Source organism: Medicago sativa, chromosome 4 (assembly GCF_051527215.1).
Source record: "Medicago sativa cultivar Bolivia chromosome 4, Bolivia_mono, whole genome shotgun sequence".
NCBI classification, from domain to species: Eukaryota; Viridiplantae; Streptophyta; class Magnoliopsida; order Fabales; family Fabaceae; genus Medicago; species Medicago sativa.
In genome coordinates, this window is record NC_140752.1 from 50579920 (window position 1) to 50652008 (window position 72089).

A 72089-nucleotide genomic window follows, 5' to 3' on the forward strand; every position below is an offset into this window, starting at 1 on the left:
ATAACAATATACTCTTGCACGGTCGTGTTACGTATACACACGACCGTGCCTTTCAGTTTATATGTCAGCACGACCATGTCAATATACAACACGACCATTAATTCACGTTTTTCTTAGGCCACTTGAACTAAACACGACCGTGTAATTATTACAAACGGTCGTGCCCGAAACCACTTTTTTTTTTCCCACTAATTCCCTTTTTTCTTAGGCCACTTGAACTAAACACGACCGTGTCATTATTACACACGGTTGTGCCCGAAACGTGTCATAATTAAAAGTGCATTCCTTTTTTTAATCATTTATGACACAGTATGACATGGAATTGAAACTGTTATTAGAGCTTCTGACATGTCCATAAGTTATAAACACAGTATGACAGAAAATTAAATTTTCGTTAACGTGTATAAGTGTCTCAAAGCATCGTTTTCCAAACTATTACTAGCATGTTTCTGGAACATTACACTGACTTGACATGTCTAATAAACGAATCTCACTTAAAACTTACTATGATGAATTTTAAAAAGAATATCAAATAAAATCCAACCCAAATAGAATAAAAATAATTGTGAAAATTAGAAAAATGATGAATTTGAAAATTAATATCAAATAAAGTCCAATCCTAATAGAACAAACAAAATTGTGGAAATTTAAAAAAATCTCAATTATATACAAGTGAACTTGTTTACTTGACGAAAGCGCGCCCATGTGGCTTAATGGTTACAGACTTGTCCTTGCAACTTTGAGGGTTTGGGTTCGAGTCCCTACAACCACTTTTTTTGTCCATTAATTCCCTTTTTTTTAGTCCAGTACAAATACACACGACCGTGTCATACTTACACACGGTCGTGTTCGAAACGTTTCATAATTAAATGTGCATCCCTTATTTTTAATCATTTACCAATTATGTTTTAATGATTTTCATACTAATGATTTGTTTTCATTTATGATAATCATTTTCATATTAATGATTATTAATGATTTGTCAACAACCCACAATTCCACCAACTCACCAAAACATTTAAAGGTGTCTCCTACCTCAATCTTCTTCTTTTACTTCCTTCTTATTATAATTCCTTCTTCTTCTTCCTCCTGCAGCGCCAGAAATCATCACCATCATCAACCTTAGGTTTTCCCCTTTCGAAATCTACACTCACTATTAGGTAATTAACCTCCATTTCTTTCTTTCCTTTTACTTAATTTCATGCAGTTGGTTGCTTTTTATTGAATGTTGAAGCACTACATTGATAGAGATTGTTAGGTTCTTTTTGCTTTCATTATTCTTATTAGGAATGAGTTTCTGATTGGTGGGTATTGTTACTCCTGTTTGTTTCTTATATGGGGCTTCTGATTAATTGTTATCAGGAAATGTTAAATACTACTATTTCATTTTTTTTTCTGCTTATGAATCTTGTTGTTACTAGTACTGCCATATGTGGGTGTACAATTAATGTATGTAAATTGTTACTACTTTTTGTTTGCGACAGGAACAGAAATTTTGAAAAAATGGCTTCTAAAGGAAAGGGTGTTCATGTTGGCAGCACTTCTTCCGGAACGCAGAAACAGGGTAGACTCAATGAGAGGGGACTTATTCTTCACAAATCTGAAAAGGTGAGGTACAGTATGCTTGTGAAAAGAGACGTTGTACCCAATAGGTACCCCGATTCAGCCGCTCTACAGGCATTGGGTATAGAGGACAATGTCACGACATTGATTAGTAATGTAGGCTGGAAAGATTTCGTAGGCGAGACGCACTTTGCCTTCGAAACTAGTACACTAGAATTTTCAAGTACCATCTCTTTTGTTCATGATGCAGACAATTACAAAAACCCAAACCACACCGTTTCATTTAGTTTGGGCAACGTGGAATATAACATGTCCCTCACTCAATTTAATGACATAATGGGCTTCGAAAGCACGGGGATCATTCATGATAAAAAGCATCGACATTTTGACAAACAGGAGTTTTGGTTTAAAATAACTGGCCGGAACCGTTTTAATGGCAAAACTGCCAAGGCCAGCATGATACAAAACCCTGTTTTCAAATACTTGCATAGAGTTATGGCCTGCACCATTTTCGGTAGGCCGGAAACTGCAACTGTGAGGTCTGATGAGCTATTCCTTTTATGGGCCATGATTAACAAATGTCCCGTAAACACTGGCTACTACCTAGTAGACCATTTGGCATATGTGGCGGCACAACCAAAAGGTAAGATAGTGGCGGGGGGATTGGTAAGTTTCATTGCATGGAAGCTGGGAGCGAGAACTGCAACACAAGAAATTGGCATTGACGGGAACTATGCCATTGATATCGATTTCTGTAAAAATATACATATGGTAAGGGATCTAGATGGGGACAACAAGACTTTTATATTGCAGGTATTCAACGAAGATTCAATCTTGTTGCCAGATCCATCGAGAACTGACGTAACAAATCCAGCAAATTGGCTTTATATGGATTTAGATTCACGGGTACCTAAAGAGCAGGCTGGCAGAGATGAAGAGATGGGTGATTACCGGGAGGAGCAACAACCTGCGACTGGAATGAAAGACGACGATGATGATTGGCGTCGAAGAATGGAGGCGAAGGCTGACAGGACGTATGATGAGGTTGCATGCATCAAACGAATGCTTGCAGAAACGATGCAGCGACTCAACTTCCATTATCCTCCACCCAGTCCAGAATGATAAACTTTAATGCTTTGTGTGAACAATGATCCAAATATAATTATGTTGTAAATTATATTAGCTCTGAACTTGCTGAACTTGTTTGCATGTTAACAAAACACATGGCTCGTGCTAGTAATTGGCATGCTCTGGTATGTTGTGTACATTTTTATTTCACTAATGATTGTTGGTTCTACTGGATATGGCACCTGATACACACACGACCGTGTCTAATTCAAGCACGGTCGTGCAGCTATTGCAGACAGAACACCAGTCACTTTCTGTCTTTCTTACACGACCGTGTTATTACACGCACGGTCGTGCGTCTGTCCCAAAACAATTTCAAGGCAACAGCCAGTGGTTTAAGGCACGACCGTGCCTATTTAAAGCACGGCCGTGCGAACCTTCCACTACTTTTTCAAATCCAACTCCAGTCACTTTAAGCACGATCGTGTCATTATAAAGCACGGTCGTGCTCACCTGTCATTGCTTTTTTTTTTTTCCGGATTTTTTAGCTTTCTATTAACTCTTATAGTTTACTTTTTTTAGTATAAAAATTGTCAACTAATTTCCAAATAAAATAACATACAAAAATATTAATTTCCAAATAAAATAATATCTAATTATTTGTTAATTCAATGTTACATCTTAATATTATTAATATAGTTTACTTTCTACATAATTTCCTTCTATTAACTGTACAATTAATAATACTCCAATGTTTAATTTCTGATACCATAATTTCTCATAATTCAATCATTCATCATTGACTTACAATATTTTTTTGGTAGTGATTGACTCACAATATAAATAAACATTATTAATATTATGTTATACCAACAAAACATCTTATAATTTCTCCAATTTATTTTTCCAAAACATCATAATTCTTCATCTTGTAATTTTTCCACAACAATTTTACTACCCAAATATAACACCCAATTTATTCATCTTATAGTTTCTCCCATTTATTTTTCCCAAAAACTTCAAATCCAATTACAACCGTCCAATTTAATAAAACAACTTCTACTAATTTTCAGATTTTTCAATATTCAATTCAATTGAATTTGAATTGTCAACAAATAAATAAAATTATGCATGGAAAAAATATTTCCTATTTTCGGGCCAAGAATATTAAATTTGGCAGCCCATATATAAAATTTTACTCACAAATGTCAAGCCCAAGTCCAATACAAACCCCACCAAAAAAATTGCAATATAAAATTCAGATTTAATCAAAGGAGTGGGTCTCGCGTGGGACCCACATGCCCTCTCTCCCTTTGTGGCAGCAGGTCACCCATTTCTCAATCCAAACAAATCTCAACCGTTGGCATTAAAATAATAATATATGAACGGTCCAGATTTGATTTGGGCCCACAAAATGCACAAGTTTGTGTTGTGCACAAGTCTTTTGCTTGTGCATTGTAAATCCCACCTAATTATAATTAAGTAAAGGTTTTAAATGCAATTGAGTTAAAAAAGTTAAGTAATTTGCGGGTAGCATAGTAGTCCTTGTAAACAAACATCTTACTTACATCATAATGATAACTTTGTCTAACATGCACAAATAAAATCGTTTGCATCATGCACAAATTTATTTTTATCATGCTGGATCAAAAAGTCGCATCATATTTCATTTCATTTAATCGTGAAATTTATTAATCCAATTGCGAAAACTAACTTCTACATAATGCAAGACTTGTTTCACTTGTTCACCATAGAATAATTATATAAAGTTTCAAAATAACCTTTCGAAGAGTTAAACCTCACCCAAATCCCAGTTAAAAGTAATTTCTTCTCCAAACCATAATAATAGTTCAACACCAGTAGTAGTATTATTTTTAGCTATCAAGCACGGACGCTTCTCGGATTAGGCGTGTCTTGGTGTCGGACACCGAAACGTGTCTGACACCAACACAACACCAACACATATGATTACACCGAATTATATGATTTTTTTAAATTATTAACAGTGTTGGTGTGTCTGTATCGTGTCCGGTGTCCGTGTCTGTATCCGTGCTTCATAGATTTTCAGTCAACTGCACCACTTCTTATGACCAGGAACACAATGTGGACATTTTGTACTAAAGAAACTAGAAACTGTCTTGGAGTTAAAAAGCTCAATAATAGGAGCATATTTTACACAATGAGGTGTCTTGTATTGATTTATTGATGCACCTTGACTAAGAGCAAAATCCATAACCTTATCAAATGTTCCATTCTCAACAACCTTAATTTCCAATGACCCAATTGACTCTGTCACTCTTCCTTGTCGATACACACTGTTGAGAGAATCTTCAACCGCAAAACAACATTTCTCGAAAACAGAATCAGGTATTGGATTTTACTCGTCGATGATGATTTCCCAGTAGAGTATGCAGTGGCCTGGAATTGTTGATGCGTCGGCACAACTTGTGTAGTCTGTGGTGTGAAAGATGGTTTGATCCATTCTTACTGCAGTTTGTAGCTCAACTTCATCGGTTTTATCTGAATCGATGCTTAAAACTACGTTTTTTCGGCATATGAAGTTGAATTGTGGTGCCTTGTTCTTGAATCCTGCTACGCGGAGTATGTCACCAACTCCGTACCTATAAAGTCCTGTATTGTGTAGATCATGCATCATTGCATAATTGTTAGGATTTAGAACTTAATTAATAAAATAAATAACTATATTATAAAGAAAAACAAAAGCTTAAATATATTTTAATCTCTACAAATAAATATTAAGTTTTCTGTTATAGTCATTTCAGAAAAATAATAATTTCAGGGACGAAAACCCATTAGTACAACTCGTACGGTAAAAGGATGCAAGTACAATTGATATGGTAGGGAATGGGTTCTAATCCGCAATTTCCAATTCCTTACCATAACAAAAAAAACAAATAAAACGTCGTAAGAAATATCAAGTTTGAATTTAAGAGAAAAAAATATGCAATGGCTAAATGAAAACCCGAGTAATTATAGGGATTAAATGCATATTTTAAGTTGAATTTGAAGATAATTGATATTTTACCTGCATAAGTGGTGACCACAAGTTCATATTCTTGATCCAACTCAACATCCACAAGTTCAACTAAATGTTTTTGTTCTGTGGCAGAAATTGAATCAGCATTTGCATCAATCTTGTCGAGGGGCAAGAACTCAAAGTAGGCCATAGTAGGAACAAGTGTATAAGATACCTCACTTGGTTCACATAAAGGGTTTAAATTAAGGCCAAAATAACATTCAGAAGAAGCATGCATTGTACACACAAGAGGAAGACCATTGCTATAATAATCCAAAATAGGAATATACTGCGACATTGTTCCGGTAACAATAACATCAACATACTTGGTGTTAGGCCATAACCTTGTAATGATTCCTTTCCATGACTCTTTCTTGCATTCAAATTCGACAAAATCCGCAAGCTTTGGATTCGGTTTAAGTATTTTGATCACAGCCTCTCTTACACCTTGATCAGTGATTTCGTCATTCATGGTACCCGTTTTTATGTCGTTACACAAACTAACCCAATGTTTTTCAAGGAATTTAATAGCGCGAATGAAACCGGAAGCAAAAACAGCACCGACACGAAAAACTTGTTCATTTTGATAAAGACCACAATGGATTTGAGACTTGCAAGTAATCCACCAGGTGTTTTTGCTTCTGATTTTGTGAACAAAAAGTACATTCCTTTTCCTTTGTTTAAATTGGGAACATGATGGTCCATCACTGGCATTAATTTTCTTTCTATGTCTTCTCTATGTCTTCTCCTCTCTATGTCTTCTTCTATTGTTGGCATCAATTTTCTTTCCCCACCTGATGTTCCAGAACTACAGTAACATAAAGAAATAACATTAGTCCACATATTTTATATCAGTGACTCTTAATTTCAAAAAAAAAAGAAAAGAAATTCAGAAAATTAGAAAATGGAGTAAATTATTATTCTACATCAAACAGTTTCAAATTAGGTAAATTTTTAGGTAATGAAACTTAGTTGGATACCGATACTCGTAGGCAAAATTTATTTTGATTTTATTTTTAAATTATTTAATACAAAAATATGACATGTCATTGTATAACTATAATCCGTTGATGGGTACATATCCAAAAAAAATATATATATATATATATATATAATTAGGTACTAAGTTCACCTCAAGTTATTCGTAGTATCAATGTCTAATATCATTCATTTGATCACAATCAATGATTGGTATTGATTATGGTATGAATCATCACTGAAGTGCAGAGAATACAGGCCCACTATTTGCTAGCACACACGACTAAATTTTGATCTTTTTATAATGGTCTTGCAAACATGCGGTTTAAGACACACGTTAAGAAATCTTAAAGAAAACATTTTATATTAAAAAAGTATTATTAACTTATAATGGTCTTGCAAACATGCGGTTTAAGACACACGTTAAGAAATCTTAAAGAAAACATTTTATATTAAAAAAGTATTATTAACTTTCAAGAAATTGAATTCACAAGTTACAAAACAATATTTCTAATTAGTTAATTAAATATGCTAAAAGGCAATACTACAACCGACCACAATAGACAAGTTTTAATGATGCACATAGAATATTTTTCAATCCTCAGTATTTTTCAATCCTCTAATTTTTAGGCTATGTTTGCCAAGGTCAAATCTCTAGTTTTTAGCAGATGTTTATGGCGAATAAGTTTGTAATTGCTATATAAAGATTGATAGCGACTACATTTTGTTAAAGGTCACTAAATCGGTCTCTAAATCAATTGGTGTCCACGTGAGCTTAGCTCAGTTGGTATGAACAATGCATAAAATATAAAATATGCAAGGTCTGAGGATCGAACCCCGGCCACCACCAAAAAAAAAATCAATTGGTTAAATCGGTCTCTAAATCAATTGGTAAATGTATTTGTCATTGATATGCAAAATGCCACCAAACCACCAATCGTTAGTGTTTTAATTTAAGGGAGTAGTCGTTAACGTTAGTAACCGATATAGTAACCAATTTGACATTTTCGGTTTTTAAATAGATCGGTCTCTAAATCAATTGGTAAATGTATTTGTCATTGATATGCAAAATGCCACCAAACCACCAATCGTTAGTGTTTTAATTTAAGGGAGTAGTCGTTAACGTTAGTAACCGATATAGTAACCAATTTGACATTTTCGGTTTTTAAATAGATCAATATATGATTTTTTTTTTGGGTTCGAACTCCGGATCTTACATATATTATACATTGTCTATAGCAACTGAGTTAAGCTCACTGGGACATGAAACAATTATTTGACGGGAAAATAAAGCTATTTAATAATAGTCATTTTCTCAATTAACATATTTACTGGTTTATGGCATTTGAGTTTATAGGGTATTATTTTTCTCTCATTTCTCTCAAATGCGTATGACTAATTCGAGAGATTCAATCTCATCGTTCACTTGAGGAGGCTCATTTAAAGACAGAGCATAGCGTTGTATGAACATAACTCATCGAAATTGACACCAATAGAAATTTAAACATTGAAAAAACACATTGCAAGATTTCTAGCCAACACAACTAGATCAACCCAAAATGGTTAACGTGATAACAATGTTATTAGGCCAATCTCAAAAACTTGACCAAGTGAAACCAAAAAAATGATGCACTTAAAATTATATGAATTTTCTCACTTATAATTTTAAAAAAAAACTTTAATCTAGTTATAACCAAGATTCCTTAACATTATGATAAAAAAATATACATTACCTCACCTCTTATTCAAAATATATTAGAGAAAATTATACTCCCTTTCCTAAGAGTTGATTAAATTACATTATCCTCCCCTCTTATGCTAAAATTTACACTCACCTCCCTTGTTAATCTTTTTAACTCATTTTAATATAATTACACTTTTAATGCACATATTTTATTTTCCAATTTTTTATTCATAATATCGTCATCAACATATTATAAACAATGAAGCAAAATAATATAAAATATAAATATTGAATTTCATCGAAAATAAAAAACTATTGGAAAAATGATTAAAATTAATAAAAAAATGATAATTAAAATGAAATTTTATATTCTAAAACCATAAAATTAATAATTAAATTTAATAATCATTGAAATTTGAAGTTATAAAGAAATTAAAATTGATTATTTTTAATGGTGACTTGAATTCTGTTTGACATAAAACAGTGATTTAAAGATAATTGTTATTATAAAAATATTTATATATATTAAATGGGTTAAAGTGTAAATTCTTAAGGGAGCGAAGTGTAGTCCAACCCAGCACCTCACACAAATTTCTTAAATATGACCCCTTAATTATCTATCAATAACTCTATATCTTTATATTTCGTTTTTTAATATTAAAAATGTGTGAGACCCCAATATAAAGGAATGCTTATTTTGAGACCGTCAAACTCATTATGTATTCAACTTTTTTCTCCACAATGGCGGTATGTTAATGTTCTGTTAATATACACTATATATCTAAGTTAAGTAGTTTGATACACTGACCTAGTGAGGAACTCTGATATAGGTTTGGAGCATAAAATTGGGGAGGTATCACCATTTGCTATACGATCGATATCTACCTTTAAATCCTCATAAGTCACCACAGGCACCACCTTTTTGAAAAAATTTCTGTCTGTGCGTCCATCTAGCCCATGTCGTTGAAGGTATTCAACAAGAGCACTAGAAGAGAGAATCTCAGCAAGTACCCTTTCTTGAATTTCATCAGCATTCATGGTAACATCCTCAATGTATTTTAGTGCTTTCTTATTGTTATTTGTAATAGTATTACTAATAGTATCATCATATTCGATATTTTTCTTGCTGGATTGGTTTTGTTTAGGAGCCTCTGGCATGGTAAACAAAAGAATAAGTAAAAAAGTTGTAGAGAGATGTGGTTTGGGTGTTTGGACTTTTGAGAGGGAGGACAAAGAGTGGGTTTGAGAAAAAAATTCAAAGTGGATGGACAAATTTATAGGGAGCAAGGAAAGGTGCGTGTATTGAACTTGAAAGCTACTCAACTTGATGTTGGAATACTATCAAAACCAAAGAATAATGAAATAGTGAATTAAAAAGGACCTCAAATATGGACATCATCTAAACTTCATCTTACTATATTTACCAAATTATAATAAAATATTATCTTTGTTCTCTACTAAATATAATTTTTTTAACAAACAAAAATGGTATATATTAACAATTGTGGTTTACCCCGCACAAGGAGTGCAAAAGGGAAACCACTCAAGAGTATTTACAAGAACAAAGTGCTACACAAAGCAAAGCACCACTGAAGCAACAAAACAAAGAAAAGATTACAAGTGGACGCCCATACAAAGGAGCGGTTGTTTCCACCAGTCATGATAGTTGTATGTAAATGTTGCCTGTTTTGACTTTAACCATAAAAAAGATGTCAGTTTAACCTTTTCAATGAGGGTGGAAGGTGCCGATGCCATGTTTTTGAACACACGGTCATTCATTTCCTTCCAAAGAACCCAAACAGAGGTAAACCAAATAATCCTGAAAAACATTTGTGTAAATCTAGGCAAACCAGCCATAGTAATAAATTGGGTGAAATGTTGATGAACATCACCAGACGAAACCAAAGATATACCCAGCCAGAGCCAAACCTGAGACCAGAGGGATCCGAAGACGTCACATCCCAAAAATAAATGTGTTGCTGTTTCTTACCTCCCACATCCAGATACACAAACCGCTTGTTCATGAGAGAGAACCCTCCGTCGCACCAAATTATCCTTGGTTGGAAGTCTGTTGCGAAGAAGGCGCCACACGAACACAGACACCTTAGAAGGGATATGCTGATGCCAAATGTCGAGAACTTGGGACCTATCCACCAACTCGCCCGATGTAGTAAGAAAGCGGTAAACCCCCCGCACCGAATATCCATGAATAGGATTTAAAATAAAAATATAGGGTGCAGAGGGGTTGTCTATTGCAACACTTTATTCATATATTAAGGAAAAAAAAATACCTAAAAAGGGGACATAAAACAAAACCATTAGTATGTGAATTGTTGGGTCACGAGGGAAGTCTGAGGGACCACCCACATCCAGGAAGAGCAACCACAAGTGAGAGAGACAGCACACTCTTATCCAAAACCTTAAAGCAATGGGTTTATAGATCCTCTCACTTATAAAGTGTTCAACCTCTACTTTTCTATCTCATGTGGGACATATAACTCACATTTGCACAAAGCAATCTCCCCGTCAAGTGCGAGTCAATCAATTCATCATGCTCACCTCTCAAGCGGAAGCTCTTTTATCCGCAAACACTTATACGTGTATCGCCGTTGCTGCACTCAATGGAACCAGCCGCTTGAACACTCTTTGTCAAGAAGACTTTCGACACAAGGAGCTAGTCGAACACACAGTAAAGATGTTATACATGATGTCAAGACAAGTGAGATGTCAAGAATGATGTCACAGATAACAAACGATAACTTAAATAATAAAAGCATGAAGTAAAAGGCACAAGTAATTTGTTAACCTAGTTCGGTGCGACGTCACCTACGTCTGGGGGCTACCAAGCCATGAAGGAAATTCAATATAATAGTATTAGTTTGAAGCGTACATAAAAACTATCTCCAGTCTACTAGCTTCGCACCTAATCACTACACATGCAATTTATATCTAAGACTCTCTTAGATATGAGATCCCCCTATCACTTCCTCTCAACCATAGTCCCAGTGATTGACTCAACAGTAACAACAGTAATGGAGACACACTCCTTGACAAAGAATCAACTCTTCCTTACAAGCTTTTGAGTGATTCAGAGTTTACAACTCAACTACAGCTCAATTCTATGCATCAACGAGAAACAAGAGTGGCTCACAAATAACAAGAACAAACTAAAACTATAAATGACACTTTTGCAAATGACGGTTTCAGTACTGAATTAGGTCTCGAGTCTTCCTTTATATAGCTTGAATGCAGAATGGGCTTGGGCCAAACATCCAGATGAATCACACGATCTTCAGCACATCTGAAGCAGGTCAACTGTTTCCTTAAATGTTACATCATCACACTTAAGAACACCACACAGATAAACCGCCTAACATTGCTTCTAGAAACCACACGATTCTTGGTGAACTATACACATGAATCATATCTTCAAAGAATCTTCAAGGAACACACGTTTAAAATGTAATCTCCGAGAAAGCGGAACAAGGCACGGTTTGATGGCACCAACATGTCAAGACATATTCTCCGCCATCTTGCTAGAACTCTTGTTTTAACAAAATGCAGCCAATACAAGTCTACAAACCTAACACATATAACTCACACACAACATGAGCATGAAATGCCTTCTTCAGTTTACCAGTCTATTCTTTGTGTCATGTTAGCCATGATTCACTATGGATTTCAATATTTCGTTGGACCACAACATGGATAGTTGGAGCCACAAGAGTAAGGTGTTGATCAATGTTCGTGGAACAAAGTGAATCTGCTACTACTTTCTCACAATACTCTTTAAGCAAGAAATTGTCAACTTATTCTAAATCAGCATCACGGTTATCATCAATTTTTTCATGATCAAAGGGGGATTATAAATTACAACCATCCATGTGGGGGTTTTTAGACTGTCTAGATTCCTTGATTACATTACTCTTGTTACCTCGAGCCTTGTTGATTTGCATAGTTTCTTTTCTATGATTTTGACCTAGATCCTTCCTGATAAGTTGATCTTTAGAAGGATCCACGCTAGTAACACGTTCCTTCCATTTTAATTTATTACAACTTGATAAACAATGTCTAATAGATTAGAAATTTGTGCGAAAATTCAGCAATTTTTCATAAATGATATGGAAATAAATTGGAAAGACTTCCCTTTTAACAAGAATGGATTCATGGAGTATTTTAGAGAGGTCGAAATCAATCGACACTCTAGCATAGTGCCCATACAACCTAATTTTTGTAGTGTCATCTAGTGAAATAGGCATTCTTATACTGTTAGACATTTCAAGGAGGGTACGATGCCTCCAATATCCATGGGAAGGTAAACAAGCCTAATCCACACTTGACCGTGAATTTTCTTTTATATGTTGATGTTGAAATCAAGGGACCATTGCTATAAACATAGGATAATATGTTTAATTTGGAAAGTTCATATTTCTTACACTTTTTGAAGATCATTATGGTTAGAGAAGGTGAATTTAAAAACCCTCTAGCCAAAGATACCAATTTCCAAGAACTAGAAATTTTCCTAAGCTGTAGAATTCTACCAGATGATCACGCGTAAAAAGTGGCTCTACCCATGGGATATGATCATTTTTCTATGGAGGTTATTCTTTTTACAACTTTCGAGTCCAATGGTATACTCATCTTCAATGATCATGATTGAGACATAATCCTCTTTGTTGCATGGTAAGGGCAACTAACTCAATTGGACCTCACATTGAGAGGACAATGCTTGACGAAAGATAATTGATGTGTTGGTAGCGGGATTGCAGTTAGTTTTGTAACTTGTAGGGAATCGAAAACTTGTGCAAAAACTTCCAAGGGCCACCATATCGACGAGGTGAGCATCAAATCACAACGTCATTGACCAAAACCCTGAAGCAACCCAACAACACAAGAGAGCCGAAACCCATAACTGAAAAGCAAATATGACCCAAGATAACTCAGAACCGATGTTCGCAACAACACAACAAACAACGAAAACCAAATTGAAGCAACAACCAGATCTAAGCAACAACAAACAAATCAAATCTTTCAAAATTCTACCAAAAAAAATAAATAAATCAAATCTTGCAAAATGAAACAAGAAGGACCAAAAACACAACCTGTAGGAGATGTGAAACTCACACAAAAACAAGCAAAGTATATCAGATGGGGTGAGGTCGTGCGAGGGAAAACACTTTAGAGGAGTAAAAGTAGTCAGCGGCGACGCCGAGGTTGCAAGAGGATTTCTATCTCAACAGATTTCAACTAAAAAAAAGAGAAATGATGGTGGTCGCTATGAGCATTTAACGTAGACACTTAAGAATATTTAAATTTTATACCTTAAATTAATTAAGTTTAAGTTCTTACCATTGAGTTAACATCTTAAACCTAAATGTGAACACTTCTATTAATCAAAATTCAAATTTTAATTCATCATAATGCTGAAGTTATCTAATCTATTCTGCGTTTCCAATAAATCAAATCCACTTTGGTTAAGAACGTCATTTTTTACATATATATCAAAGAATTTTAACTTTCCATATAAAAAAGGAATTATAACTTTCCAATATGTCACATCATGACACTATATTCCTTATATCTCTCGAGGCACATGATTAAATTCTCAAATTCTTTGATTTTACACATTTTCTCTTTTGTTAATAATAATTTTCACACTTAATAATATATATCGAATATTTCCTTTTAGGTTTTTTTTTTTTGTGAGAGATTTCCTTTTAGTTTTAACAATCAGTAATATAATGAGTGTCCTCGTGAGCTTAGCTCAGTTGGTTGTGACAATGCATAATATATGCAAGGTCCAAAGTTTGAACATGACCACTACCAAAAAATCAGTAATATAATGAGTGAACATAAAAAGGGGAAGGCTAGCTCATAGGTTTTGAATTATGAACTCAACGATGATAATTGCTCCTTCAATATCTCATTCTCTTTCTACATCTTTTTTTTTCTATTATATCGCCAACATATTATTATCTATTACATCGTATTTTTTATCTTTTTCTTTCTCAAAGTATATATATATATATATATATCTCTATGAGTGTCCAGCAAACATTTTTCTTCTGAATCTAGCAGAAAGAAAAATACAATAAAAAGGTAGAACCAAAAAAGGAGAGAGTTTAAAAGAGAAGAGGGGAAGTGTAGAGGTATTATCCAGTAAAGTCAGGGGAGGTACAGCTGCGTACAGGGTACACGGATGCATGTACTCCGGCGCTTGTTTACTATATAAATCCTTTGTTCACCTTCTTGCTTCTAGAGCTACCTCTTTTCCCATAGGACTGTATCAATATCATAATCTTACATACACACATATATAAAAATAGAAACGAGATATGATATTTGTACACTATTTAAAGATAATTTTTAGAACGACTCTTTCATATTTTCAATGTGTTCTTATTATTTTCTCTGTCTTTATTGTTTTTGTCAAAAGAAGATATAAGAAGAAGGTTATCACAAAAGTTGTTCAAAAATAGTTGTACAAATATTATTTTTCAATGGAAATTTCTACTTATAGATAAAGGGTTTGCAGTATAGAAGTTTTAGTTGCAAGATTCAGTGAGGTTGGAGGGTGTATCGCTGATGGGGGCAGAGTTAGCTTAGTTTTATGGAATAATTTGAATAAGATTAGAGGTGGGGAAGGAGTGGGAGTTGGTCGTTGGTTTGATGATAACATTACGTGTGAGGTGCGACATGATTCTCAATATTTATTTTGGTGGGATCCATGGCTTGATGGGGTGATGTTAAAGACTAGATTTGGTCGTCTTTTTTATCTAGTTGTTAATAAAATGGCGACGGTGGATTAGATGTTTTTACATGGGTGGGGGAGAATGGTGAGGCCTAGAAGTGGAGGCATAGACTATTAGCTTGGGAGGAAGAACATGTGAGGGAGTGCATCGATATATTAATTAATATTACTTAGCAACCTCATGTTCCTGACCGGTGGCTTTGGCATCTACGCGCTTCGATGAAATATATTGTTACAAGTGTTTGTAACTACATGTTTTCGTCGGACAACAACTTGGAAGTGGATCACACAAACTTAATTTGGAATAAGGAGGTCCCCTTGAAGGTCAGTCTTTTTGCTTGACGTTTACTTTGTAACCGGATTCCTACGACCAACAATTTAATCAGGAGGCATGTATTAGAGTATAGTGAGAAATAACTTGGAGAGCAAGTTACCTAGATAGCTTGGAGAGCAAGCAAGTTAGTTAGGAGTTAGTTACACTAACTCACCTCTATAAATAGCTCTCACCATTGTACACATTTCATATCTTTTATCAATCTATTGATTCTCCTATGAGTCTCTATGGTTACTTACCTCATGAATATCGCTATGCACTCTTCCTCGCGGATCACTATGACTATTATCCTTGGGATTCTCTGATTCGTAACATGGTATCAGAGCGATACCCTAGGGATGAAGATGATGATGTTGCTTCCGCTTCCGATTCAGATATTGGTGAAGATGAAGATGAAGAATCAGCTTCTGCCTCTTCCATTCTTGATTCTTCAGCTTCACACAGGTTCGTTTTCGCTAGTTTTGATTCTCCGATTGTTCCGGTTTCTTCTCCTTCAATCGAACCAAAATTCGATGGATTCTCCGTCCAAATTGGTGCTATTTCTTGCGTATTCGTTGATTCTTGCAAGAACATCGTTGATTGTGCCGATTCTGTGTTCGTTGCTTCCGAAGAAGACGGTTACGTGAAGGATGTTGAACCAGCATTGAAGAATCATGACTCTGATTTCGTTGTTTCTGAAGCGTCGCAAGAGCTCATCGCAGCTTTACCGGTGAGAATGAGTAGCACTGTTTACAACGTCGCCGTCGCGAGACCTTGTGCCTTGTGGTTGTTCGTCGGAAAACAGGCTGAACAATTCGCTTCTGATGTCCACAATCAGGTTCAGTTTTTCCAGTTCCATGATGAGTTCATTGTTGATTTCGATCCTGGTGGAATTTCTTCGTTCTTGCTGTTCTCTGTTTTCACAATTCTCCAACCAATCCAATTCCGTTTATGGTGGATACCATGGGATAGAGGGAAGAAACGGTTCTCTGATGGAACTCTTCGTCGATCTCATCGTCAATCTTTCTGTGCGACGTTTACAGTTCCAGTTATTCTTTCTCCTTTCTTTTCAGATTCAATATCACTTAGGTTTTCAGATTCAGTTAGGTTTTCAGATTCAATTGAGATCAAACAAGTTTAGAATGAAAGTGATGATGAATTCGTGTTTGGATCGCCGCATCTGCACAATTTCTTTTCAGAATCACGTTTGTTGGAAACGAACTCCAGAAGCGTGTTTTACACAGATTGTCTTTGGTTCAGATTTTAGACAGTTATGTTTTTGTTAACGTAATCGAATTTCTGAATGAAGTTTGCCTTGAGGAAGCACGTTTCAGAAAGCTGTTTTGGTTGATAACGTACGTTTGCAGCAAGCTGTTTATTAGAAGAAGCGCGTTTACATACAAAGAAGAAGTTTCAGGCGTGTTCTCATGTTTCTACATAAGTTGTTCTCGTCGTGTTTCTGCATTATCACGTTCTCAACCTCTGCTTTGGGCATGGGCTTTATTTTTAGGCTTCAATCTGGGCTTTCTATGTCTTTCATTTCTTTTATGTCATTTACTAGTTTTAACCCCCATTTTACTTAGTTACTTCAGTTTGAATAATCATTGTAATTTTTCATTGTATTTCAAACTCAAATTGGTGAGTTTTCCCACTTTGAGTTTGAGGGGGACTATTAGAGTATAGTGAGAAATAACTTGGAGAGCAAGTTACCTAGATAGCTTGGAGAGCAAGCAAGTTAGTTAGGAGTTAGTTACACTAACTCACCTCTATAAATAGCTCTCACCATTGTACACATTTCATATCTTTTATCAATCTATTGATTCTCCTATGAGTCTCTATGGTTACTTACCTCATGAATATCGCTATGCACTCTTCCTCGCGGATCACTATGACTATTATCCTTGGGATTCTCTGATTCGTAACAGCATGTTCTTCAACCTGATGTGCATCTATGTGTGGCCAAGAGGAAGATATGGATTATATTTTTCCGTCTTGCGATTGTTTTAGGCAAATTTTGTATGGTCTTAATAAATGGTTTGGTTTTACTACGGTGCATCCTGCTCAAGTGGCAGATCATTTACTGCAATTTGGAAGTTAGGACGGTTTTTCAAAAAACATCCACTCATTTCTTAACCTTATTTGGCTATCATGTGTCTGGGTAACTTGACGAAAAAGAAATGCTAGGATTTTTCAGCAAACGCAAAAAACGTTACAACAACTTCTTGACAAAATTAAACTTTAATCATTTCAGTGGATGAAAGTGAACATCATCAATTTAGCTTTTAACTATCATTTTTTGTGGCTTAATTAACTCTCTTGTTTGGGAATCATATTGTAACAGGGATTGTTTTGCCCCTTTTTCGATTTCCTATTTCTTGTTTTGCATTTTGATGAAACTTGATACTTTTTTTCCTGGTTTCCTTTTGGCACCTCTTGGACTAGAAAAATTAGGTTGTTCATTTAATCTATTTTAGCTTGAAAAGAAAAGGTTTAACGAAATTAAGACAAATTCATATTGAGATTGAGGGGTAAGCCGAACATGAAAAAGTATTAAGTCTCTCCACCCCATTTGTTGGCATATCAAGAGAGAAAGGTTTTTAGGTGGGTGTCATAGGTTTTTTGATATCTCTCTTATTTTTCTTGTGTACCAAACAAAAGAACCGGAACTCTCTTCTCAACTTTTGTCCTCTCTAACCCTCTCTTCTATATGGTTTTTAGGTGAAAGTGAGTTAATTTATATTGATTTATGTTTAGATATATTCTCGGTAAAAGTGATTTTCATCGGTGTCTCTTCTTGTGGGATAAAATTGTTTTTGGAGGTGCAAGTAGAATTGCTTTTGTCTACAATTGATTCTACTTGATAAAATTCGTAACTTTTGATTTTCGAATTAATTTTTACACACAAATTTATAATTCAACTCACGTTTACATGAATGTGTTTAAATAAAAATCATTTTAGCTTCTTCAAAAAAAAAAATCATTTTACCTCTAACCCACTTTTAGTCATAATTAAATTTACATAATCAATTATTTCAAAATCAATTATTATCACCACAGAACCAAACATTAGATAAAAATTGATTTTGGGCGTGTAATAAAAAGATGCAGGTGACACATGGTACTGATTTCCGTAATTATTTTTGGTGAAGTGAAAGCTAATAGTTCTAACTTTAGGTAAACTCAAGTTCAAGGGTTATAATTGATTCATTTTTATTGTTGCCAAACACCAAAAAATTTGTCAAACCATGTTTGACAATAAGGGTCCGTTTGATGGTCAGGATAGGGAGACAAAATATAATACATTAATGGGTTAATAGTGTTTTTCACCCCTGTAATATAGATCATTTCCGGTTTTCGCCCCTATAAAATTTTCGGTTTGGATTCTGTCCTCGTAAAATTTTTATTTTCCGGAAAACACCCCTTTTGTAGAGTTTTGGAATGGGTTAAGTCCCCTTGTACTTTTCTCACACACTTAGGGCCTAAAGTGACTGTTTAACCACAACAAAAACAACAACAAGAAGAATAATTATAACCAAACAGTTCAGAAGTATGTGGAAACAGTAAGTGCAGATGGTAATGGCTCTTCAAAAGCATTTGAAGCACCTGTTTGTTACTAATAATTATGCACATATAGTTGCGCCATCAGAACCTAATATGACAACACCCAGATGTTCATGTAGAAACTACTCATGAACTGATGGTGGAAAAGCAACCAGTGCAGGAATCCTCTCAGATTTTCTAGCCTCCCAAAGACCATATCCTCTTTTAATTTTGCTTTATATAGTCCATATGAAAATTAGCATAACACTAGAAGTTAATGAAACTAGGCATTCTATATACATGATGTTACTTATCTTTTAAAATATAGCATGCTAGACCATTTTTATTTCATGCAACATGAGACGTTTCATTGGTGACATCTATTTCCCATGCCGGTTGTTAGCCTATTATCCATTGCCACATTGACAATTAGGAACATGTAAGTTAGCATGCAACAGCATTTTTAATAAGAGACAAATATGTACCAGAATCTATATAACACAAGGAAAAATTAAAAGGTAAAAAATAATGGCTCTTTAAAAATAGCAATAAAGAGAAATCAATTGCATGGTAGCATTTAAAGATAATTTTCCCTTTATTTGTGCAATGAGACAAAGTCAAGACCTTTATAATAGCTCACAGTTTTAAATCCAGCAGTTATATGGTATCAATGAAGTGATGAACTAAAAGTTTACATTTTATAGAAGCCTTTGGGCAGGAAGACAATTTTCTTTCTATTTCAGGTTGTTCCCCTTTGCTCCAAATGTTCATGGTTTCTAAAATTCTTGAGCTCTTCAAAATATATTTTGCTAATTGAAGCTCACTTTGTAGGCCTGAGAAGTCCCCAATAGTGCAAGTTCTAAGGCATGATAAAAGGCATTCTGGAATAAGTTCTGGTTCCACCCAATTTTCTTGATCATTTTTTTTCAAAGGTAACCTATTTGGATCCTATTAAATTACACACACAATAAAACTAAGCATAAAGGTTTGTTTAAGAACAGTTAAACTGAACATGATTCTGAAATTTAACGAACCTGGTGAAGTTCAAGATGTTGAACCTTAGGACAATGTAGGAGTACTTTTGCTACCAAATCCCAACTATTGTGGAGTTCCAAGCGGGTCAAATTATGAAAGATAGGAATATCACCATAAGATCCTTGTGGCTGATTCACCTAAATTAGGTAGAAAAATACAGTATCAAATTAAAGCAAAGTTTCCAAACAAAAAATATAAAATAAAATAAAAAAATGCAAATGATTCACATTTTTTTTTTGTTTTCCATCATATTGCATCAGTATACACGGTATTCAATTGAGCGACACGTTTGAGATGAGTGACATGTCGACTAGGCATGACAACAAAACCCATACCCGTGGTTACCCACCCGAACCAAACCCAATTTGACGGGTTTTCCACGTTTTGACTGGATTCGGATATGGGTTTGGGTTTTCCCCGATGTCAAAACACGGGTATGGGACGGGTAACAAGTATATAAGTACCCACCCCGAACCCGTACCCAAACCCGTCCCGAATGCAGAAAATTACTTTATGTTCATATATCATGTTATTTTGTTTGATAATTGCCGTGTTATAAAAATTACCATTCATATTTAAAGAAGCAACTAAATCAAGCAGTCTAACAAATGTTAAAGTGATCATATTGTTGAATAATGCATTACAACATTTCTCTAAGGATTGCAAAAAAACTTTTATGTTTTATTAAAAAAATTTATTCAATGCGGGGATGGGGATGGGGCGGGGATACCCGAACCCGTTAGGGACGGGGATGAGGTTCAATTTCTCATCCCCATTGGGTATGGGTAGGGTAACGGGTAAGTATATGAGAATCGGGTATGGGGATGGGGAATGTAAAACCCGTCCCCACCCCGCCCCATTGCCATGCCTAATGTCGACACAAGTAATAATTTTAGAATCTATAATTATTCAATTTAATCACATGAGTTGGTGTTGGATACACAAAACATGTTGGACATCGACACAACTTTCAATAGTGTTACATAGATTGGGTACCAATATCATGCATCATATTAATAAAAAAAAAAAAAATACCTCGTAAACAAAGTATTCTATGTGGAACCAGTGTGCATCTATGCATAAACACTCTGATTTAGAGAGTGTTTTCATCGGAAAATATGAACACCAAAAACGGGTGATATTTGCTTTAGTCAATTTAGGTAAGATGAAGCTTTTAACTTCTTGAATGGTAACAGAATCTTCTTCCTCCTCAGGGAAAAATATATCAGAAAGTCGTAGATTCTCCAAAAATGGACATCCAGCTAAAAATAACATAAAATCTTGAATATCAGTAAATTCAATATACCTTAAATGAAGGGTTCTCAGTAATGGGAATCCGAATCCAATTGAAGAAACAGAAAAACTCTCCAGATGGAAGCCACTGAGTTTGAGAGTTACAAGGGTTTTGGATGTGAGTGTACTAATGGGCAACTTGGGTTGATCGTCGTCGTCATCATCATGATCAAGGTTATCCACGTGTAGATGGAGACAAAGATAATCGAGTCTGCGCTGAGCAACATGGTTGATCCATTCGACAATACTGGGAAAGCCGAGATAAGCAAAATTAGGGTTACCATATTGAATGTCGAGGCAGAAACTATTGATGAAATGAGGAAAAACATCGTCTCGAGAAGCCAAAACGGAGTAAACAAATTTGTTAAAACGGGAATTAGATTCGTTGCTATTCACGGAGATGTTGGTGAAGTCGATTTTTGGAACAAAGTAATATAGATTAGTCCATCTCTTGGACAAAATGCTTGTGGCAACTGCCTCTTTGGTGGTGACTAATGGGAGAATGCAGAAGATGATGATATCGTCAGGTAAACTACTGATCATATCCATCAACACCGCTGATGCTTTTGAAATTCTCTGTGCCGTATTTTTCCTTCTTCTTCACACAACTATTTAGGTTACAAATGAGGTTTGGATCTCAATTATCTTTTTATTTTTTTTTTCCTGACAAAGGCTCTCAAAGTTTCGGGGCACATCAATTTGCCCTAAGAAAATTATATTTCTTACCCCCTTTAGTAGGATATACACCCTTTCCTACTGTCATTATTATAAACAAAAAACTATTTTTTAGATTTAATAAATAATTGATGTATTTAGTCTATATTATAAATCACATACATTTGTTATTCAATTAATTTTAAAAATAATATGTTTTTTTATAATAGTGACGGGAGGTAGTTAACAATAAATTGATTATATGAGAGATAAAAGTGGATAACACGCGGAAATCTAAAAAAGAGTTATTGTTATTTAAACGGGATTTTGAAAAGAAAAAAAACGTATTCCTCGGTGGAGTAGAATTATTTGGAACAAGTTATAAATGGTAGCCCAACTGAAGAGTTTAAGTTGGCAAGAGGGTTACGTCAAGGAGACCCTATGTCACCTTTTCTTTTTTTGTTAACGGCAAAAGGTCTTAATGTTATGATGCATGCAACAATGAAAATAGGGTTATTCACCAGTCACAGGGTGAGGGCGAATGTGATAAACATTTCACATCTCCAGTTCGCAGAAGATACTTTGTTGGTAGATATTAAAAGTTAGGCTAATGATAGAGCTTTGAATGCAATTTTAATTTTATTTGAGGTGGTATCTGGTCTAAAAGCGAATTTCCACAATAGTATGTTGGTTTCGGTGAACATAGTTGACTCTTGGCTGAATGAGGCGGCTATTGTTATGAATTGTAAAATGGGTCGTCATCCCTTCCTTTATTTGGGGCTACCGATTGGCGGTGACTCACATAGACTATGTTTTTGGTATCCTTTAATTAATCACATAAAGAAAAATTATTTGGTTGTCTTGGCGATTTTTCCAAACAAGTTCGACATTCAATGAATATTAGTTGGCTTTCTACTACTTGGGTAATTTGGAAGGGAAAAAATGGATACATATTCCAACGAAATGAGGAAGACCTTCAAATATAATGTGAAAAAATTAAGCTTCAGACTTTATAGTGGTTTTGATTGTGGCTTTTAGAGGCTTAATCATTTCCATTGTTTGTCACTTATTACTTAGTTTCTTTCTTTCTTTGTTTCTTTCTTTCATTCTTTCTTTCTTTTCCTATCGTAACCTTGTGGTGTAATTTCGTAACTTTGTTAAAGTTTCTTTTAATACACCTTATACTATTTTTTTTATTAAATTAATATATTCTATTTTGGCCTTTAAAAAACGAGATTTAAAGGTGATTCTATGAAACATAAGAATATTGTTATTTTACTACATCTTTGTTCTTCTTGCAAAAAAAGTTAAAACAATTAATTAAAGTTTTTTAGAAGTGAATAAAAAATATGATATGTTATTGGATAATTGGATGATGACTACATACACCATCAAAATTTCAAGAGTACTATTATTTTCACCTACACCTTATTATTAAAATAAAGCCTAAGTACCACGATCTTTGATGTTTATAACAAGTTAATCCTTTAAGATTTTTTCGTTATAAATTGATTTTTTAAGTTTTATTTGTTAAAATATCGGTCTTTTAAGTTATAGAATATTTACACTGTTACCCATATTTTCAATCAACTTCAAAAAAAATTGTTTATAGACCATTTAATATTGAGGTGGTATGTCCAAAATTGCTTATGACATCAAATATGATCACTGATAAAGATAAATTCACTCTGATTTGTAAGGCCAGAGGAAAACCTCGTAAGAATTAAAGAGAAGGGAGATAGACTTAATTTTATTGATGAGTGAAATAGAGAAAGTACCAGATCTTATATAGACAAAGTTATCCTAGATCCTTCCTAGTCTAGTCATAACAAACTAGTGAGTCATCAATCTTCCAGAACTAACGAATCATTATTTAATGGCAACATCGTACATTTCACCTTTAAGGTTTATTGATGATCCTTTGGGTTGAACCATTACTCTCTTTGGCCTCGCAATAGTTGTGTCCTTTCTCATAACAATACCAACCCCATCAAAACAACCTTGTCCCCAGGGTTGTAAAAGCTGCACCAATGAATAAATTTACCTGAAGTGAGAGGACTTATCTCGTGTCAACACATCCAAATGACCACTAAGGTCCCCTCGCTCAAAGAAGGCACAAGGAATTGTAAACTTATCACAAAAGGATGTTAGTTTCACCTCATTTAAAACATTTGAGCTTGTTCCACTAACATCAAGGTTCACTCACTTGTTAGTAAACACAATTGGAGTTAATAGTAAACAAAACTTGAATAGACACGGAGAATCAATCCAAGTATCACTACCAAGGCAATAGTAATTTGATGAGAATTTGAATACCGCATCAATTGAGCAATTTGAAGAAGAATATTTAGGGTTAATTACTTTCTTTGCCTTGTTGACCAAGTTGTTGTATCTCTTAATATGAGATTTGAACAATCCCAACAATATGAAACTGTTTTTGGTTTTTTGTTACTTCTGACAAGTTAAATTCATTGGATCATGCGACTATGTAGTCTTGTTTTAGTAATTTTGAACATGCATTGAAACATAACGAGAAATCTGATATTGATGGGAGAGAACTATATGTAGAGTTAAGGTTACTAAAAGATATCTTGCCTAATGAAGAAATGGGACCTATTGATATTTTAAGAATTTTGAAAGACATTAGTTTTTTTCCTTTCCTAATACAAGTTGCATATATAATTTTATTGACTATTCATGTGACAATTGCCTCCGCAGAAAGATGTTTTTCAAAATTGAAGTTGTTGAAGTCTTACATGTGGTCTACATTGCTACAAGAAAGACTTAAGTGCTAAACATTGATAGCAATTGAGAATGCTATGTTAAAAAATATACAATACGAAGAGTTGATTGATCAATTTGCTTCACAAAATATGAGAAAGAAGCTCATTTTAAATTTACAAATGTTGTTCTTAATTTAAATAGAAGATTGCTCTTCTAAAAAATTACATTTTTATTTTATTACGAGTCTATTTTTAGAACGACCCTGGTCGTGGGCAAAGAAAGACCATACAACATGATTTCAAAGTACCAAGTGGATAATGCAATTAAATGATCGAATGAACCAACTACTTTATGAAAAAGTAGTAACCGACACTCACACATGGAAAAGTGGTCCAATTGCAATTGAAGGATTAATTAACAAGAAACAGCAAGCCACACAAACCCTAGACAATTCCAATTGTCATTTCAAGGAGTCACCACTCAATTAAAGAATTTATTTTAATTTCATTCATGGTAATTAGATGTCCCAGTATGGGAAAGAAGACCGTGATTTATTGTCAAATATATAAAAAAATAAAAAATAAATAGACACGTGATTTAATAGAAGCCCAAAAGTATAATACTATTTGTATGGAACTATTTATCATGAATACCAATGTATAAAGAAAAGAGGGGATTTTGATTTAATAGCAGCCCAAAAGTATAATACTATTTGTATGGAACTATTTATCATGAATACCAATGTATAAAGAAGAGAGGGGATTTTGTCTTAGATTATTTATTATTCAAATTATACAATTAAACAAAAAAATTACAATAATGTTGTATTTTTGATGTCATTGAAAAAGATAAAATTAGATTTGTTATATTGTTGGTATAATTTTTTTAAAAAAAGCATGTTGTTTCAATTTGAAATAAAAAATATCTATACATATGATTTTATTCAAAATTTAATTAATTCTATAAAAAATATTGTTCATAATTTACCCAAGTTAACGCAATAAAAATAATTTTAACTAATTTTTACAAGGAAACTAATATTAAAGTTTTCCAAATCTTTTTTATACGAAGAAATACCAAACGTGAATAAAACCAAACTTAAAATTTCATTAGGGCCATTGAAGAATTTTCTCAATATCATATGCAGAAAATCCTCATCATAAGGAAATTATGTATATTGGTTGGAAAAGCCTGTTGGATGGTTGGGTGAAACTTAATTGTGATGGAGCATGCAAAGGTAATGGTGAGCTTGCAGGTTGTGGCAGGCTCCTCCGAAAATCTGATGGCAGGTGGATCAAGGGTTTTAGCCGCAAAATTAGAGCTTGTGATGCTCTGCATGCTGAGAAGTGAGGTCTTTGGGTTGGATATGGCTTGGAGAGAGGGTATATCTCACTTTTGTTGAGAGTGACTCAAAGGTGCTTAATTCTTATTGATATTGTTACTAACAATTGTAAGATTAATAGAACCATTCCTTCACCGAGAATGGCATACTCAAGTTATTCACACTTGGCGGGAAGGTAACAAATGTGCTGATTGGCTAGCAAATTTTATCTTATCTTTGAATTCTTGAAATCAGGTAGTTTTGGAGTCTCCTTCTAATGAACTTAAACTGCTCATGTTTGATGATATTTCTAGAGCGTGCATGCATAAGAATATGCGATTAGCTCTTTAGTATTTTTTTTCCCTTCTTTTGGGCCTTTGGCCCTCTTTTTGTACCAAAAAAAAAACACCAAACTTAAAATCCAAACATTCATTTTGTTTTATCTTATTTTAGTAATGTGTTCAATCTATGTTATTTAAGGGCACTTCGGAGAGTTTCCATTTCCACACAAACATACATCAAGCTAGTGAAGCTAGCTATAGGTCACAATGGCTTCAACCACCCCTATGAAACTTGTTTTTTTCTCTATTCTTACACTCCTCTACTTCCAAGCAGTGGTCTCTGTAACCCCATTGCATCAACATCCACTTGATCCTTTAACCAAAGAAGAGTTTCTAACTGTCCAAACCTTAGTTCATAACAAATATCAGCCCTCAAAGAACAAAGTAGCTTTCCACTATATTGGCCTAGATGACCCCGACAAAGATTATATATTCAAATATGAACATGTAAAAGTTCCTAGAGTAATTCATCGTAAATCTTTTGTTGTTGCTATCATCAAAGGACAAAGCCATGAGATAGTAATTGATATAAGGTTGAAAACAATTGTCTCTGACAATGTTCACAAGGGATATGGTTTTCCTATGTTATCTCTTGAGGAACAAGGTCTTGCCACAAAGCTTCCATTGAAATATCCTCCTTTCATTGCTTCACTGAAAAAGAGAGGTTTGAATCTCTCTGAAATAGTGTGTGCTCCATTCTCCATGGGATGGTTTGGAGAAGAAGAGAGTAAAAGGACTGTGAGAGTTGATTGTTTTATGAAAGAAAACACTGTTAATTTTTTTGTGAGGCCTATTAGTGGATTAACAATGGTTGCTGATCTTGGACTCATGGAAATTGTTGAATATCATGATAGAGAAATTGAAGTTGTGCCTACGGCTGAGAACACTGAATATAAGGCTTCAAAACAAAACCCACCATTTGGACCAAAACAGCATAGTCTTGCAAGTCATCAACCTCATGGTCCTGGCTTCTTGATCAATGGCCATAGTGTTAGGTAAGTAATGTTTTTGTTCTTTTTTACTTTCCTTTTTTGGGTGTCGGTTTCCTTATTACCAAATTGTAAATAGTATATTGATGGGGATGGATACATGGTACTAACTAGATTTGGTTTGTGTAGATTTCAATACAAATTTTTATTTTTAGGAAATGCTAACAAATGTTGTAAGAACACTCTTTAACAACTTTAAAATAGGATTTTTAAAATATGAATCGTCTGATATTGATTAGACAGTCTAGAAGTGACTGATTGTATTGTAACTGCATAGAATCCGATTGTTATTTAATACGCACACAAGGACATATGCAGTTACTTTATTTATATATTTTAATAAATTTTTTAATTGAAATATTTTTTTTTCATATAATATATTTTCGAATTGAAAGATCTTATATATATAACTCCCGTTAAACACTACCAAAAAAATATATTGCACTACCAAAAAAAAAACTCCCGTTCAAGGTACGAAAGATCTTATCACGTAACTTAGATGGCAATTATTAAAGAACATTAGCAAACCTCGAACCTCTGGTCCGAAGGCTTATCTTATTAACACACTAGACCAAATCTTTAGAGTCGATTTTATTTTAATATTTTTAGAGTATATTATTGGTTTTTTGAGATGAACCAAGAGCGAGGAAATTAAAGCATCACCAGAGGATTAGACATCTAAACTAGGTTGGCATCCCCAACCAGCCTCCATCCTTTACCATCTGTCCAATATTAGAAAGGGAGCAATTAGTTACAAGAGGCGAGACCAAACCTAAACTCTCGGAACAAAAAGGCAAAATAAAGGCAAAAAGAGAAACATAACAACCAAGACTTAGGAAAAACAAAAAGAAAATTGCTTTTTTGACAAAGAATACTTCCTATTGACACATGAAAATGACCTTTTTGTCCTCAACGGTTGTTAACTGCCGCTGGAACATGCGCCGACAGTTAACTACCGCTGGCTCCTCCAGAGGTAGTTAACTACCGCTGGCTCCTCTAGAGGTAGTTAACTACCTCTGGCTTTGCTGCTTTTTATTGTGATTTTACGCGTCTATATATATTCAGAATTTCACGAAACTTTACAGGCCCTCTATATATATTTTTTTAGAGCTGTCTGCAAAAAACCAGATCAAAATTCAATTTCTAGGTTGACATTTTGATGTTTTGGTTTCTTGAGTTATTGGCGCATTAAAAATTAATATTTAATCCATCCGTTGTCGAAAAATTCTAATTTTTTGTGGGAAATGTTTTTTTTATGTTCTTAATATGTGTACAAAAAATAATGAAAAAAGTCAACCTCTATATAACTTTTTCGGACGCGCAGTTGGAAAAATATTGCAACTTTAAGCGTTTCAGTAAAAAAATTCAAAATAAACTAAGGATTATTCGAAATACTAAGAAAATTTTCAGATCCTCTATATGTATTTTTATAGAGGTGTCTGCATAAAAAACAGCTCAAAATTCAATTTTTAGGTTGATGTTTTGATGTTTTCATGTCTTAAATTTTAGGCGCGTTAAAAATTCATATTTAATCCGTCCCTTGTCTAAAAATTTAAATTTTTTTGAGGGAGATGTTATTTTTTTTGTTCTAAACATGAGTGCAAAAAAGCGTGAAAAAGTTCAACCTCTAGGACATTTTTTCGGACTCGCACTTGAAAAAAATTGCGATTTTGCATGGTTCGGTCGAAAAATCAAAATAAATCGAGAATTAGTCGAAATGCTACGAAACTTTATAGTCACCTCTATAAAAATAAATAGATATGATGTGCAAAGTTTCGTAACATTTTGAATAAGTGTCGATTTTTTTTATTTTTTCAATTGCGATTTTGCGCGTTTCGGTCGAAAAAATAAAAAAAATCAAGACTTATTCGGAATTTTACGAAACTTTGCACATCATCTATATGTATTTTTATAGTGGTGTCTGGAAAGTTTTGTAGAATTTTGAATAAGTTTCGATTTATTTTGATTTTTCGACCGAAACGCGTAAAATCACAATAAAAAGCAGCAAAGCCAAAGGTAGTTAACTACCTGTAGAGGAGCCAGCGGTAGTTAACTACCTCTGGAGGAGCCAGCGGTAGTTAACTGCCGGCGCATGTTCCAGCGGTAGTTAACAACCACTGGGGGCAAAAAGGTCATTTCCATGTGTCAATAGGAAATATTCTTTGTCAAAAAAGCAATTTTCAAACAAAAATTAGGAAGTCCAAAATGGTCTCAAAAAAATCATCCCTAATAAACAAGGGTAAAGTTTCCCGCCAAACCATATTAATGATAGAATGCTCATTATTTGTCAACTTGTCCATGCAACCATTTCTTTCACGAAAAATATGAGATGAAATTATTATTCTCATTTTCAAAAACAAATTAAGTTAAAACTTGATGGAACCAATCACAACCATTTTTAGAAATCATATAAACAATATACAACTTTAATCCCACTTCAATTTTCGGAGAAAGACGAGTTTTTGAAAAAATCGTCGTTTGAACCGTTTTTCTAAAAGTTAGACGAATTTGCCAACAATTCCTCAATCCAAAAGGAATGATAGAAGGGTTCCTAAAAGCCAAAATCACGCATGTTGAGTCCGACTCCTTCTTTCCAAAGATGTAACCAATGATGTTGGACCACATATTCTATAACTATAATGAACCCTTGTAACTCTGCTTCTAAGGCTGGGAAAGGACCCAAATTACCTGCAACACACCCTAAAAAAGGTACCATATGATCCCTATATTAATGGTGATATATGTGAGATATAAATAAATTGACCCTTAGATTTAAATATAATTTTTATGTACATATAACGTTTTAATATTTTGTTTTTATAAAATATATGTTTTTAATTTATGCAAATATACCAATTTTCTGTCCTTGCAAAATTTATTCATATTAAAATTGGTCCTTGTAATATATATAATATTCAATTTAAAAAACTCTAAATATGCACTACATAAAGACTAAGGGTAATGCCTTAAAAATAAATAAGACTAGGGATAACTCCTTAAAAAAAAACTAAAGAATAAATATGATTATTGTTTTTTTTGAAAGAAAATATGATTATTGTTTTTGAGTGGAAAAGACTAAAGATAAAATATAATTATTGTATGGTCACAATCATAAATCCATATTATTTAGATACATATACAAAAAAATTGAGTTTTGTCCTTTCTATCAATAAAATAAATTTATTTGATAGAATATTAAATAGTACTGAGATTTTAGTAAAATTAATGTGATTAATTTCTTTTTTAAATATAAAATTAATGTGATTAATATCTTTTTTAAATATAATGATTATATAATTCTAAAATCTATTGGCTGGATTCAATTCGGATAATAAATTTACTAGGCAGAATAATTTTGCAAGAACTTGCTTTGGACTAATTTGATCTGCGCTAATTTAATATTAAATAAAAATAAAGTTTTTGATTTTTTTTTGTGGTGGCTTAGGTTCGAACCCCATTTGATTTTTTTTTTTGTGGTGGCTGAGGTTCGAACCCCAGACCTTGTATATTTTATGCATTGTCCCTACCAACTGAGCTAAGCACACGAGGACAAACTTTTTGATTTAATTTGTGGTACTATGCACCGGTAATTGCTTGAGATATAATATTATCTTTATGTTTTTATTCAGTTGGGCCAACTGGAAGTTTCATATAGGATTTGATGTACGAGCTGGCATTGTAATATCGCTTGCATCTATTTTTGATCTTGAAAAGCACAAATTTCGTAGAGTATTATACAAAGGGTATATTTCTGAGTTGTTTGTGCCATACCAAGATCCAACAGAAGAGTTTTACTTTAAGACATTTTTCGATGCTGGAGAGTATGGATTTGGTCGATCTACTGTTTCTTTGATACCTAACCGTGATTGTCCACCACACGCTCATTTCATTGATACATACATTCACTCCGTAGATGGTACACCAAGCCTCTTGAAGAATGCAATTTGTGTTTTTGAACAATATGGTAGTATTATGTGGCGTCACACAGAAACTAGCATTCCTAATGAATTTGTAAGAATAATTATTATGACCATCCAACTTAATTTTATAGTTAATTTAATTTATTAGAAAAATAATCAACAACTTGTAAACTATTTATCTCTTTGTTTTATTGTTTTTTGCAGATCGAAGAATCAAGAACCGAAGTGAATTTGATTGTTCGAACAGTAGTCACCGTTGGTAACTATGACAATGTTTTAGATTGGGAGTTCAAAACAAGTGGTTCCATCAAGCCCTCTGTAAGTATTTAATTAAACTTATTTGTTTATCTTAATTTATTATGTGTTTGAGTCAAAAATCAGTTTATTGTTTATTTTCGGAAAATAATAATAATTGTCCTTAGAAGATTATTTAAACTTCCAAAAGTGGTGTAACAAAAAAAAAATAGCTAGCAATGTAAACAAAAAAAAAACTTCCAAAAGTGGTATCTTCTATATTAAAAATTGTGTAATTATGACTTTTACTTGTGTTTGACTTGTATTTTTAAGACATAGGGCCCGTTTGGATTGGCTTATTTTAGAGCTTATGCAAAACAACTTATGCAAATAAATAAGCTTTTATGTTTTATCTTTAAGCTTGTTAAGGTTATTTATGAAAAAACAACTTATGAAGATACAATTTTCGTTAGTTAGAACTTATAAATTAACATAAAAACTTATTTGTTTGCATAAGCTATTTTTCATAAGCTCAAAATAAGCTCAGTCCAAACGGGACCATAATATCTTTTTGTGGGTTCATTAAACAATACACTTAAAACACTTCAAAATCTAAAGCCCACGGCAATTCACGTGGGTTAATAATTATCAAATATAGTATTATATGATAAAAAGTGTTAAGAACACACTCTTTAATAACAAATCTCAATAAACATTTGTAAAAAAAAATAAATTCATAAAAAGAGGGCTTGATGAAACCACTTGTTTTAAACCGTCGAAAAGAGGATTTGACAATGCCTTTGTCCTATCGTTATGTATGTACTGTATAAATATAAGGAAAATGCTAACTTGTTCTCTTAAGGCACAAGTTAAAAAGTTAAAGATAGAAATATTTTTTTTAAACTTGTGTATTCAATATTATAGAAGTATAATAATTTATGTTTTCAAAACAAATTTTCTTTATTATTTTTTTTGGCTCCTTAAGGACGCAAGTTAGCATGACCCGAATATAAAAGCCTACTTGTATGTCCTTGCACTTTAAGTAAGTTTGATTAATATTTTTCAAAATTTATGTATCTATACAGATAGCTCTATCAGGTATACTGGAAATTAAGGCAACAAACATCAAGCACAATGATGAGATTAAGGGAGAATTATATGGTAAATTGGTATCAGCAAACAGCATTGGAATTTACCATGACCATTTCTACATTTACTATCTTGATTTTGATATCGACGGTGCAGAAAACTCGTTTGAGAAAACAAGTTTAAAAACTGTAAGAATCACAGATGGAAGTTCAAAAAGAAAGAGTTATTGGACAACTGAGACTCAAACTGCTAAGACCGAATCAGATGCAAAAATCACAATTGGGTCTGCTCCAGCTGAACTAGTCGTGATTAATTCGAACAAAAAAACTGCGGTTGGAAACCATATCGGATATCGTTTGATTCCAGCAATTCCTGCTCATTCACTTCTAACCGAAGATGATTATCCACAAATACGCGGTGCATTTACCAATTATAATGTTTGGATCACACCTTATAATAGGACTGAAAAATGGGCTGGTGGACTCTATGTTGATCATAGTCGCGGAGATGACACTTTAGCTGTTTGGACCAAACAGTAAGATGAAGTTTATTTTCTGATCATATGATATGATATTTATTGATCTTAGTAAGTTGATTATTATACTAATTATTAATTTGAATTGTGAATTAAAATGTACGTTTGCAGGAATAGAGACATTGTGAACAAGGACATAGTAATGTGGCATGTAGTGGGAATTCATCATGTTCCAACACAGGAAGACTTCCCAATAATGCCACTATTGAGCACTTCATTTGAGCTCAGGCCAACCAATTTCTTTGAGAGTAATCCTGTCCTTAAAACCCTTTCTCCTAGAGATGTTGCATGGCCTGGTTGTCCCAAGTAAAACTAGAAAATGCTTGCATTCATCATGCCTATCGGACGGTCTGATCTATTCTCACTTCTAGCGGCAAGTGTAGCCATGAATAAATGTCATCTGTTTTCGACTTTATTTTAACGATAATTTCATTTTTCCTAAATTGGTGTGGTGCTTGCTTATATTACAGCGTGTAAAGTTAATACCTAATTTATCACAGCATTTTTTTTTAATGACAAAATATGATATACAAATAACGAAGGCAGCAAATAAGGTCTGTACAAAAGTTGCCGGTCTCCAAGCTGAAAAAACCTAGAGAAAACCAACACCCCTAGAAACAAAACAAATCAGGAAACAACCAGAGGACTGAAGCAGCCACCCACCAAAAACACTACTGAAAAATAAACAGCCCCCAAAACACCAAAAAGAAAAAAGAAGTCTACAACACCTCACACAATAGAGGAACCTCACAAGTTTTGGTATCACCCAAACCTTCAAAGACAAAGATGAGGCACAATTTTTTTGTCAAATAATTAAATAAAACTAAATTTAATAAGAATGAAAATAGCTTGCTTCTATTTGTGTTGTGCGCTTGCTGAGAGAAAGAACAATGAAAAGGGCTTGATGAAGTGAGAAGTGAGGGGAAAGTGTTTATGGCGTACTTGTGTTTTGGGGTGCAGTTTGGTTCGGTTTTGAGGCTAAAAGTCTTCCGAACTGCAAGATAAAAAAGAATGCGGTTTGATTTGGTTCGGTTGACTTTTAAAATAAAGTTTGAACTAACCAAACAAAACCAATGCAATTAATTGGGTTGGATCGGTTGGTGCGGTATTTTTACCAGACAATACAATTTTTTTTTTGTTTCCAACATTAAAATCAAGTTAAAAAGCTAAAACACAACATATTACTAGCAATGTTTCCGACAATGTTCTTAATTTCATCCAGCATTAAAATTTCATTTTCACTAAACAACATAGACCAAATTAAAAAAGTGGACAAAAAGTAATTCTATTATGTAAGAAATGTAAAAGACTAAAATTTCATTAGTCTTTAAAACTTCAAATCACACATAAATACATTTTTGAAATAAAAAGCAAATAAGGAACTTAACAAAAGAACATATATGTCATTTATAAAAGTTTCCATTGAGTTTCTTTGAGTATTGGCGTAGATGACATATATTTAATTAGTGTTTTTTCTTATGTTGCGGTTTGATTTGGTTTGGTCGGTTAATAAAATAAAAACCGTAAATCGAACCAAACCATGCAGTTGAGTAAAAAAGTGATATGAATACATCCAATCAAATGCGATTTTTTGCGGTTTCGATTGATTCAGTTTGCAGTTTTTCTATTGAATTGATAGAATTTTAAACACCCTATTGTTTTAGACTGGACTAGGCTTGTGGACTAAAAAATATCGGCTTGGGGAGGTGTGGCACTTGCCACACCAGGACTTGTACGGGTCCGCCCCAGCCTCCCACTCATAATGAGAGCAGCAATGCCTAAGGAATTTACGAAAGAACCAATTCCAAGAATAGAACACAATCCTTTCCACTAGATGCTTCTAGAAAAAGAGAAAATCATTGTGGGTATTCCAGAGCGACCAGACAGTCGCGTGGCAGACCAACAAAAAACCTAGTCTACATTGCTTCCCCACTCTAGAGACACAAACACCTGAAATAACCATTCCAAATACCTGGGTACCACCCACTCCCTACCTAAACAACTACAAAGCATATACCAATAACCTTGAGAAATAAGTGACTGGCTAACTCCTTGAGAAAGAGAAATTTTTTCGATCCTCGTACAACAATAAGTATTATGTCGGTTTTGAAATTCTGGCAGATAACAGATATTGTGTACGATGTTTAGAACATTAAGCTAACAAACATAATAAGATAAAGATAACAGACAAGAAAGAAAATAAGCGGCACAGAGAAATTGTTAACCCAGTTCGGTCCAACGTCACCTACGCTGGGGGCTACCAAGCCAGGAAGGAAATCCACTAGTGCAGTCCGTATTCAAAAGCTCTCAGCAGACCACACTTATGACCTATGACCTACCCCAACTAGACTTCAACCTAGGAACTCCTAGATCTGAGATCCCATCTCACTCCCTTACAACTGATCACAAACCCCTGTGATTCCCAAATTACAGACTCAAATCAAATGTGGTTACCCTAAAAAATAACAACATGCAACCTTGCTTAAAAGCTTAGATGCAGTTCACAATCTACCTAACTCCTTGCTTAAAGGCTTCGGAGTAGTGCACAGTATTACAACTCAAAGTACAGTCCTAAACATGCATCAGGATGATACACGAAAGGCTCACAAGATATAAGACTCAAAACCTAAACAAAACTCCATTTTGTAAAACAATGTCTTGAATGAATCTTCAGGCCTTGCAGCCTCCTTTATATACTGAAGCAAGGCGTGTCATTCCTTCAATCATGCTTCAGATCAGATCAGTGACTTAATGCTCAATCAACATAGCCGGATATGGAAACTCCTAGAAAGTAGGCTCATTAAAAGTCACATTATCATCTCCTTAAAAAACTTTCCTAAGTCGTTTTAACACTTCCTTAAGAAATCACATATGTTCTGATCTCCTCATAATTGCACACGGTTCAGACCAACTCAAGCTGGTGTGGATTCCTTCAATCAAGCAAGCACGTGCGTAAACATAGGCAAAGCACAGAACGTACAGACCAGGTCTGGATGTTGGAACATTGTGTTCCACATCTGAAGTGCATATTTGTTTTAGGCAAAAGTGAAGCCAACATACAAATATCCAACAATCTCCCCCTTTGGAAAATTTTTGGCTAAAAGAAATTAAGCCCACACCTGTTAAAACAGAGAGATAACACACGCAACCTTTCCTTTAATCTTCACAATAAAATCTTCCTTGAAGAAAGGTTCACATTCTCAGATTTCTAAAAGATACCAAAATATAGTTCTTCAGTCAACACACATAATCTTCAGGACTTGGAAGAAATATATTACAGGTCTCTGATTCTGCTTCCAATATTTTTACACAACAATTAACACATGGAAAAAGCAGACAAGAGAAACTAGAAGGTATCAGAGAGAAAATCAGAGCCTTGCAGGAGAGGACGTATAAGGAAAAATAAATTCCTGTACATCCTTAACAGACAATCAACTGTCACAACACGCTACTTAGAGACATATAGGAAAACAATATTCAGTAGCTCAAACCAGCAGGATGTTCCAACATCCACAAGAACATTCAGGGACACAGAAGTTTACTCCCCCTCAAGGAGCACAAACAGATATCTTTTACTCCCCCTGAATACTAGCAAAATTTATTTTTTTTTATTTTTTTTAAATACAAACAGACAAGAATACCAGAAAAATAAAATCACCAGAAAGCCAGAATCAGATGTCTCAACATCCGTAGGCACATAGTCAGGAAATATACAACATGGATATATCTACTCCCCCTTCTTAGCCATAAAATATGCCAAATTGATAATTGATAAAAGCATAAATTATAGCTAAAAGTACCTGACACTCTGAGCAGTGATAGCTATTCCTCATGGATGCAAACACCCAACTTGCTCCTTAGTTTCTCAAATTGCTTCACATCTAAGGCTTTTGTGAAGATGTCAGCCAGTTGTTCTTCAGTTGTCACATGCTCCAGAGTTACTACCTTGTCTTCAACAAGATCCCTAATAAAGTGATGCTGGATGTCAATGTGTTTTGTTCTGCTATGTTGTATAGGATTCTTGGTGATGTTGATAGCACTTAAATTATCACATTACAATGTTAGAGCATTTTGTTGAACATCATACTCTTCCAGCATTTGCTTCATCCAGACTAACTGAGAGCAGCTACTTCCTGCAACAATATATTCTGCTTCTGCTGTTGATAGAGACACATAATTTTGTTTCTTGCTGAACCAAGACACTAGATTGTTCCCAAGGAAGAAACAACCTCTTGAAGTACTCTTTCTGTCATCTGCACTACCTGCCCAATCTGCATCACAATAGCCAATCAACCTGCAATTTCCACTGTGAGAATAGAGAATTCCATAGTCTGTGGTGCCATTTATGTACTTCAGAATCCTCTTGACTTGAACAAGATGACTCATTTTGGGCTCTGCTTGATATCTAGCACAAACCCCTACAGCAAAAGTTATGTCAGGTCTGCTTGCTGTAAGATATATGAGACTTCCAATCATGCTTCTGTACAGACTTTGATCAATAGCTACACCATTTTCATCTTTGGATAACTTTAACTGAGTGGCTGCTGGTGTTCTTTTATGACTGGCATTGTCTAGCCCAAACTTCTTCACAATATTCTTGGCATACTTGCTCTGGGAAATTAATATTGCGTCTTCCATCTGCCTGACTTTCAGACCAAGAAAGTAAGTCAGTTCTCCCACAAGACTCATCTCAAATTCAGACTGCATCTGATGAACAAAATGTTGAACCATCTGATTCAACATTCCTCCAAACACAATGTCATCAACATAGATCTGTGCTATCATGAGTCTTCCTTTGTCCTTCTTAACAAACAAGGTCTTGCCTGTTCCTCCCGTCTTGTATCCATGATGGGTCAGAAATTATGTGAGTCTGTCATACCAAGCCCTAGGTGATTGCTTCAACCCATAGAGTGCCTTCTTCAGCTTGTACATATGATCAGGAAAATTTGGATCAACAAATCCCTTTGGTTGCTCAACATAGACTTCTTCATGGAGATACCCATTTAAAAAGGCACTCTTCACATCCATCTGAAACAATTTGAACTTCAGAATACAAGCCACTCCCAACAGTAATCTAATAGATTCCAATCTGGCTACAAGTGCAAATGTTTCATCAAAGTCTAATCCCTCTACTTGTGTATAACCTTGTGCTACCAGTCTTGCCTTGTTTCTGGTAACAGTGCCATTTTCATCTGACTTGTTTTTGTAGATCCATTTCGTTCCAATGACATTTATGTCATTTGGTCTTGGCACCAGATCCCATACTTCACTTCTTTTGAACTGATTGAGTTCTTCTTGCATGGCTTCAATCCAGAAATCATCAATGAGAGCTTCCTTCACGTTCTTGGGTTCAAATTTGGATACAAAACATGAGTTGGAGATAACATCATTAGCTCTCCTGATTCTGATTCCTTGATCTGGATTTCCAATAATGTGTTCTTGAGGATGATTCTTCTGAATTCTAATTGAAGGTCCTTTGCTTGTTTCTCCATGCACCAGCTCAGTGTCCTCAGAGTTAGTTTCAGGTTCTTCAACAACTTCAGGAATTACATTTTCTTGAGCAGATGTTTCAGGATATGCTTCAACACTTGGTACAACTTCAAATGTTGGTTCTTTAACCACATCATCTACTACCACATTGATGGATTCCATAACAACTTGAGTTCTGTTGTTAAATACTCTATATGCCCTGCTGTTAGTGGAGTAGCCCAGAAAGATTCCCTCATCACTCTTTGGATCCATTTTCCTTCTGTAATCTCTATCTGCTAGGATGTAACACTTGCTACCAAAGACATGGAAATATTTTACAGTAGGCTTTCTTTCTTTCCATAGTTCATACAAGGTAGTTGAAGTACCTGTTCTCAATGTGACTCTGTTATGAACATGACAAGTTGTATTCATAGCTTCTGCCTAGAAATAAAGGGGAAGGTGTTTAGCATGTAGCATGACCCTGGCTGATTCTTGTAGAGTCCTGTTCTTCCTTTCCACCACTCCATTATGTTGAGGTGTTATGGGAGATGAAAATTCATGCCTGATTCCTTCATCTGCACAAAATTCTTGAAACCTGGAGTTTTCAAATTCTGTTCCATGATCACTTCTTATTCTGACAATACCTCTATCTTTCTCTCTTTGAAGTTGAATGCAAAGTTCTTTGAGAGCTTCAAAGGTGTCAGATTTTCTCTGACAAAGCTCACCCAGGTGAACCTTGAAAAATCATCAACATTCACCAGAACATACCTCTTTCCACCAATGCTTGCTACTTGCATGGGTCCCATTAAATCAATATGAAGAAGTTCAAGAGCTTTAGAGGTTCCCAGATGTTCCAACCTAGGATGGGAGATTCGAGTCCGTTTACCAATCTGACATTCTCCACATATACTCTATTTTATCTTGGTTTTTCGGGTGTCAAACATCGATTACGTTTGAACCTTTTTAACCGGTGATATCTCATTTTTTTCTTGGGAAGGGAAAAAGTAAGCAAAACCCTTTGAGAATCAAGGTCCGGGAGTTGTTTTCGCTACGGGAAGGTGTTAGGCACCCATAACGACTATAGTAACCTATAGGAACCGTCTTTAATTTCTACGCGCGCGCTTTATTTTTAAATGCTATTTGAAAAGATGTTATTAAACCTAAGAGTTTTCTAAATGAAGAATTGGAGGGAGAAGAAGATGTTTGAATTTTTTATTTTATTTGAATTGCAGGAATTTTGATTCCTTGCCTACGTATCCGTTTAAGGGATCAAATCCACCGTAGTTCTCTTCCAAAAAATGTTTTTGTTTTTGTTAGTTGATTTTAAGTTTGAAAATGGAATTTTGAAGAATGAGAGAGAAAGGCCTCAAGGGCATAAGGTTGTGAAATTGTGAGGTTGAATTAGTCATTTGCAAAATGTGGTCTAAGTATTATTAAAATTCATTAAAGTTTGATTAAGAAAAAGAAAAGGAAAATTCAATGGGATTTTGATCCCAAGGTTTATTGTGAAAAAGATTTAAGTGAAGTTAGTTCATATTTTTTGGAAAGTTGATTTTTTTTCTAAGTGTAAAACCTAAACATTCATCTAAACATACAATCCTAAACATACATCTAAACATGCATATTCTAAGCATACATCTAAAGTGAGGTGTGTGCATGTGTTGGTGCTTGTGTCTGTGTACATTATTAGAGTCCATAGTCCTTATTACATCCTTCACCTACATACACACTACTTCCTTGTGAGAACTTAATCCCACACAAATGAATTAAAATCAAAAGAAATGTAAAGCAATGGGATGAGAAAGTGTGATAGAGAGTATGCTCATGATGTATGGGATATGAAACACAAGAAAATGGTTAGTAGCACATGATAATATGGAGGAAAATAAGGCAAGAAAAATACTATAATAAAAGCATGGAATCTAACACAAAATAAACCAAGACAAGTGCAAAATATGACTAAAAATCACCCACAAAATGTAAGAATCCTATTGCCTAAAATCCTCACATTCTCATATATTTTCCCAAAGGGCTTAGAATCAAGTCTTAAAGTGAGAATTAGGGCAATATGATGGACTTGACATTTTTAAGGTGAATTTAGACATATATGCATTATTTATCCACAAATGTGACTTGTAAACCAAGCAACTAACCAAGATCCACACACAAGCATCAAAACCATGTACAAACAGTGGCTAAAGATTCATAGAAATATATATCATGTATATCAAGTAGTCATCAAGAACATGGCATAGAATTGAACAAAATTTTAAAGGTTTTTCACATAAAAAGAACAAGAAATAATGCAAGACAATGTGTTAACACCTCTTGGCAAAATTTTCAGTGAACCAAATGCATAGATGCATCACAAAATTAACAAGAAACATACAAAAATTTTTATAGAATTTTAAAAGGATTTTTAAAGCTCAAGAACATATAAAATTCCACGAATTTCAATTAAAATAGCAACAATTAGCAAGAAAATACCACACACATTTTTAATCAAGATTTAACACCTAACACATCACAAAAATATCAAGAAAAAGATTAAGAACACATAGGAAATTTTTTTAGGAATTTTTAAAGGATTTTTAAAGAGACAGGGGTGTAAAAAGCATCAAGCAGTGTGGGAAATAGCAAGAAAAACAACAAAAACGAAAAAAAGAAAGAAAGCCAGGCCCAACCCAAACCTACATGGATCCTGGATCATCCAAACACATCAGGGACGTTGGATTGATCCAGGATCCAAAACCCTAGATCAGACGGTGAAGGCCTATGGTTCAGGGACGAACCAGACTGGCTCAGCTGAACCGGTCTGGTTCACTTCCCTTTATAAACAAACAGAGGCCGGTTCAGCTCATTCCCTACGTTCACTTCTCTCTCTTCTCTCATCTTCTCTCTCTAAACCCTCTGCAACCTTAACCTAGCCGGAAACTGGGAAGGACGGCGGAGGAACGGCGGAGGAAGATGAATCTTCATCTTCTCCGACGATCTGAAAGAAATTTTTACACAGAAAAGTCCGTCTTCCTTCCCTCTTTACGAATCTGAGGTTATTTTTGTGAAATCATAGTGGAAACGAAGTAGATCGGACTTTGTATTCACAGTTTCTAGGGTTTTCAAACTTTTCCTAAACTCCTTGGAACTAAACCCTAATCTAACCTTTTCCTTCGTTGAATACGAATTCGAACTCTGTTTCGTGAAATAAATGGTGAATCTCTGAGGATTTACGTTTTAGGGTTTCGTTTCGAATTTTTTTGGAATCTTTCCGAAATCTTTTCTTCGATTCACCGTTTATTTTCAAATTCAAGCCTTCGATGATGATTTTATGCGAAAACGAGAAGGTTTTGGTGGGTTTACCTGAATTTGACTGGAGATTCGAACTGGATTCTTCGGAGAACTTGGATCCTGGATGTATTCTTGATGCTTTTGGTAAGTTTTGCACAGAAACTGAAAATAAACCAGTTCTTCATCCTCTTCTTCTCTACTGATTCAAATTCTCTTTGATCTTTCTTCTTCTCTTCCTCGAATTCTCTGTGATCACGTTGATTCGTCCTCTGGATAAATCGGCGTTGGAATTGCAGAGTCTTATGGTTCGATGATGAAGGTTCGCTTCGAATCTCTGAGAACTTGTGAAACAAAACGTTTTTAATTGGAACTCTTCTTGTTGCCAAATTCTGGATTTGAGTTTTTCTGTGATGAAGTTGTTAAGAATTTGTGATAGATTGATTCGAATTTGCGAGGAATTGGTGTGATTTGGTGTTTGTTACGGTGGTTGAAATTCTGTTGCGGTGGTTTTTGTGGTGGTTGAGATGTTGGTTACGGTGGCGAGGGTTTCTGAGGAGAGAGAATCTGTTAGAGTTTTTTGTGATGTGTCTTTTCTGGAATGGTCAAAAATCTCCTGTGTATTGATGACTTGGCCCCTTTTATAGGCTGCCATGTGGCCTTTGACCCAATGATATTTTGACATGTGTTCCTGGACTTTGGACTTGACTTTGGATCAATCTGCAAATTATAAAAACTAAAAGGACCATTCTGCAAATAACAACATTTATAAGGACTAACATGCAAAATGTCAAAAAAAAAGACTAAGGAACAAATCCTAAGACTTTAAGGGACCAGAATGCAATTATTAAAAATTAAAGGGCTAAAAATAAAAGTGAAAAGGACCAATATGCAAATTTTAGGAATTTAGAGGACTAAAGTGCAAAAAATGAAAATAAACATAAAATTGAATTAAAAATTGATAAAATTGACTAAACGTAAAGTGAAACGATTAAAATTTGACAAAACGGACTAAAATGAACCAATGGCTTAAATGAGGTACTTTAAAGTAACCTCTCTCTGCCGAAATTTCGTGTGAAATGACCAAAATGCCCCTGGGCTAAAACGGCTAAAAAAATGACTCAGATGCAAATTTTAAAATGGATTTTTAACAGGAAACTAAACCAAGAGTTTATACAAACACATTAAAAGACTCAGAAACAATTTTAAGGGATTAAACAGAGCTTTAACACATGAAAAGACTAAAATGCCCTTAGGGGCAAAACTGACTCAAAATGACTCCAAATGCAATTTTTGAAATGGATTTTGACATAGAATTGAAATAGGGACTTATTCAAACCAATTGAAGAGACTCAAACAATTTTTCAAAGACTGAAAGAAATTTTAACATAGGAAATGACTAAAATGCCCTTTTTCATGATTTTTGCAAGTAATATTGAAATAGGAAGCAGAGAAAGATACAATTGATTAGAGACATATTAAATGACTTGCAATGCAAGAAAAGAAGATTTGAGCAAGTATTTTTAGGTCCAAAATTAGGGTATAACAGCTGCCCCTATTTAAGTTTCTTTGTCCGGAGAGTCAAGAGACGAAGTCTTTGAGTTGACGGGACGAAGATACTTAAATATTAACATTTGCACTGTTTTTGGACATAAAAATACATTTTCAGATTTTCAAAAATATGAATGCCATGCAATACTTTGATTATGAATGCAAGACAAACAACTGGAGTCTATGGAGCATGTCATGTCACTGGGGATCCAGGCGGACACTGACAGGGTAGACAAACCAGGGGATAGAAAATAAGGTACAAGCTGTTCTTTGGATCGAACTAGCCACTTGGCCAAGGAATACAAAACAAGAGATAAGTGCAAGCTGCTCTTGGGATCGAACTTGGCACTTGACCGGAAACAGAGACATATAGGCAGATACAAGCTGTTCTTTGGATCGAACTTGACACTTGATTGAAGATACAAACAGATGGACAAGCACAAACTGTTCTTAGGATCGAACTGGTTGTTTGGCTGGAGATATAGACAAAAGGGTAGATACAAACTGTTCTTTTGGATCGAACTGGCCGCTGGATCATCACCACATCATGTAGGTAGGTGCAAACTGTTCTTTGGATCGAACCTGTTGTTTGACTGATAACAAAGCATAAGCTGGGTACAAACTGTTCTTTGGATCGAACTAGCTGCTTGACCGGAAATATAGGTATATAAGAAGGCACAAGTTGTTCTTTGGATCGAACTAGCTGCTTGACCAATAATAAGATACAAATTGGAAGTTTGATTTGGAAAGATACAAATTGAGATTAAGTTGATATTGACTTGATTTGAAGATAGACATGACCATTTTTGTTGGCCCAAAAGCAAATTGAGAGTGGATTGACATTGATTTGAATTGAATTGAAAATTGACATTGAAAGAGAAATTGAAAGTTGAGATTGAGCAGAGACATAGAAATTGAGAGTTGAAATTGAATTGAATTGGAATTTGAAATTGAATTGAAATTGAGGTTGGATTGAAATTGGGAATTGACTTGAAATTGAAGTTGAGATTGAGTTGAAACTGAAATTGAGATTGGATTGAATTGAAATTGAGGTTTGAGAGTTGAGATTGCATCGAATTTGAGATTTGAAATTGAATTGAATTGAAATTGAGATTTGAATTGAAATTGGAAATTGAATTGAGTTGGAAAGTTGGATTTGAAGTTGTGATTGGGTTGAAATTGGAGATTGACTTTGAATTGATTTAGAGATTGAGATTGAATTGAATTTGGAGTTTGACATTGAAATTGGATTGAAGGTTGAAATTGAATTGAATTTGCCAGCTGAAATTGTGATTGGATTTGAGATTGGAAATTGAATTGGAAATGCAATATGCATGCGTGGTATAACAAGATTATTGAATGTATGAGCACATAAAATGCATGATTATGCATGTATGAATGCTTGAAATGCATGATTGGTTCGCAATTTGACAAGAGAGTTTCGCAGAGATAGACAAAACATTGGAAGATTGGGCACGTAATGGCTCGTGCTGCAACATATTCACATGGAAATCCTCTTTGGAGAGATCGTCGTTGAGAGACGTATCAAGACCATGGCTGAGGGCAATAAAACTTGTAGAGAAGGGAACCTTGGAAGATTCTTGGATACAGGTCGCCGTTACTAGGCGTGTCAGTGCTGGATAAACATTGGATGTTCGCATCTGTGGTCAATGCTTTTCATTATTTCATTCTTTCATTTTTCAATCCCATTTTTGCCTGAACCGCCCTTTCGGGTTTTCGATTCACCGGGGAATAAATTCTCTTCATTGCCCCATTTTTGCCTGAATTGCCTTCATAGGTTGTCAATCAGCGGGGTGCTCATTTTTGCCTAAGCCGCCCTTTCGGGTTTTCAACTTAGCGAGCTTTTCATTTGCATTTTTCAATTTTCATTCTGTTTTTTCATTCTTGCCATTGACCACAGATCATCCTGGGGAGTAACCTGTTCGTAACATGTATTGAAATAGACATTGACATTCATTTATTCATGCATGTTTTATTGAAATGTACCCTATTGCTCAGGTTTGCTTTCAAAATAGACAGAAAAAGATTTTTCAATTTTTAAAAATGTTTGTTTCAAACATTGACATTATCAAAATGGAAAGAAAATATTTTGTACATAGCATTGAAAGTAGAAAGAAAAATAGAGTTTCAAACAAATAGCACAGGCTCAAATTGATGTAGAGGAGTGAGTGTCAGCCAAAGGCATGACTTCACGGATTTACAAAGCTTGGAAAATGGTAATTTTATTGGTTGGTGATACATTGAACACGATGACCGCTACATTTCATGGAAATTTTGAATTCAAAAGTACAGAAGCTTCTGATGAAGATGATTATTTGACAGTTGCAGATGCCCCAAAGGGTGATGGTGATTTGCCAGATATAGTTACTTGTCTTTTATTGTCAACCTCATTTTTGCATGAACCGCCCTTTCGGGTTTACGGCTCATCGAGGCGCTCATTCTTGCCTGAGTTGCATACAATCTCAGCGAGCTTTTTCATATTCATTTTTTTTTTGTCCCTAACTTTTGCCTGGATCGCCCTTTCGGGTTTTCGATCCACCGGGAAGCGCATTTTTTCCTAGGCCGCCCTTTCGGGTTTTCGACCTACCACGCTGTTCTTTTCTTTTTGGACAAAGTATTTCTTGACTATATCGGCATTAACAGGATTTGGGAGTTCAACACCATCCATGTGTGTAAGAATCAAAGCACCACCAGAGAAATCCTTCTTGACAACATAAGGACCTTCATAGTTAGGTGTCCACTTGCCCCTTGGGTCGGGTTGCTGACTTATCCTTCTTTTCAATACAAGTTCGCCTTCCTTGAATTCTCGAGGTCGGACTTTCTTGTCAAAAGCATTCTTCATTCGCACTTGATACAACTGTCCATGAGCCATAGCATCCATACGTTTCTCTTCAATTAGATTCAATTGATCGTACCGACTTTGACACCATTCAGCCTCAGTTAATTTTGCTTCCATGATCACCCGAAGAGATGGAATCTCCACTTCCAGAGGGAGAACTGCTTCCATGCCGTATACCAAAGAGAAAGGAGTTGCCCCGGTTGAGCTGTGCACCGTAGTACGGTAACCATGTTTGTGGCAGTCACGTTCCATGGTTATCCAGTAATAGCCGGCTCTTAACAGTTTTCTTGACATGGTGTGACCCGAAGCATGGGTCCCAAAGGTGCCGTCATGTACGTCATGCATCAATTTCTCAGCTTCTTGTTTGTCAACACATCTCAACAAGACCATGTCATAGTTCCTCTTGTATAGGATTTCTCCGTCCAGAAGGAATCTACTAGCCCATCTTCTCAAAGTCTTTTTATCCCTGTTGGAAGCACCAGGTGGATATTCACGATTCTGCAAGAACTGTTTGATATTATGATACCAAGGCTTTCCATTATTCACATCTTCATCAGCTTGATCTGGTATATTTTAAATAGTGAACACATGTGCGGGTCTATCAAGACGCTGCACTTTGATCACGGGCACATCATTCCAGTGATTGACACGAAACATGGATGACAAAGTAGCAAGAGCATCAGCCATCTGATTTTCATCCCGAGGGATGTGGTGCAGCTCAACCTTTGTGAAGTATGTTAACAGACGTCTTGCATAGTCACGGTAAGGGATCAACTTCTCATGGTGAGTCTCCCATTCACCCTTTATCTGATTAATAACAAGTGCAGAATCTCCATAGATGTCAAGGTGCTTAATTCTCAGATCAATGGCTTCTTCGATGCCCAAGATGCATGCTTCATATTCGGCTATGTTGTTCGTGCATTCAAAAGTTATTCGAGCAGTGAAAGGAATGTGGTGCCCCTGTGAAGTTACAATGATGGCCCCAATTCCTTTACCATAAGCATTAACAGCACCATCAAACACCAATCCCCATTTGCTGTTGGGATCCGGCCCTTCATTGATCAGTGGCTCTTCACAGTCTTTCGCTTTCAAATACATAATCTCTTCATCAGGGAAATCAAACTTAATCGGCTGGTAATCATCAAGAGGTTGACAAGCAAGATGCTCAGCAAGGACACTTCCTTTGATTGCTTTCTGGGCTTTGTACACAATATCATATTCAGACAACAACATTTGCCAACGTGCAATCTTTCCAGTAACAGCAGGCTTCTCAAAGATATACTTGATTGGATCCATTCGGGATATTAACCAAGTTGTATGATTCACCATATAATGACGCAGGCGTTTGGCAGCCCAGGCTAAAGCACAACAAGTCTTTTCAAGCATTGTATACCGAGTCTCACAGTCAGTGAACTTCTTGCTCAGATAGTAGATAGCATGCTCTTTCTTACCCGTATCATCTTGCTGACCGAGAACACAACCCACTGAATCATCTAACACTGACAGATACATAATCAAAGGCCTTCCTTCCACTGGCGGGACAAGGATAGGTGGTTCTAACAGGTATTCTTTAATGCTATCAAAAGCTTCCTGACATTCATCATTCCATACAACAGGCTGGTTCTTTCTGAGCAATTTGAAAATTGGTCCACAGGTAGTAGTCATGTGAGATATGAATCTTGAAATATAGTTCAGACGTCCAAGGAAACCTCTGACTTGCTTTTCAGTTTGAGGGGCCGGCATCTCTCTGATGGCTCGGACTTTGTCAGGATCAACTTCAATGCCTCTCTGACTGACAATGAAGCCTAGCAACTTTCCAGATCGTGCACCGAATGTACACTTGTTAGGATTCAAACGCAGCTTGTACTTTCTCAATCTTCCGAACATCTTTTTCAAATACACAACATGCTGCTCTTCATCACTTGACCTCACAATCATGTCATCAACATATACTTCAATCTCTTTGTGAATCATATCATGAAACAGGGTTGTCATACCTCTTTGATAGGTAGCACCAGCATTTATCAAGCCAAACGGCATCACTTTGTAATAGAAAGTTCCCCATGGAGTAATGAAGGACGTCTTTTCTCTATCTTCAGGTGACATCTGTATCTGGTTATAGCCAGAGAAACCATCCATAAAAGAGAACACTTTTGACTGAGCAGTACTGTCAACAAGCACATCAATATGAGGCAATGGGAAGTTATCTTTCGGACTGGCTTTGTTCAAATCTCTGTAATCAACACACATTCGAACTTTCCCATCTTTCTTTGGCACCGGCACAATGTTGGCAATCCACTCAGGATATTCAGCTGTCATGAGGAAACTCGCATCAATCTGCTTTTACACCTCAGCCTTGATCTTAAGAGCCATGTCTGGACGAGACCTTCTCAATTTCTGTTTGACAGGAGAACATTCAGGTCTTGTCGGTATCCGATGTTCCACAATCTTGGGATCTAGACCCGGCATATCTTCATAGGACCATGCAAAGACATCTGGATAATCATGGAGAAGCTGAATAATCTTCCTTTTCACCTCTGGCTCAAGTGCAGCACCGATCTTGATCTCTCGCTTGTTCTCTTCAGTACCCAGGTTGATGAGCTCAATCTCTTCCTGGTGAGGTTGAATGGCTCTTCTTTCTTGCTAAAGCAGTCGAGTGATCTCATACGGTATCTCTTCATTATCTTCCTCATCTTCAGCTTCATATACAGGGAATTCAAAATTTGGAGGAACCATAGGGTCACTGTGTTCAACGGGTTTATTATGGTTCAATCTGCATAATATGATTGGGATGATTTTTAGAAAAATGTTTTTCATGCAGATTTTTGAAATTAATAAGAAAATAACAAATGTTTTGGTTTTTTCTGGCATTACCATTATTTCCAAGAAAAAGGCACTAAAAAGTGAAAAAACAAAGAGTCGCGGAAAAGACGACAACTTTTATTGATAATGGCAATGCCGAAACAAACATGCCCTTACAATGATGTCTTTTTGGCCTTGGGCAGAGCGAAAGGATTGTTATTTTGAAAACAAAGAAAAACATGAGCAACAAGACACATTACATGGGAGCATGCATGACTAAAGGAACATCAATGGCCTCCCAATTTCTCACAGTGCCTCCTGGTACAACAAATGTAGGCACGTAACTACTCTCAGCAGCATCTTCAGCAATAGCATTGATAAACCCAGCACTGTAGAAAGTTCCTGTTGAAACGCCTGAGGTCGGGGAGAATCCAAGGCCCTCTTTGCGCTTGTTTTCCAAGATCTGTATCACTTTGCCCCAGCCAGCAGCTTGCCCTTCTTGAACAGCCTTCTGGGCGTCTTTCAGTGAAGCCATAGCAGTACCAGCTCTTCGGGGCTCCGCACCTTCAACAGTCAAGCCTTGAAATGACGTCCCTTCAGCGGACCCTGCTTCAACACAAGAGAAAGATGACACTTGGCTAACCAGATATGCTTCTTCACCATGCACAGTGACAATCTTACCGTTCTTCACGAACTTGAGTTTCTGATGCAGAGTAGAAGTTACTGCCCCAGCATCGTGAATCCACGGTCTTCCGAGGAGACAACTGTAAGAAGCATTGATGTCCATGACCTGGAAAGTAATTTGAAATGTCTCGGGACCAATGGTAATCGGTAGATCTATTTCCCCAAGAACATCTTTGCGAGATCCGTCGAAAGCCTTAACCAGATAGCTACTTCCCCTCAGAGAAACTCCATGATGACTCAATTGTCTTAGCGTAGACTCAGGCATTACATTCAAGGATGATCCAGTGTCCACCAACACATTGGATATCATATCAGACTTGCAGTGTACTGAGATGTGCAGGGCCAAGTTGTGGTGTTTCCCTGCTTCGGGGAGTTCATCGTCACCAAACCCCAAGTTGTTGCAAGCAGTAATGTTACCCACTATTCCATCGAACTGATCCACAGAGACTTCATGATCAACATAGGCCTGTTCCAGTACCTTCATCAACACTTTCCTGTGAGCTTCTGAGCTCAAAAGCAGAGACAAGATGGATATCTTTGACGGAGTTTGCAGCAGCTGGTCAACAATCTTATAATCGCTCTTTTTGATAAGCCTCAGAATTTCGTCCAGGTTAGACTCCTCAATAGATTGGCCTGTTGGGCCGGCGTTCTTGTCAACAGGAGGAGCAACTGGTGGAGTTATTGTGGCAACAGGTGTAACCACTTTCTTTTGGAACAAGGGTGAACGGACTTTCCCACTTCTCAAAGCTGTAATTTCACTAGCAACGTTATCAACTGTAGCTGGGGATACCAGAGGCACTTCTACTCCGTTCTCAATCATGGTTGCATTGTATTTGTAAGGAATTGCTTTGGTAAAGGCATAAGATACATGACCAGGTAACCTGATCACCAAAGGTTCAACATTTCTTGTCTGAGATACCGCTTCAACAGGAGAATCATGAAACACTGGCACAATCACACATACATCACTGTTAATCAAGTGTTTGTCATCCATCAGACTCTGTATATCATCTTGCACCACACAACAACCCATGGGATTTTGCAGACATTCTGAACAAGAAGCATGATCGTGATTGAACAAAGAAGCCTGGCAAAGTTTGACATGTAGCGGTACCAAGGGAGTCACAACATTACGGACATTCAATGTGGGATCCTCTTGAGGAACAGGGACTCTTTCAAAAGCTTCGATCATGTTAACAGCAGCATGGTTTGGAAGTGGATTGTCAAGAACATGGGGAACACTATTTTCAAAAGTCAACCGTCCCTTTTCTATCAGGTCTTTCACAATATATTTCAGAGCATAGCAACCTTCGATATCATGGCCTTGAGCACTCTGGTGGAATTCACATGTAAGATCCTGTCGGAACCTGGGAGGCAATGGATTAGGCGGAGGCTTGCCTGGTCTAGTGACACAGTGTCCCTTAGCAAGTAAAGTTGGGAGCAGCTCAGCATACCGCATAGGTATTGGTGGAAAAGAAAGTCTGGGTCGGGGACCCTGTTGTTGCTGTTGTTGTTGCTGAGCAGGAGGCTGATGTTGCACTTGCTGAGCAATGGCATTAACGGGCACTGGTGGTTGACCCGGTGGCAGAGGATATTGCTGATAGAATGGCGGGAAGAAAGGATGTTGAGAGTACTGCATGTATTGATAGGGCAAAGGTAACTGAGTAGCAGTTGCAGATGAGTTGCCAGATACCATCCCTACTTCAGATTCTTTCCTCTTATGGTGGCCATTACCATACTTCTTTGGTGCACTGGCTGAAGATTCACCCTTCTCAAGAACGATGATACCTTCTCTGACGGCCTCTTCTAGACGAGTTCCCATGGTAACCATGTCGGAGAAGTTGTTTGGAGCAGAGACTATCATTCTTTCCTTGTATTCCTTCTTTAGAGTCTTCAGGAACATCTGTGTTAATTCTTCCTCATCAAGCCGAGGAGAAACACGGGCAGCTGCCCCTCTCCATCTCTGAGCATATTCACGGAAAGTTTCATCCGACTTCTGAGACAAAGACTTAAGAGTGTCCCTGTTTGGCTTCAGACGGGTGTTGAACTCATAATGACTTTCAAAAGCAGCAGCAAGTTCCTCAAAAGTATGGATATTGTCTTTGCTCAAACCAGTGTACCAATCTGCCGCATCATCTGCTAGGCTGTCTTGGAAGCAGTGTATCATCAGTGCATCATTATCTGTATAATTGGCCATCTTTCGGACGTACCGAATGACATGGCTATGTGGGCAGGAAGATCCGTTGTATTTGTCAAAATCTGGCACCTTAAACTTCTTAGGAACCTCAAATCGGGATACCAAGCATAGATCACGAGCCTTAGCAGAGACATTGTTCCCACGGCTAGCCCTGACCTCACGGAGTTCTCCAGCCAATTCTTTTAACTGTCATTTCATAGCTTCCATTACAGGGTCTTGTCCACGCGGAGTATCGACATCAATCACCTGTTGCACGGTGTGGACAATAGGATCGGTAACAGTAGTCACCTGAGGCATAACAGTAGATACGGGAATCTGTCCTTGACCAGCAAAACCAGAGATACCATCAGCAGTATTAGGAGATTAGTACGTTGAGAGTCCGTAAGGACCCCCATTGGGCATAACAAACCGAGCATCAGTAGCCACAGTAGACAGTGGGATAGAGGGAATCCCTTCAGTAGAGACTGGAACAGATGCGGCTGGTTGTTCCTGTGCAGCCATCAGAGCAGACATAGTGTCATGAGCCTTAGCCAAGTCTTCTTTCATAGCAGTCAATTCGGCACGCAGCTGAGCATTTTCTTCTTCAAAGTTAGCCATAATTCTTCTCTTGTGAAATCTTGTTTGATGAACTCTATCTGGTTGGTAAACTTTGCGAATACGAGCCACTTTTCAGACTGCGGCGGACAAAACCAGGAGCAATGAGCACGAGAGAAGCTTTTTGTGACCAATGAATGCATATGATGCATGAAGTGTGTAAATGCATATGCAAAAAGACTCTTTTTTGTGTTATCGAAGGGTTTTAGACAAATCAGAAGTTTGTAAACATTACTAAACAACAATTAACGGGAAACAAACAACCAACATATAGTTTTACAAGACGATTCCCTTTGAAATGCTAAGCCAAGGGATAGACTTTGAAATGTAAAACAACATAAACAAATGGAAATAACAACAGGAAATGGAGATCCTCAGGCATAGGAAGTGGAAGCGTCATCCTCAGACTCAGACTCATAGCTGCAGTATCATGCATAGAAGTCACGGGCACCCCTAGCCCTCTTGGAGTCTCTCATAAGCAACCTATCTTTCTCTCCAATCTCCCTCTTAGCCTTAGCTAACTCTTTCTTCAGTGTCAAGACCTCATGAGTCTTCTGCTCATCCTTTCCATCCAAAGTCATGATCAAGTTCTCTGCCTCATAGTACCTAGACCTCCACTGATGCTTCTCCCGACTCTCCATAGCTAGATGCTCCTGATACATCTCCTGAGTAGGTGGGAGTAGGGGCAATGGCATGGTAGGAATGGACGCAGACACATAACTCATAGAGGGGTAAGGCATACCAATCTCCACAGCTTGGTTTATCACCCACTGTGTATAGGCCTCATGAGCAACACCGGACCTTACACCCATATGCTTCACCTCTTTCTTTCGGAGCTTAGACCAAGCTTCCATGAAATCCTCTCTTATTCCGGTGGGAGCATTGGAGTAGTGAAAGAAGTAAGGAGCTGTAGCAAGATTGATGGGCTTTTCTTTCATCGGGAAACCAAATTGTCGCAAGGTGAGCTCCGGGTTATAGTTGATTCCACCCCGGGTACCAAGAAGAGGTACATTAAGAAACTTTCCACCACCAAAGATAATTTCCTTAACTCTAGAAGATGGAGTGAGCCAAACCACTTCATTAGGAGTGAGAGCCATAATCCTCTGTGAAATAGACCAGTTCTCTGGATTGTCGTGGAAAGACTTCGGAAGGTGTGAAATAAACCACCTATAGAGGAGAGGCACACAACAAAGAATATATCCACGACCTTTGCCAGAACGATCGTGAATAGCATGGTATGTGTCAGCTAGCAAAGTAGGAACCGGATTCTTGGAGTGGAAGATCATAATAGCATTCATATCCACGAAGTCATCAAGATTCGGAAAGAGAATAAGCCCATAGATGAGAAGTGCAAGAATAGTTTCAAGAGTGTCTTGACAAGTGGTATTGAGGTGAGCTTTCTCAAGTAGATACTTTGAAGTGAACCCTCGGATACGTGCCTTAGTGACAAGATTCTTGGAGACATCGGTGGTCTTGAGATAGAGATCTTTAGCAATAACCAATGGAGTAGGAGGATTCTCAAGTCCCGCGAAGGGCACCCCCTTAGCAATAGATAGACCCATCAAGTGAGAATAAGCCTCTAGAGTAGGCACCAACTGAAAGTCGGGAAAAGTAAAGCACCGATACTCCCGATCGTAGAATTGCACTAGAGTGTGCACCAGCTTCTCATCCACACTAGTCTGGAGAATAGTAAGTAAAGCCCCGTAACGATGTCGGAAACCAGTCGGATCCTCAACCTTGAGTGCCAAATCTCTCAAACCAGCCAAATCCACTTCCTTGAACTTGTAGGACTTAGTCTTCCCCATTCCTACAATGTTTACAAATTCAACTTGTCTAAGCCCTTCGATGACAATGCATGGAAAAAGTTTATGCATGTATGCATGAATGCATGATTATGTTCAAGTTCGGAGAAAACATGGTGGGTTGAAGTTCAAAGTCGAGGAGTCATGGGTGGACACGGTGTCCGGTGAAACTAGGGCTTTAGGAAATAGTAACCGGGTTCTAAAAAGGTTCCCAAGTTGCAACCTCTCCGACGTATATCACGGTGTCACGAGACAACACTCGCTCCATGATTATCCGTAAGAAGGTCTAACTTGAGTGTAGTATCGCGTGACAACTAAAACTCGAGACAACACTCGGTTTAGCCTCCGCACTACATCCTAGAAAATGGCCATGGATGGGTTCGGTTATCTACGGTTCATAGCGTCATAGAACAATTAGAAGTAAAGTGCCTAAACGCGACAACACGCGCCGACAACATCACCTCCAAAATGCCTCAGCTATGTGGGATTGATCGCATAATCCAAAACACGAGGCAACCCCCGGAATGGATTGTCGATTATATCCCCCCTAAATCCTAAGTTCACTCAGCCCGGGTGTAGGGCTTTTGATATTCTCACCCCACACGTTTGCAAGAATTTAAACATTTATTCACATAGGAAAGCAAGTAACAGAAACAAGTAAAAAGAGCGCAAGCGTGGAAATAAAGACTAGGCGTAACTCTCGAATCTCCCCAGTGAAGTCGCCAGCTGTTTTATCTTGGTTTTTCGGGTGTCAAACATTGATTACGTTTGAACCTTTTTAACCGGTGATATCTCATTTTTTTCTTGGGAAGGGAAAAAGTAAGCAAAACCCTTTGAGAATCAAGGTCCGGGAGTTGTTTTCGCTACGGGAAGGTGTTAGGCACCCATAACGACTATAGTAACCTATAGGAACCGTCTTTAATTTCTACGCACGCGCTTTATTTTTAAATGCTATTTGAAAAGATGTTATTAAACCTAAGAGTTTTCTAAATGAAGAATTGGAGGGAGAAGAAGATGTTTGAATTTTTTATTTTATTTGAATTGAAGGAATTTTGATTCCTTGCCTACGTACCCGTTTAAGGGATCAAATCCACCGTAGTTCTCTTCCAAAAAATGTTTTTGTTTTTGTTAGTTGATTTTAAGTTTGAAAATGGAATTTTGAAGAATGAGAGAGAAAGGCCTCAAGGGCATAAGGTTGTGAAATTGTGAGGTTGAATTAGTCATTTGCAAAATGTGGTCTAAGTATTATTAAAATTCATTAAAGTTTGATTAAGAAAAAGAAAAGGAAAATTCAATGGGATTTTGATCCCAAGGTTTATTGTGAAAAAGATTTAAGTGAAGTTGGGTCATATTTTTTGGAAAGTTGATTTTTTTTCTAAGTGTAAAACCTAAACATTCATCTAAACATACAATCCTAAACATACATCTAAACATGCATATTCTAAGCATACATCTAAAGTGAGGTGTGTGCATGTGTTGGTGCTTGTGTTTGTGTACATTATTAGAGTCCATAGTCCTTATTACATCCTTCACCTACATACACACTACTTCCTTGTGAGAACTTAATCCCACACAAATGAATTAAAATCAAAAGAAATGTAAAGCAATGGGATGAGAAAGTGTGATAGAGAGTATGCTCATGATGTATGGGATATGAAACACAAGAAAATGGTTAGTAGCACATGATAATATGGAGGAAAATAAGGCAAGAAAAATACTATAATAAAAGCATGGAATCTAACACAAAATAAACCAAGACAAGTGCAAAATATGACTAAAAATCACCCACAAAATGTAAGAATCCTATTGCCTAAAATCCTCACATTCTCATATATTTTCCCAAAGGGCTTAGAATCAAGTCTTAAAGTGAGAATTAGGGCAATATGATGGACTTGACATTTTTAAGGTGAATTTAGACATATATGCATTATTTATCCACAAATGTGATTTGTAAACCAAGCAACTAACCAAGATCCACACACAAGCATCAAAACCATGTACAAACAGTGGCTAAAGATTCATAGAAATATATATCATGTATATCAAGTAGTCATCAAGAACATGGCATAGAATTGAACAAAATTTTAAAGGTTTTTCACATAAAAAGAACAAGAAATAATGCAAGACAATGTGTTAACACCTCTTGGCAAAATTTTCAGTGAACCAAATGCATAGATGCATCACAAAATTAACAAGAAACATACAAAAAAATTTATAGAATTTTAAAAGGATTTTTAAAGCTCAAGAACATATAAAATTCCACGAATTTCAATTAAAATAGCAACAATTAGCAAGAAAATACCACACACATTTTTAATCAAGATTTAACACCTAACACATCACAAAAATATCAAGAAAAAGATTAAGAACACATAGGAAATTTTTTTAGGAATTTTTAAAGGATTTTTAAAGAGACAGGGGTGTAAAAAGCATCAAGCAGTGTGGGAAATAGCAAGAAAAACAACAAAAACGAAAAAAAGAAAGAAAGCCAGGCCCAACCCAAACCTACATGGATCCTGGATCATCCAAACACATCAGACGGTGAAGGCCTATGGTTCAGGGACGAACCAGACTGGCTCAGCTGAACCGGTCTGGTTCACTTCCCTTTATAAACAACAAGAGGCCGGTTCAGCTCATTCCCTACGTTCACTTCTCTCTCTTCTCTCATCTTCTCTCTCTAAACCCTCTGCAACCTTAACCTAGCCAGAAACTGGGAAGGACGGCGGAGGAACGGCGGAGGAAGATGAATCTTCATCTTCTCCGACGATCTGAAAGAAATTTTTACACAGAAAAGTCCATCTTCCTTCCCTCTTTACGAATCTGAGGTTATTTTTGTGAAATCATAGTGGAAACGAAGTAGATCGGACTTTGTATTCACAGTTTCTAGGGTTTTCAAACTTTTCCTAAACTCCTTGGAACTAAACCCTAATCTAACCTTTTCCTTCGTTGAATACGAATTCGAACTCTGTTTCGTGAAATAAATGGTGAATCTCTGATGATTTACGTTTTAGGGTTTCGTTTCGAATTTTTTTGGAATCTTTCCGAAATCTTTTCTTCGATTCACCGTTTATTTTCAAATTCAAGCCTTCGATGATGATTTTATGCGAAAACGCGAAGGTTTTGGTGGGTTTACCTGAATTTGACTGGAGATTCGAACTGGATTCTTCGGAGAACTTGGATCCTGGATGTATTCTTGATGCTTTTGGTAAGTTTTGCACAGAAACTGAAAATAAATCAGTTCTTCATCCTCTTCTTCTCTACTGATTCAAATTCTCTTTGATCTTTCTTCTTCTCTTCCTCGAATTCTCTGTGATCACGTTAATTCGTCCTCTAGATGATTCGGCGTTGGAATTGCAGAGTCTTACGGTTCGATGATGAAGGTTCGCTTTGAATCTCTGAGAACTTGTGAAACAAAACGTTTTTAATTCGAACTCTTCTTGTTGCCAAATTCTGGATTTGAGTTTTTCTGTGATGAAGTTGTTAAGAATTTGTGATAGATTGATTCGAATTTGCGAGGAATTGGTGTGATTTGGTGTTTGTTACGGTGGTTGAAATTCTGTTGCGGTGGTTTTTGTGGTGGTTGAGATGTTGGTTACGGTGGCGAGGGTTTCTGAGGAGAGAGAATCTGTTAGAGTTTTTTGTGATGTGTCTTTTCTGGAATGGTCAAAAATCTCCTGTGTATTGATGACTTGGCCCCTTTTATAGGCTGCCATGTGGCCTTTGACCCAATGATATTTTGACATGTGTTCCTGGACTTTGGACTTGACTTTGGATCAATCTGCAAATTATAAAAACTAAAAGGACCATTCTGCAAATAACAACATTTATAAGGACTAACATGCAAAATGTCAAAAAAAAGACTAAGGAACAAATCCTAAGACTTTAAGGGACCAGAATGCAATTATTAAAAATTAAAGGGCTAAAAATAAAAGTGAAAAGGACCAATATGCAAATTTTAGGAATTTAGAGGACTAAAGTGCAAAAAATGAAAATAAACATAAAATTGAATTAAAAATTGATAAAATTGACTAAACGTAAAGTGAAACGATTAAAATTTGACAAAACGGACTAAAATGAACCAATGGCTTAAATGAGGTACTTTAAAGTAACCTCTCTCTGCCGAAATTTCGTGTGAAATGACCAAAATGCCCCTGGGCTAAAACAGCTAAAAAAATGACTCAGATGCAAATTTTAAAATGGATTTTTAACAGGAAACTAAAGCAAGAGTTTATACAAACACATTAAAAGACTTAGAAACAATTTTAAGGGATTAAACAGAGCTTTAACACATGAAAAGACTAAAATGCCCTTAGGGGCAAAACTGACTCAAAATGACTCCAAATGCAATTTTTGAAATGGATTTTGACATAGAATTGAAATAGGGACTTATTCAAACCAATTGAAGAGACTCAAACAATTTTTCAAAGACTGAAAGAAATTTTAACATAGGAAATGACTAAAATGCCCTTTTTCATGATTTTTGCAAGTAATATTGAAATAGGAAGCAGAGAAAGATACAATTGATTAGAGACATATTAAATGACTTGCAATGCAAGAAAAGAAGATTTGAGCAAGTATTTTTAGGTCCAAAATTAGGGTATAACATACTCCTTTCAGTGATCTCTAGTCTGGGTATGCCTCTGATTGCTTCTAGAGAAATGGCTTTCTTAATTCCTTGCATGTTCAAATGACCTAGCTTTTGGTGCCACAGTTTGACCTCTTCATCTTTGCTTAGCATGCATGAAGATATGAGAGCCTGTTCTTGAGATATCCATAAGTAACAATTGTCATTAGACCTAGTACCCTTCATACTCACCTTACCCTTCTCATCTAGGATCTGGCACTCAGTTTTACTAAATTTTACACTTAGCCCCTGATCACATAGTTGACTAATACTAATCAGATTAGTTGCCAGCCCTTTGACCAACAAGACATTATTCAGTCTTGGTGATCCTTCACTAACTAAGTCTCCAATCCCCACAATCTTCCCTTTAGCACCATCCCCAAATGTGACATAAATTTTGGCATAAGGTCTGACATTCCCTAGAAAGTTGTCCATCCCTGTCATGTGACGAGAACACCCACTATCAAAGTACCAATCTTCACTAGAGGATGCTCTTAAGGAGGTATGGGCTATTAGACCTAAGCATTTAGGTTTCCACTCCTTCTTGACCCTTCTCAAGGTTGAACTAGATTGATGTTGTCTAGGTACCCCATATAGATCAAAACAGAAGGATGTTTTATGACCCTGTCTGTGGCAAAAATGACACTTCCAAGAGACATTCTCATTTACTGAGTCAGTTTTAGGATGTTGTACAGAATGTTACAACGTTAGACCTCTACCAGTGACATTATCTGTTCTAATTGAAGCTACAAACTTAATTTTCTTTACTGGTTTTCCCTTCTTGGCCTTATGATAGTGTTCTAAAGCCTGAACATAGCTACTGTTTTGTTGTTCCTGTTTTAGGTGTTCATGTGTAAAGCCTATGCCATTTGGTTTACCTATCACTTGACCTTCTAACATCCTATCTAGAACATCAGTTCCAGTGGTCATCATTCTAACTTGTTTAAGGACATTATCAAGTTTAGAATTAAGTAACATTACCTCTTTGTTTAGATCAGAGATTTTATCCAGATGACCAATCCTTTCTTCCTGAAGATGATTAATGATTTCTTCTTGCTCCATCACATGCCTGGAAGTGCTTTCATCATGAATGTCTTGATAACCATAAGACAAAGTTACTTTCTCATAGTCAGAATCCTCATTTTCAGACCCAGATTCCACTCTCCCAGTCATAGCACTGACACGTTTAGCATCATCACTTTCAACATCTCCATCTGTGCCTTCATCATCAGACCAGGAAACAATCATCCCTTTCTTTTGCTTGTTGAGAAAAGTTGCACATTCAGTTCTGATGTGACCATAACCTTCACACTCATGACATTGTACTCCTTTGTAACGGCCATTTTTCTCTTCATTTCTATCATACCTTTGATTACCTTGTTGCCTGTCAGTGTTCCAACTGATGTTCCACCCATTACCTCTGGATCTGCTCCTTACTTGTTTGAGAATCTTGTTAAACTGTCTCCCTAGCATAAAAAAGTCCTCTGACAGATTTTCATCTTCTATACACTACTACAAAATTGGGAAAATATAGCGCCTCATAAATAGCGCTTTTAACACTAAAGCGCTATAAATTAAAACATGGAGGTCTTAGCTAGCGCATTTTTGAAAAAGTACTATCTATCCTTTTAAGTATATATAGCGCTTTGTATTGAAAGCGTCAGTATAGGTTAAATAAAAATAATAGATATTTAAATAAAAAACATGATTAATCGTATATGGTGCTTTTTATGAAAAGCGCTATATATAAATCAACCTTAAATAGCGCTTATAAGTTAAAAAAAAGTGCTACTGTATGCTTGAGAAAGATAACGCTTATAGGTTAAAAAAAGCGCCATTTTATAAAGTGATTTAATGTACATTAACTAACAGGTCCCCTGTTCGATCCCCTGCATATCATATTTCTATTTTTTTTTTTTTTGAATTTTAATGAAAAATGGATTGCAGTAACAAAGCACACCTTTTTTTAATAAAAAAAAAAGCACACCTTTTTTTTAATATTTTTATCATATATATATTATATATATAACAAACTAAATCGAAATTTTTTCAAAAAAACAAATTCAAACTTTTTCCAAAAAACAAATCCAAACTAAAAAAACAAATCAAATATATAACAAACTAAATCCAAACTTTTCCAAAAAAACAAATCCAAACTTTTTCCAAAAAAAACAAATCCAAACTAAAAAAACAAATCAAAATTTCCAGATCCCACTAAATCCTACTTTTCCATAAATAAATCATATCCACGCAAAAAAAAAATTAAAAATACCCCATACACTCTTAATAATTGAATGGAAGTGTAGTAGTCAATATTTAGAAAGAAAATAGAGTTTTTTTTAGAGAGAATAAGAAATTAGAGTGCGAACGGGGGATTAGTAAAATTGGGTAGAAAAGAGATGTAGTTAATGAGATGAGTAGTGCTTTAATGAGTTAAGCAGAGGGGAGTGTGAATAGCAAAACGGTGTAATTACAGAAATAATAGTAACAAATTCGAGAGGTGATAGTAATTTGAAAAGATTAGTAACAAACTTAGAGGACAAATAGTAATTTAAAAAGATTGGTAACAAACTCAATTAGAGTTTATAAATAGAGAAGAGAATTAGAGAAGAAGAGTACCCATGGAAGAGAGAAACAAAGCGGCAAAAGAAAAACTAGGGTTATGGAGAGAAGAGGCAAAGAGGAATAACTAGAAGAACTTAGAGAGAGAATTCACCGTAGGAATTCATCACTTTTGCAAACTAGAGGTAAGGGGGAGTCTCTATTCATCATAAGGGTTGTATAATCATATGGGTAGTGAAGGGTTTTGTTTTCCGTTACTTTTCATGATTTTTAATGAATTTATATTTAATTTGTATTCTAATTTATCGCTATAATTATATGTTTAATTTATTTGGGATAATATGCTATTTGTGCTTAAATTTTGTTCGTGTTAAGTGTATGCATCTTAGTTAGAGTGCGGCAAATTATTTGATTTCCTTTATGTTTGTCGTTCAATATCGTTACATGGTGTTGATTATAACCTGCCTATTGTTTGTCTTATGCGTATATGTTTTGTCCAGCACCGATCATGATTAAATTGATATATGTGTCTTTATGACTATGTGTTGTGGTTTCCAAATTTAATAAAACAAATCAAATAAAGTTTTACAGAATAAATTCAATCGTTTTCTTTCTGCCATGCTATTCAGTTGTTTATACATGTGCACCGCAACTTTGGATCCAAGTTATAACCAAAATTGGTTCAAATTTATTTAGTTAATTAGGTATATCTCTATTGTACGATGCATCTATAGAGTTGGAGGCCTTACCATAATTCATTTATTCTTCCTTATTTTTATAGGTAATCATCCAATAAGTTATGAAAATATAAAAGTAAGAGAATTTTAAATTTAGAGTTAATTTAAGAAAAATGGGTGGGCTAAGAACTCTATGAGATTTTGAATAAGATGGACTTTAGTTTCTCCTAGTTTAGTTTGACCTTATTATATAAATTAATATACAGCAATCATGTCTAACTGTGACGGTACTGTTAAGCTCATTCAAAGAATATATAGGAAAGAAGTTTATTTACTAATGAAATCATTTTTTATTAATATTATTTAAATGTCTTTGAAATAATAAATTTTAAATTATGAATTATTTAATGATGTAATTGATGTGTGATTTAAAGCTGTGTTATATAAAGATGTTCTATTTGAAGATGTGAGATTTAAAGATGTGCTATTTGAAGTTGTGTGATTTAAAGATGTGTTATATGAAGATGTGCCATTTGATAATGTTTGTTTTAAAGATGTGTTTTAATTTATAATCTTGCTTTAATTAGTACTCATGATCAGTAGTACTTTGAATTTATCTTTAATATAATATAGTATTATTGCTTAATGGTGTTTTCTGGTATATATTCAGGTGGAGGATTCAAGTGGAGGAGAGTGAACGAAATTTGGAAATGAATGATGATTTTCCTGCTTGTTTTGGATAAAAATGTTGAGAAGATCAAGAAGATAGATGAAGACTGCATGATACCATAGAAGATTTTGATGTTTATGTTAACTAATTAGTTGTAACTCCTAGAGATATCTATGTTACCATATTATAGGCTATACATTTCTGACTTTTATGCTTTATATACATACATTTTTTATGATATGGTTAAGTTTAATTTGATAAATAATAGTCCCAATTATAATGTGCCAAAATTATATATATTTCCCTTTAAATTTCTGACTTTATATATATTTTACTTTAAATTGATAAAATAACGCTATCTGCAAAGGAAAAAAAATTGACAAAAAAAAAATAAATAAATGCTTCTCCTAGCGCTTTTTTTCCTTTATAAAGCGTTATCTAAACATAATGTTACATAGCGCTTTTAAAACAAAAACGCTGTCTTTAAACATGTCTTAGATGGCGTTTTTTTTTAAAGCGCTATCTAAGGAGACCCTTTGCTAGCACTTTTTGACATAAAGCGCTATATAAACCTTGCTTTAGCTAGCGCTTTATACATAAAAAAACGCTATATTACTTTCACCAGCGCCATTTATAGTAGAGCTTCAAAAGCGCTATCTAAAGCAAAAAAAAAAGCGCTATATAAGCTCATTTTTGTAGTAGTGATACCCTCTTCCAATCCTTCATCATCAGCTGTGTTTGCTATAAAGGCAATGCTTCCCTTCTTCTCAGATCTGTTATCAACAACAAGCTCAAAATTTTGTAGAGAACCTATGAGCTCTTCCACCTGCATGTTGGATACGTCTTGGGCTTCCTCAATGGCTGTGACCTTCATGTCAAATCTCTTTGGCAGAGATCTGAGAACTTTTCTTACCAATTTTTCATCTGACAGTTTTTCTCCAAGAGAATCAAATGAATTAGCAATGTCAAGGATATTCATGTAGTAATCTTGTATAGTCTCATCCTCCTGCATTCTCAGACTTTCAAAGTTGGTCGTCAAGAGTTGAATCCTTGAGCTCTTCACCTTGGAGGTACCTTCATGAGCTGTCTTCAGGATGTCCCAAGCATCTTTGGCAACATCACACTTTTTGATGAGTCTGAACATATTTTTGTCCACTCCATTGAAAAAGGGCATTTAGGGACTTGAAGTTTGCAAGAGACATTTCATCTTCTGCCAGTGTCCACTCATCTTCTGGCTTCAAAACCGTGGTTTTGTTGCCATCTTTGTCAAGAACAACTGGATGTTCCCAACCTTTCATCACAGCCTTCCAAGTCTTGTTGTCAATAGACTTGAGATAGGCACTCATACGTGACTTCCAGTAGTCATAATTCGTTCCATCTAGTAACGGTGGTATGTTAACAAAACCTCCTTCTTTCTCCATATTGCCAGAATAGATCTCCTCTGGATCTCACCCAATAACGGGCAGGGTGCCTGCTCTGATGCCAATTGAAATTCTGGCACGTTAGTCTTACGATGTTCTAAGAGATGTTTCAACACGAAACACCGATAACAGATATTGTGTACGATGTTTAGAACATTAAGCTAACAAACATAATAAGATAAAGATAACAGACAAGAAAGAAAATAAGCGGCACAGAGAAATTGTTAACCCAGTTCGGTCCAACGTCACCTACTCTGGGGGCTACCAAGCCAGGAAGGAAATCCACTAGTGCAGTCCGTATTCAAAAGCTCTCAGCAAACCACGTTTGCACTTATGACCTAGGACCTACCCCAACTAGACTTCAACCTAGGAACTCCTAGATCTGAGATCCCATCTCACTCCCTTACAACTGATCACAAACCCCTGTGATTCCCAAATTACAGACTCAAATCAAATGAGGTTACCCTAAAAAATAACAACATGCAACCTTTCTTAAAAGCTTAGATGCAGTTCACAATCTACCTAACTCCTTGCTTAAAAGCTTAGGAGTAGTGCACAGTATTACAACTCAAACTACAGTCCTAAACAAAACTCTATTTTGTAAAACAATGTCTTGAATGATTCTTCAGGTCTTGCAGCCTCCTTTATATACTGAAGCAAAGCATGTCATTCCTTCAATCATGCTTCAGATCGGATCAGTGACTTAATGTTCAATCAACATAGCCGGATATGGAAACTCCTAGAAAGTAGGCTCATTAAAAGTCACATTATCATTTTCTTAAAAAACTTTCCTAAGTCGTTTTAACATTTCCTTAAGAAATCACATATGTTCTGATCCCCTCATAATTGCACACGGTTCAGACCAACTCAAGCTGGTGTGGATTCCTTCAATCAAGCAAGCGCGTGCGTAAACATAGGCAAAGCACAGAACGTACGGACCAGGTCTGGATGTTGGAACATTGTGTTCCACATCTGAAGTGAATATTTGTTTTAGGCAAAAGTGAAGCCAACATACAAATATCCAACAGGTTTTATCAAAAATAAATTATCAAACCACAAAGGCTGCGCTTAACTCAATTTTTACTCATATCGACATAATTTCTAAACAAAGTTTCATAAATGTGTTTCCTGACTTTTTTAAAGTAAACTAAAGAAAGATAGAGAAAGTGGTGTTCGAATTAGATTTCAATAGTTATTGCTCGTATGTTTCCGCTTAATGGATCTATGAAGGACAATAATTTGTAGTCGGAGGAACTGTCTACGAACTTGTCGATATTAGGGAGTGGATATGCGTCTTTCAGGCAGGCTTTGTTCAAATCTATGTAATCTACGCGCATTCGCCACTTTCCACTTGCCTTCTTAACGAGGACCACGTTGGAGAGCCATTGCGTGTAATTGATTTTGGAGATAAATTTGGCTGGTAATAGCCCTTCAACTATTTCCCTGGCGGCCTGTGCCTTTTTGGGAGATTGGTGGTGCCTCTTTTGACTCACAGGTTTGGCTTCTGGGTTAACGTTTAGCTTGTGGCAAGCGACACTTAGGTCTATCCCCAGCATCTCGTCAGGGGAGCAGGCGAATAGGTTAGTGTTGGCTCGCAAACATTCAATGAGGTCGTTCTCTACTGTTAGCGGTAGGTTGGCCCCAATCTTGACCTTTCTGGTCGGGTTATCGTCCAACTGAACAGATTTGAACTCCCCATCAGTTGTGGGGCGCTCGAAGGGTAACATTGCTTCCAAAGGGAAAGGCATCTCTTGCCCATTTTTGCCTTTTGGAGTACTTCTGTTCTCGACGGGCGTCAAGGTCGACGTTAGTGCAATTTGGCATGGAGCACAGAACGTTTTCCCTTGCTCCTTATGTGATTGATGTTGATTAAGGTGTGAGAAGCTTTCCCCATGCCTGGTGCCACCTTTCTGCCACCTTCAAGTCTGCGTAAATCGTGGCTACGTCCCCGTCATTGTTGTGATATTTCATCTTTAGGTGAACCGTCGACGTGACTGCATCGAGCGCCGCTAAGGTAGGGAGTCCAAGAATGCTGTTGTAGATGGATACGACCGGTGTACATCTACAACTGCAACCTGCAATGCCAGTGTACATCATGCTCGCATCCTTTAAAGGATTAGAGTCTACTTGTATTTGAGGCTTTAGCTTGTTTCCAAACTTCAAATTGCCTTCATTGAGACCCTTCTGAACCAAATCCCTAAAAAGGGAACATCGTGAGGTGTTATGTCCCAAAAAATTATGGTATTTACAAAAACCACTTTTTTGACGTTGTTCTAGTGGTGGGATTTTCAAATCCTTGGGTACTACCACTTGTCCATCAGCAACTAAGAGATCATAGATCTCGTCGCATTTGGTACGTCGAAGGTATATGTTTTTGGAACATATCTTTCATTGTTTGGTTCGACGGGATTATTCCCATCAGAAGGCCTTAACGATTTACACGTATAAGGGGGCCCTGGTTTTAATTCAGCAATGTCAACCTCCTTTATTTCGACATCGCCAGAAGCTATGTCAAATTCTTGATTGCCTTCGTCTGATCCGATATAAGCAATTTTTTCTCTTTTGTAATATTTCTGAGTTCTGGACTTTTCAGCCTTTAGTCTTTCGACATGTCGAACTCTATCGGCCAACTGGGCCATATCTCTCAAGTGTTGAGTGTCTAGTTTCTTCCTGATGGAATAATCTAGGCCACCAGCAGCCATTTCGACTAACTCATTGTCAGGCACTTGAGTGAAACATCTTGCCTTTAATTATCTGAATCTATTGAGATAATCATCAATGGATTCAGTGGAATTCCTCTTGACACTCGCCAATTCTTTTAGACTTATCTTAGATTGGCCCATGTAAAATTGTTCATGCAATAATCGTTCTAATTCAGTCTAACTTGGGATTGAATGAGGTGCAAGAGTAGTGAACCATGTAAATGCAATCTTTGTTAGAGAATTTGGAAAATATTTGAACCTCAAATTCTCATCATTTGCTAGATCTCATGCCTCTGTCAAATACCTTGTGATATGCTCGACAGTGGACTCACTGGTATCCCCTGCAAACTTGGTGAACTTAGGAATTTTATAACCCTTAGGAAGTTTAGATTGAATACCAATTCCGACAAAGGATAAACAAAGTTTGGCCTATGTATGCCAATGTTCAAACCATTTTGAGCCATTATATTTTCGAACAAATTGGATATATTGTTATGCACTCCTATCATATGTTTTGTTGTTGGACATTCCTAACAACTTCATCGGCATTATTATTTCTATCCACCAATATCACTTCAGGTTGACACTGAATTACTAGTTCAACTGGTTGGGGTTGAGGCATATGATGTGGCCTTCGAACCATTAGTTCGGTCAACCGCAACAGTTGTTGATTTTGTATTTTTGTAACCGGTTGATAAACCAGTTGTAGGGGTGCAAAGAAATCTGTTATCCTCCCCATTTGAGTGGTTAAGGCTTGGTAACTCATGTTTATGTCCCTTATCAAAGGATTAAACGCGGAACCAATTTTTTGTGTTAACAAATTAACCATTTCGTGGTTACTCTCATCCATTTGTTGTCTTAATAAATTCATCGAATCTGTCGTCAACGTTGGTAGAGTATTCTGAATAAAAATTCTAGAACTTGAGGGACTATATACGTTGTGCATCGTGAATGGATTTCCTAGGTCTGCAAATGCGGACGTACTATTATGTACATTTTCCATCATCGATAAGAGTAGACAGAGTCATGTGTGAACTTCAGAAGCTGTCAATTGAAGCTTAGAATCAGTCTCTCATTAACTGGTTCAAGGAAGTTGTAAAGAGCATGAAAGAAGTGGAAGTCAATAGAGTCAAATCCAAAAGCAAATTATATATCTCAGACTCTCATTTCTTTCTGGATGCTTCAGCTATCGTTGCTTTTGGTGTACAAGAAGAGAACCTTAACTTGTCTTGGTTAACAAAATTGAAGATCCAAGCTGAAACTCCTATTCTTGAGAAGCTGAAACATGAGTCTGAACAAGAGCAGAAGATCAAGAAGCTGGAAAGGGAACGGTTTAAGAAGAAGATGCTGGTGGAAAATTTGAAGAGAAATATGGCTGAACAAAAAAGAAGAATTCAAATCAAGAGAAGAAGCTCAGGCCAGAAGATCTGATGGTTTAGAAGAAGCAGTCAGAAGATATGACAGCTATGATGAAAGAAATGATGGAGATGATGAAGAAACAAGTCAACCATAGATTGCACACACTTTAACTTGTTTTCAAATCATTTCATATGTTTCTTATGTTTAGCTTCTGATAACTGTTTCTCTACATTGTTGCTTTACTACTCTGTTTATTTTGCTTCTTATGTATTGCTTCTGATATTCTTGTTATATCTTCAAAATTATCTCATGATGTTTCTTACTTCTCTTTTTAGTCTTTATTTTTTTTCTTTTTGTTGATGACAAAAAGGGGAATAGATATTGTATTTATTTAGGCTCAGAGCCCCACTAATTTAATTCTAAAATTGAATTAGGAGAACCTGCTTCTCATCTCTTAGTCTTGAATATCATGTGAGAATATTCTGAATGATTTATTTTTTTTAAGATTTAAAATGAATTTAGTTAACATGGATAGAACTCAGGGGGAGCTTACAAAACTCACCTTAAGAACTATCAGACTCAAGGGGAGCTTACAAACCTAAGACCCTAAAAGTCAACTTGTTAATTAAATTAACAACAATTGAGAATTTTAAGCAAGTGGTTTCCTATGCTTAAGCACAACTGCAAGAGGTTTCCTATGCTCAAGCACAAAAGCAAGAGACTTCTAATCAAACAGAATTACAAAGAAAATGTTTGAGGTTGAACACTTGATATACAATCAGTGGTGTTCACAATACAAATCAGATAAGACTCTTAAGACTCTAGAATTTCTAAGATATGAAAGTTAATAAGAAATTCTAAGTGAACTTTGATGTGAAACAATTTTAGCAGAGTTTGACACTTGTAAAATTATTGTAAGAGTCTTGCTAATATTCAAGTCTTCACTCCTTTATATAGAGGTGTGAGAAATACGTTGAGGATTGCCAGCACGTCAAAAAGAGTCGTTGTGAAGCTTGATCAAATCATCAATGATATGTTGCTAGATTTGGTCTTGTACTATTGCAGACATGAAGAGTGGAGTAGTGGAGTAGTGGTTGTACAAATGTACTATTGTCCTTATCCTGCGCTCTTCAGTGGATACGCATCACATGCCTTCAAATTCCTCTGAATTAGTCGTTTCTCCAGGCTTCCATTCCTTCTACAATCACAAGCATTTAGAATAACAACTTCTACAAAACTGAAGCTTCTAGTCTTCAGACTCTGATGAACTCCAACTTCTTATGATCTTCAGATTTTGATGACGTTAGCTTCTGTTACACAGCTTCTGATAATCTTCAGACGCTCTCTTTTTCACACGCTCTTTTCTTCAGACGCTATCTTGCAACACAAGCTTCCTTTTTGTAAATTTCATTGCTCTCATTTGTTTTTCTAGAACCTATACTTGATTTAAAAAATATTAAGTTTTTGTCTGTGGTCCTGCACACTTGAACAAATATTAGCATATCCAATTGACATTTTTAATACCGTTTTATCATCAAAACTCAAAGTGGTATTGTTAAACACATTTTGTTCCAACAGGTCCTCCTATCTCCGGCTCACCACGGGGTAAGTGATCTCCCCCAACACAAGGGGTCATCACTCCCACAGTAGCAGCATATGGGTCCAAAGCATGCCACAACACCGACCCCAACAGAACTCCCTCTAAGCATGCCTCTCAAAGCACCTAATACATATGGCGATGGTATCAAATGGGGCATCTCCCTAGGGTATGTTTTAGTATGTATCATCGCTTTAGAACGATACGTACTAATCACCTCACGTCCCTCATACAAAGCTATGCTCGAGGTAGCGTCAAAACTCGAAGCACTAGACATCGAACGATCAGGATAATCCCAAACTGTCATTGTCTCCCAGTGCACAGTCTGCAGCATGTGGTCACCTAACATCAGACATGATATGCTCCTATAATAAGTACTACTATGTATCAGAACTCCAACACGGTGAGTACTATTCACCTCATGGCCCTTGTATGTCGCCGTGCTCGAAGTTGGGTCATAACTCCAAGCACTATGCACTGAACGATAAGGGTAGTCCCAAACTGTCAGTGTCTCCCGGTGCACAACCTTCAGCATGTGATCTCCCATCGTCTGAGGGTTAAGCCCAAAGATTTTTCCACATAAAAAAGTAAAAGGTCACTAACTAAAACAACAAAATTTACAAAAATGCAATATATATATATATATATATATATATATATATATATATATATATATATAACATACAAGCATGGTAAGCAACATTAAGATAAACATTCCACGTACATGATAACATAATGCACACTTAGCCTAGCAACTACATACTCTATATGAGGGTGACACCTATCACGGGTCATCACATGCAAATGATTCCGGAATAATCAAGCCACACGGGCTGAATAACGCCACAAAGGCCACCACAAAGGCATGCACACCACTAGGGCTATGAAAATGTCATGATACTAGACATTAGCCACATAGGCTAATTAACACCACATATGCTTGCACACTACAAAGATTATGTATTGTAAATTACTTTTCACAATTCAACATGCTTTTCATATATTTATGCACAAGTCATATGAAAGCAAAACACATGGATATATTGTAATCACATATTCACACAATAGCACATAACACATTCAGACATTTAAATAACTATGGTACTTTGATAGAGTGCCCTTACCTTGGCAATTTTCCAACACAAAAGCTGATTCTCTATGTCCTGATTCTACACGCCCTCTATCCTTGCTCCTCTTGCTAATAAAACACTCAAGACCCAAAGAAGCTTTTAGGAGTGAGAGAACGTAAAAGGATAATTGTGGTAAGATTATCTACTTATAGCAAAGCCAAATGCTTCTTAACCACCTATATCTATTAGTAATCACGTGGCTAATGTTGGGCCAAGTATAAGTTAATGGCTTAATATATTTTATTCTAGATATTTATTTGTGATCTAACTTGGACTCCAAGTATCTAATCAAACGTGTCTCATTATGTGTCGCTAACTCTTCTAAACTAACTCTCGCGAAGCAAAAATAATTTCTCTCTTGAGTCTGAATAATAATATTAATATACACTTTGTGCGAAATAAATTTCGATATCCCGCGATAATTTATTTTCTTCGACTGAGATTTTGATCCATAACTCTTACTATTTTGACGAACTTAAATTAATACCATAGACAATAAATATATATCATCCGCTTAATTTTTCATATGTCGTCACAACAACAAAATTAATTAGAATATTCCCACACATAAAATTTATTCACAACGCTCCAGTCATAAAACATGTTCAACTACAATTTTCATGATTAGCAACATTCTAACAAACATATCCACCCACACATAGTACAAACATTAACGGAGTTAAATTAAAAATACAAAAGCCCTTAATCTAGATAATTCTAAACTACGGGTCTTACAGTTGTTAACATGTGTAAATGGTGAATTTGTGCATGTTGTTTTATTATGCTTGTATGATTGATGATTAATATGGATGTGGAATTCATTGTGGATGATTTGATTAATTGTTTATTGATCATTTGAAAATAAATATAATGTTTTACCTTCATTTGATTATATATTAATATAATCTAACCCCCAATGGTCATTTGCTTGACCGCCTACCTATTTTTATGAATGGGTAGACGAATTGCACGATTAGTTGCTTTGCCTTTGCTTGTGAGTATGCTTGAGGACTAGCTTTGGTGCTACCTCGTTTCCT

At 35.9% G+C, this 72089-nt stretch overlaps 3 protein-coding genes and 3 pseudogenes across 3 annotated transcripts; 3 read left to right on the top strand and 3 right to left on the bottom strand.

Annotated features, from left to right (window-relative positions):
- Nucleotides 1-4464: 4464 nt before the first annotated feature.
- LOC146929626 (indole-3-acetic acid-amido synthetase GH3.6-like) lies at nt 4465-9488 on the bottom strand (annotated as a pseudogene).
- A 6144-nt stretch (nt 9489-15632) lies between these two features.
- On the top strand, nt 15633-16535 carry LOC146929627 (uncharacterized). Its single transcript, XM_085707371.1, has one exon. The coding sequence runs from the start codon at nt 15633-15635 to the stop codon at nt 16533-16535; it is 903 nt and encodes a 300-aa protein (XP_085563497.1).
- A 4404-nt stretch (nt 16536-20939) lies between these two features.
- Nucleotides 20940-21811, bottom strand: LOC146929628 (F-box/LRR-repeat protein At4g14103-like). The gene has a single exon (XM_085708243.1). It carries the CDS (start codon nt 21809-21811, stop codon nt 20978-20980), a length of 834 nt encoding a protein of 277 aa, XP_085564369.1. The 3' UTR covers nt 20940-20977.
- Nucleotides 21812-24212: 2401 nt separating this feature from the next.
- Nucleotides 24213-24837, top strand: LOC146929629 (uncharacterized; annotated as a pseudogene).
- A 1629-nt stretch (nt 24838-26466) lies between these two features.
- LOC146929630 (primary amine oxidase-like) lies at nt 26467-33512 on the top strand. Its single transcript, XM_085701445.1, has 5 exons — nt 26467-27297; nt 30921-31302; nt 31416-31529; nt 32531-33069; nt 33181-33512. The coding sequence occupies exons 1-5, from the start codon at nt 26510-26512 to the stop codon at nt 33377-33379; spliced, it is 2022 nt and encodes a 673-aa protein (XP_085557571.1). The 5' UTR covers nt 26467-26509; the 3' UTR covers nt 33380-33512.
- A 3610-nt stretch (nt 33513-37122) lies between these two features.
- On the bottom strand, nt 37123-37854 carry LOC146929631 (secreted RxLR effector protein 161 pseudogene; annotated as a pseudogene).
- Nucleotides 37855-72089: the final 34235 nt, after the last annotated feature.

Excerpts from the sequence above, each read along its gene's own strand:
- LOC146929627 (XM_085707371.1), top strand. The coding sequence starts at position 15,633 with ATGAGTCTCTATGGTTACTTACCTCATGAATATCGCTATGCACTCTTC.
- LOC146929628 (XM_085708243.1), bottom strand. The coding sequence starts at position 21,811 with ATGGATATGATCAGTAGTTTACCTGACGATATCATCATCTTCTGCATT.
- LOC146929630 (XM_085701445.1), top strand. The coding sequence starts at position 26,510 with ATGGCTTCAACCACCCCTATGAAACTTGTTTTTTTCTCTATTCTTACA. Across the intron at positions 31,530-32,530 it reads GTGGTTCCATCAAGCCCTCT|ATAGCTCTATCAGGTATACT; the intron begins GTAAGTATTTAA and ends GTATCTATACAG. Across the intron at positions 33,070-33,180 it reads TTAGCTGTTTGGACCAAACA|GAATAGAGACATTGTGAACA; the intron begins GTAAGATGAAGT and ends GTACGTTTGCAG.